The sequence below is a fragment of the Vigna unguiculata genome, chromosome 8 (assembly GCF_004118075.2).
Source record: "Vigna unguiculata cultivar IT97K-499-35 chromosome 8, ASM411807v1, whole genome shotgun sequence".
NCBI lineage: Eukaryota > Viridiplantae > Streptophyta > Magnoliopsida > Fabales > Fabaceae > Vigna > Vigna unguiculata.
In genome coordinates, this window is record NC_040286.1 from 30,925,125 (window position 1) to 30,986,072 (window position 60,948).

At 30.7% G+C, this 60,948-nt stretch overlaps 6 protein-coding genes across 8 annotated transcripts; 1 reads left to right on the forward strand and 5 right to left on the reverse strand.

Annotated features, from left to right (window-relative positions):
- Positions 1 to 5,305: 5,305 nt before the first annotated feature.
- LOC114195099 (probable disease resistance protein At4g27220) lies at positions 5,306 to 9,959 on the forward strand. The gene is made up of 3 exons (XM_028085494.1): positions 5,306 to 7,843; positions 8,030 to 8,624; positions 9,172 to 9,959. Exons 1-3 carry the CDS (start codon positions 5,306 to 5,308, stop codon positions 9,957 to 9,959), a joined length of 3,921 nt encoding a protein of 1,306 aa, XP_027941295.1.
- Positions 9,960 to 16,069: 6,110 nt separating this feature from the next.
- Positions 16,070 to 20,948, reverse strand: LOC114193951 (putative B3 domain-containing protein At5g58280). Its single transcript, XM_028083957.1, has 8 exons — positions 20,814 to 20,948; positions 20,249 to 20,329; positions 19,975 to 20,040; positions 19,793 to 19,891; positions 18,306 to 18,367; positions 18,073 to 18,232; positions 17,734 to 17,940; positions 16,070 to 16,739 (listed from the first exon to the last, which is right to left on the reverse strand). The coding sequence occupies exons 1-8, from the start codon at positions 20,892 to 20,894 to the stop codon at positions 16,218 to 16,220; spliced, it is 1,278 nt and encodes a 425-aa protein (XP_027939758.1). The 5' UTR covers positions 20,895 to 20,948; the 3' UTR covers positions 16,070 to 16,217.
- A 4,792-nt stretch (positions 20,949 to 25,740) lies between these two features.
- LOC114193832 (metal tolerance protein 4-like) lies at positions 25,741 to 28,728 on the reverse strand. Its single transcript, XM_028083777.1, has 7 exons — positions 28,322 to 28,728; positions 27,971 to 28,140; positions 27,616 to 27,814; positions 26,871 to 27,049; positions 26,627 to 26,777; positions 26,244 to 26,376; positions 25,741 to 26,030 (listed from the first exon to the last, which is right to left on the reverse strand). The coding sequence occupies exons 1-7, from the start codon at positions 28,500 to 28,502 to the stop codon at positions 26,021 to 26,023; spliced, it is 1,023 nt and encodes a 340-aa protein (XP_027939578.1). The 5' UTR covers positions 28,503 to 28,728; the 3' UTR covers positions 25,741 to 26,020.
- Positions 28,729 to 30,620: 1,892 nt separating this feature from the next.
- LOC114195234 (cytochrome b-c1 complex subunit 8-like) lies at positions 30,621 to 33,991 on the reverse strand. Its single transcript, XM_028085632.1, has 2 exons — positions 33,635 to 33,991; positions 30,621 to 30,961 (listed from the first exon to the last, which is right to left on the reverse strand). Exons 1-2 carry the CDS (start codon positions 33,802 to 33,804, stop codon positions 30,913 to 30,915), a joined length of 219 nt encoding a protein of 72 aa, XP_027941433.1. The 5' UTR covers positions 33,805 to 33,991; the 3' UTR covers positions 30,621 to 30,912.
- Positions 33,992 to 36,041: 2,050 nt separating this feature from the next.
- Positions 36,042 to 40,399, reverse strand: LOC114194327 (KH domain-containing protein At3g08620-like). 3 transcript variants are annotated; one of them, XM_028084477.1, is made up of 8 exons: positions 40,265 to 40,399; positions 39,626 to 39,696; positions 39,389 to 39,477; positions 38,275 to 38,426; positions 37,515 to 37,631; positions 37,275 to 37,391; positions 36,989 to 37,132; positions 36,042 to 36,532 (listed from the first exon to the last, which is right to left on the reverse strand). In XM_028084477.1, the coding sequence occupies exons 1-8, from the start codon at positions 40,382 to 40,384 to the stop codon at positions 36,386 to 36,388; spliced, it is 957 nt and encodes a 318-aa protein (XP_027940278.1). In that variant the 5' UTR covers positions 40,385 to 40,399; the 3' UTR covers positions 36,042 to 36,385. The 3 variants fall into 3 exon arrangements, with proteins under 3 accessions (XP_027940278.1, XP_027940279.1, XP_027940277.1); XM_028084478.1 differs by lacking the exon at positions 40,265 to 40,399 and adding an exon at positions 39,931 to 40,218; XM_028084476.1 differs by lacking the exon at positions 40,265 to 40,399 and adding an exon at positions 39,919 to 40,193.
- Positions 40,400 to 44,787: 4,388 nt separating this feature from the next.
- Positions 44,788 to 45,723, reverse strand: LOC114195101. The gene has a single exon (XM_028085495.1). It carries the CDS (start codon positions 45,721 to 45,723, stop codon positions 44,788 to 44,790), a length of 936 nt encoding a protein of 311 aa, XP_027941296.1.
- Positions 45,724 to 60,948: the final 15,225 nt, after the last annotated feature.

The following is a 60,948-nucleotide window of genomic DNA, read 5'->3' on the forward strand; positions in this document are numbered from 1 at the left end:
TCTAATATTGCAGCATGAGTAACTACCTCAAAATAATCAATGTCTGGTTTCTGCTTGTATCCTTTTGCCATCAACCTTACTTTAAAACAATCAATTTCACCACTAGGTTTGTACTTGCTCTTGTAAAACCACTTCACTCCAATCAATTTTGTTATCAATTGGCAAATCTATCAACTCCCATATGTTTCATACTTTTCTATTGCATGAATTTCAACATCCTAAATTTTCTGCAATTATGACTTTTATAGTTTCTTCAAAAGTCAAATGTAAGACCGAGACATATCTAGCTAAAGAAAAAAATCTCACATTTTTACCTTGGTTATAACATGAGGCATATTTCTCCTTTATTACCTTGATTTTAGAGGAAACTAAGGCATAATATGCATTACAAATTAAAAAAATTAAATCAAAAATGATTACTAAACTCCGCAAAAGTCAGCACAATATCCAACTTGTAATGTCCCATTTAATTTATAAACGCAATTAAAGGAAACGTCACACATAAGATAGAATAACAACGTAGTCCTGGGGTTCTCAACATCACCCCTACAAAACTAGGCACACCACGATGCCAACAAAAGCAGGGTAACGGTCTAACTAAAAGTTTACAATGTAATAACCACGAATACAGGGGTCATAGCCCTAAAGAATACATGAAGGAAAGAAGTGTAAAATCCAGCCCAGATGGCTAAGCTGCGGAATCGCCATTCCCTTGTTGACCACGAGAATCTCGCCCCTCTGCTCCCATCAATCAAATTGATGATCATCGCAAGAAAGAACAGCCACATACAACACAACCATGCAACAAAACGGGTAAGCTAGAGCCAACAACATATTCATCATACAGTCAGACATATTTTCATCATCTCATATCCATATAACAACGAACATGTTATGACTCTTCACTCAATACACTACGACTCGACTCGACTCATCCGGATACGTATAACTTAGTCGGATTCAGCGGATGCTTGCACTTGTGGTGAATACCTCTGCTCGACCCTGAGCTGCTCATCTCCGAGCTATGTGTTACAAGTGTTACGATGAATCAAATCTCCCTCATCACAAGGTTAGCCCTTAATGAATTTCAGGCCTCCTGCTACTCTCACCACAGGAGTCAGTCTGCTCTAAGTGAGACTAACTGGCCCCTTAGAGTGTCAGGATGCAGTCCTTACCTTGAATCCTTACCTAGTTATACAGATGGGGCACCACCATGGACACCCACTAGCAGAGGCCATGGAATTACGTCCCGACCACTGAAGCGCAACCCTGAAAGTCTCACCTAGAGACCCCAAGGAATTATGCACTGACACAGATCGACCTCATTCACATAACCAAAACGATAATTACCAAGCATAGATATACATCACTTGTACAAACCTTTGATGCCAATGCCTTTCGTGATCCAGGCCCCACTCATTCCAACACCACATAGTCTATCCATGTAAATAAGATCCAACTCATCATGTTATCATGCCACTTTAATATTATCCGTCTCATTTAATTCACATGTCAATTCTCATACCAACCCATCATCTACAATTCATGAATCATGTCAAATATATTTCATGCTCCATCATATACATACCACTCATCATACAATCAAACTTAACCAAAACAGATCATTCAGGAACCAACGGACATCCAAACACAGCATTGTCTTGCCTAGCACCTCGCTCAAGCTGAGGGGTCTCACTCAGGCGAGTTCCCCCTCCGCCTAGGCGAGGGCACAAGATCAGGGGCATGAGCAACGCGGGATCTCGCTTAGGCGAGACCCCTCTCGCCTGGGCGAGTTGCCTGCTCGCTCAAAATTTTGAGCGGGTCGCCTGAGCGACCTCTCGCGCAAGCTGGCTTGGGTGAATCCATGTTTGTCTCGCCTAGGCGAAACTGGCTCACTTGGACGAGATTAGCAGGTCTCACCACTGTTTCACCTGCACCAGCCATATCTATCGAACCACCAAGCATACAAAGCATTCAATCACACCAAACCGAAGGATTTATCCGTGCAATCAGTAACTAACTCAAGAACAGCCAAAATAACACCAAAAGACTGGAACCCTAACCTTCCGTACCTGGAAAAAGGTCAACAAAAGCTTTGACGGCACGACGACGGATATTGCAGCTCTACTAGTGAACTAACGAGCTGAAAACAGAAGGTAGGAACAAGGGCGCATTATTACTAAACTTTAACCGTGGAAAAAGTGGAGGGAAAACGATGGAAGCCATAAAAATCTGGAAAAAGACACTTACGTGGAGCCGGAACTGAGTTTGAGCTTGAACGAGGTGGACCTTAGGGCAAACCCTAGCAGAGCGTTCTGTGAGGTAGTGGGGGATGATGGCTGGTTTCTAAAAGAGTGAAAGTGAAGTGGGATTAAGGCAACATAGCAAGATCTTATATGCTGGGCCAACCCTTAGGCCCACTTACAAGGGCAACCCCTTTAATTTAGGGCAGAAATAAAAATGGGGGTCTTACACAACTCCCATCCTAATAATTAGGGAATCCTTTGATCCACCTTGTTGTGCATCATGACGATTTACTTCCATTGAGTAGTTCTATGTTGGAATAGGAGGTCCACAAAGTTTGGGATTCCCAACATACCTCTGTGAATCGAACATTTCAAAACAACGAGAAGTTTGAAATTTTATGAGATATTTGCCTCGGTTAAAAGTAGACCGGAGGCATAAAATATTTTTTGTCTCAATTAAGAGCAAACTTAAGGAAAAGTTCACAAAAATTACAAAAATGTACAAAAATGTAACTGCTTCTTGATATGCTTCGTTTGATATGCTTCGTTTGATATGCTTCGTTTGCGCGAGAAATGAGGCATACAAGACAATTTAATAAGCCCCAATCGCACTAGTGAAATAAAGAAAAATTGATAATTTCTTCATCATTGTCTACTCATAACATAATCTTCTAATTTGGCAAGTCTTCTCTATTGCCTTTAAGGTCTTCTATATGTCTTTGGCTCTTTAAGAGTTGGTTTTGTTTGCTCATTCACTTCTTCATAATTGTCTAGATTCACCATTGGTTGCTTTTAGGCTTTCGAACTCCAGTCTCATTCCTCCTTCACCATTGGTTGCTTTTAGGTCTTCTATATGTCTTTGGCTCTTTAAGAGTTAGTTTTGTTTCTAAATTTATAATTTGTATGTTTTTTTTAATTTATACCATATCCAATAAACACACTTATCTACTTTATCATCAAGTTTCTTTCTTGTTTGATTTGGTATATGGGCATTAGATTTACACCCAAAAACTTTAAGATGTCGAATATTGATGGTCTCCTTCTACTTCAAGCTTCTTCAAACGTCTTATGAACATTTTTAGTTGGATACCTATTCAATATATACATAGCAGTAGCAATTGCTTCTGCACATAGTTGGATACCTATTCAATATATACCCAAGTCTTTCTCCTAAAATCATAAGTGAAGGTAATGAAATACTTACTACCACGAGTTGGAATCTCAACTATGCATAAGTCTAAATGTACAATCTACAATACTTTCTTTGCTCTCCATGAATTTTCTGTAGAAAATGAGTCTCTATGCTTCTTTCCCAATTAGCAAGCCTCACACACATTACTAGGAATATTTATAACAAGTAAACCATAAACATTTTTTTTCTTTGATAAAAAATTCAATCGAGAAAATGAAAGTGTCCAAAACGCATATGACATAACCAATCATCATTAGGGATAATAAAACTCAAACAATTACATTTTTCATGGTTAATTTTCAAAGGAATAAGCGATTTGGAGTCATTTTTACCTTAGTAACAAACTTTCTATTCTTATCAATGAATTTGCAATATCCTTCTTGAATATCATGTTATATATATCTATTGTTGCCAATTTTTACTATAAACTTCACCGATTCGTCTAGCAAAGAAATAACTCCTTTGTTTTTCACACATATGATTACTACAATCAGTACCTAAATACCAAATAGTTTCATCTTCAAAAAAATTTGTTACTGGCCAAAAATAAACTTTTTGAGGGTTGTTCAAATTCTCATCAGTTTGCAATGTTAACTTTTTGTCAGAATCTACAATATGTTGCTTTGTGGCCAAACTTTTCAAGTGAAAGCAATTAAAATTATTATCTTGATAAAGTTTGTCTCTATCTCTTCCAGAATTAGAGGACCAAGAATTATTTTCATTTTTTCCTTGAGTAGATGATTTGAAATTGTTATTTCTCCATTGATTGAATTTTGCTATATTGTTGAAGTTCACCAAACTCTTTAATGTTTCTTCATTAATCTTTTTTGTTTTTTCTAATATTCTCCTCATATGACTTTCGATGCTTCCCTACAATTCTGCTAGAGACATAGTATTTTTGTTGTGAGATTCTATTATTGTAGCCACCACAGGATCATATTTAATTGGAAAGGGACGTAAAATTTTCTCCACCACTTTTTGTCGAGTATCTCTTCTCCATATACCCCTATCTTATTAACAAGGTTGGTAACACAAGTGAAATATTGTTCAACACTGTTTGAGTTGGACATTTGACATTTCTCATCATCTCTGCAAAGTTGCAACTTTGATTTTTGCAAATGAACAACTAAATATTCATAGACATCCAATAAAGATATGCATATAGTATTCATCTTTACCCGTGGATATTTGTAACAATGATTTTTTTTTCATCTCTAAACTCAATCAAGATTAGTTACTTGTCATGGACTTTATAGACTTGACATTCTTTTTAAGTTTTATTTGACTTGTTAACCTACTAATTCTATTTAGTACAAAAAAAATCCTTTAGATGGGTATAATATTTGCTTAAATAGGCTAATGAATTAATATGTCAATGGAAAAAAAATTATTTAAAATAAAATATATACTGTGGAAATTGAAATTACTAGACTCTCAAGACATTAAAGACTCTCAAGACATTGAATAGAGGTAGTTCAACTTGATAATAGGTGAATCCTTTACCTAGTTTACATGACATGTACTTATTTTACAGGTTCAATTATAACTTTTACGATATTTTTCCTTTTGTCAATTATAGGTTTGTAAATAAGACATTACTTTATTCTGTATCTGGTCTCAAAAATGATTGAACAGTGTTTTGAACAATAAAATAAAATAAAACATATATATATATATATATATATATATATATATATATATATATTAGGGACAGACAAAAAAAGCTAAATAAATTATTATTGCATGCCACCTTTTTACGTTTTTTCCTTTGACTGCATATTCATTTTCCAATATACAAACACAACACTATTTCGTAGATAATGAGAAAATGATGAATTCATTCATGTTTAGGACCCTGTCAATTCAAATGGAGTATATCCCGGGTATCTTATGTCTCTACGCAGGAAAGATTGTAGAATATACGTTGGGTTCAGTATGCGGCTGTTACATCAACGACTTTACTTCGAAATTTCAAGATGCTAAAGAAAAATTGGAATTGACTCGAGAGAATATGAAGGAGCAAATCAGAGAAACCACTAATGGGACTGAAAATTTTGAGCCAGCTTTTCTGAAACACGTTGAGAATTTGTTGAAAGTTGCTGAAAAAGTCTTAGAAGAAGTGCAATTTCTGGAAGAAAGAATTTCAAATGTAAACAAGAGCTATTTCAGAAGGCAGCGTCTATATTTTCTTGCAAAAGAAATAGAAAGAGAAACAGATAAAATGTTTGAGCTCCTCTATTTTACGAAGATTGAATCACTCTCCAGGATTACTGAACTCTCTAATGATTTGGGTGCATTCAAATCTACTGAAGAAGCTTACACCGAGATTTTGGCAGCATTAAAGGATAGAAGTGTTTCTATGATTGGACTCGTTGGAGTAGGAGGCTCAGGAAAAACTAGCTTGGCAAAAGAAATCGGTAAAAAAGCTGAAGAGATGAAACTCTTTGAGAAGGTTGTCATGGCAACGGTGTCTCAACCTATAAATATCAGAAGCATCCAAGATCAGATTGCTGATCAATTGGGCTTCAAGTTAATGGAAGAATCAGATATAGGTAGAGCACAGAGACTATCAGAGAGGTTAAGAAAAGGTACAACTTTTCTAATCTTGGATGATGTATGGGAAAAACTAAACTTTCAAGCTTTAGGTATTCCATTTGATAACAGTAAAGCTTGTTGCATATTCCTAACAACTCGGAGTAGAGAAGTATGCACTTCTATGAAATGTCAAAATATAATTGAACTTAATGCCTTGACTGAAGGGGAAGCTTGGGCTTTGTTCACATTTCATGCAAACATAAGTAATGACTCCCCAACAGATTATAATGCAAGAAGAATTGTTAGTGAATGTAACGGATCGTCTACTGCAATTGTGACTATAGGAAGCACTCTAAAAGGGAAAACTTTTGAAGAGTTTCAGTTAGCACGGCTCATGCTACAACAGTCCAAACAACTTGATATTCCAAAAGGATTAACAAGTCATCAAGTTTGTCTTAAATTGAGTTATGATAATTTGACAAACCAATTAGCCAAATCCTTATTATTGTTGTGTTCAATATTTCCAAAGAATCATGAAATTGATTTGGAGGATTTATTTCGATTTGGAAGAGGATTGGGCGTAATTTGGAGATTTGGAACAATGGAGAAAGAAAGAAGGGTGATGCATGCAGCTATTAACATCCTTAAGAATTCTTATATGTTGACGCAGGTCAAAGAAAAAGAAAAGATGAAAATGCGTGATTCGATTCGTGATTTAGCCTTGTGGATTGCAAAAGCTGAAAGTGGTCAAGCAATTTTGACAAGTACTGCAGTGGATCCAAGAGTGTTGGTAGATGATGAAGTCACGAAAGATAAGAATGTAATAGCTTTATGGGATATGACAAATGGTCAACTTCTCAACTATGAAATGAATTGTCCATCACTTGAAGTTCTCTTGCTTCATTCTCCAGAGGTTGGTTTTACAATATCAAATGCTTTTCTGGTAAGGTTGAAAATGCTTAAACTTTTGGCATTCTTAACATTTGAATATAGGTGGAAGTTGCCTTTGGAGACAGAAACTCCATTATGGTACACTTCGCCACTATCACAATCAATTGAGTCATTAAAAAATCTCAATACTCTCAGCTTCAGAGGTTATAAATTAGGTGACATCTCAGCTTTGGTAAGTCTACAAGCTCTTGAGATTCTTGACTTGCGTGGTTCTTCTTTTAAAGAATTGCCTAATGGAATAGTAGCATTACAGAAATTGAAACTCCTAGATTTGTACTGCTGTTTGATTGAGAAAAATAATGCTTATGAAGTTATAGGAAGATGTTTGCGGCTAGAGGAATTGTATTTGCATTTGTTTCCATCAAAAAAGAAGTTTCCACATGATGTCTCTTTCTCGAGATTGCAGAGGTATGTTATAATACAATATCGCTCTGAATCATGTCCACATTACATGCACGCTGATGTTTTGGAAAAGCATAGACCATCTAGAGCTCTATGCATAGATGGTTTCAATGCCTCTACTCAAACTTTCATATCATTACCAAATAAGAATCTCTTTCTGAGGGCAGTGTACCTTCATTTGAAGTACATTGAGGGAGGTTACAAAAATGTAATCCCATCCATGCGTTCACAAGGCATGAATCAGATTGTTGCCCTAATCCTTGAACATTGTCATGATATTGAATTCCTCTTTGATGGTACGGCCATTACAAACAACAATGTTGATATGCTTCATACCAAAACTGTATTTTCCAACCTAGGTACCGTAAGGTTGCATCAGATGCAAGGCCTTCAAGAAGTCTTTCATGACCCTTCTTCGCAATGCTCTTTGGAAAAATTAAAAGAGCTAAGCATAGAAAGTTGTAACCAGTTATCAAACATATCCTTCCCAAAGAACTCAAATCTATGCAGTCTAAAGGTCTTGAGAATAAAAAGTTGCCCAATGCTATCTTCTCTCTTTTTTCCATCCATTTCCCAAATTCAAGTGTTTCGTGACGGCTCTTCGCAATGCTCTCTAGAAAATTTACAAGAGTTAGTCATAAATAATTGTAAAAAATTATACAGCATATCCTTCCCAAGGAACTCAAAGCTATGTAGTCTTAAGGAGTTAAGAATAATAAGTTGCCCAGTACTAACTTCTCTCTTCATGCCATTCATTGCCCAAACTCTAAAGCTGCTGGAGGTTCTGCAAATACTTGAATGCAGTGAATTGATGCACGTAATTGCAGTGGCAGAAGGCAATGATGATTATGTTCGCACTCAATATCATACATATTTGATGCTCCCAAAGTTAAGGATTATTGAGATTGAAGGATGTCACAAGTTGAAATATATATTCCCTGCGTGTTTTGGAAGACTACCAAGTTTGGAAAGGCTTATCACTAAAAATTGTGACAAGTTGAAGTATGTATTTGGCACTGAAAAAGAACACCATCTTTCAATGTATCATGAGTATCCAGATTTGCTTAATTTGGAAGTTCTCATGTTAGTTTCCTTACCTAACCTGGTTGACATTTGGCCTTCTCATTGTCATCCACGTTTACCAAATTTGAAAGAGTTACAATGCATTGAATGTTCAACATTGTCTAACTCTTCTTTGAGGAAGATGGCGATTGATTCAGGTCTACACCACCAAGGCACAACTGCAATGGTAATATGTTATTTGAAATTCATGTTTCAGAAGTCTAAATTGTTAAGATGTCAACACTGTAATTCATGGTTCAAATTTTATATATTATACACATAATGGTCAAAACAACTTAGGAATTTATTAAATATAATACCATAATCGAACATGTCTACCTTCTTTTTTTTACTGAAGATGCAATTACTTCGTAAACTAGAATTTTGTTTATTTTTTAATTACTGGGTAGTTATTATATGGTTTAGTTACTCATATGTTCCCTATAGATAAACAAATTTATAGTCGTCTCTTTTACTCCTTATACATACTTTTTCTATTGGTCACTCTGAATTTAGATGGTAGAAACTGAAAAGGACTAAAAGTATAATGTATATAAATATGGAATATAAAAGGGATTAAAATGATATATGTGAGACTAATGAACATTTTAAGTTGAGTGCTAAGGACAAATGCATACAAACTATAGCGATTGAATCGCTAATTAAACCTTAATTCATCTTACACTAATTTTTATCTTGTTAGTTATTTTCTTTTTTAATGACTGTAGTACACTAATTAACAATGAATTGTGTTTTAAATGTAGAAGAAAATACTAGATGAAGCTGCCCTCAAATTCACAAAGCTTATATTTTCTGATCTTGGAGTAAAATGCCTTTTTCAATTCCAAATTGGAGAACCTGGGACCAATAGAGAACTACCCTTAAAGTTATCTACTCTAAAATTGCTGGATCTACCACAACTCAAATTCATATGGAAAAGCCCCACAAATTTTCTGAGCCTTCAACTGCTTCAATTAATCTATGTGGATGGATGTCCAAAATTGAAATCCATCTTCTCCCCTACCATTATAAGAAGCTTACCAGTGTTGAGACAACTAGAAATACTCAATTGTGAGGAATTAGAGCACATATTTGCTTCAGGGGATGCACAAGAACTCAAAAGTCTATTTACTTGTTCCCAACAAGTGTGCTTCCCTAAACTGGAGCAGATCAAAGTTCAAACGTGCAACTTGTTGAAATTCCTTTTTCATAATTTTGAGGCTGGCCATTTTCCCAGTCTAAGAATTTTGGAAATACTGCAATGCTCTCAAATAGAGAAGTGTTTTTCTTTTGAATCTGAAGCTGATATTGATGGTAAAGTGGGGAGGGACAAAGATAGCAAACAAGTTCTGCTACAGAACCTGAGAAATATAATTCTCATACATTTGCCAAACTTCAAAGAGATTCACCATGGATTTCAGTTAAAAGATGATGTTTATTGGACCATAAAGGATTGTCCAGAATACTCTCCAATTATGGGTAACATTCTGATAATCTCATGTCTTACTTTTAGCCACAATTACTATTTTTGTTTTGGACAGCCACAATTACTAAATTCTATTTTATTATGAAGTTTTTTATCCACGACAAATGTTTTGTGTTTAGAATAAGAGAGAGGCATAAGCTAAATCCGTTATGTGTGTAGAGCATACATGGGGTTATGCATTTATACATAAATAAAAACAAAGAGATGAGTCTTAATCTAAGACTTCCCTTCAAGTTAATGTATATAAATTGTAAAGCTGTCAAAATAGATTGAAACCCGCGAGTCAACCCGGCTCACCACGAGTTCGGGTCGGGTTGAGTTGAAAATTTTTTAAAAATTTCGATACTACTACTAGTTGATTTTTCACCCGGTTCACTTAGGACCCGACTCACTCGGGTAGAACCCGTGGTGAGCCGGGTTGGTGAGCCAACCCGCAAATAAAAGGTCACATGAGTATTTTTTTGTTAAGTTGGACTTTGAATTTGAGTAAAGTTAGGTTGTTTTTTTAGCCAACACATAGATAATTAGTTTTTTTTTTGTGATTTTGGTTTGTATTTGGACTATATAAAGTTTATTTAGATTTTAATTATAATTATAATTTAGTTTTGATTGAAAAAAAATGTATTTTCTTAATTAAGTGAGTCTGTGAGCCAACCCGTTTATCCCACCAACCTGTGGTAAGCCGGACCGGGTTCAAATTTTTTTGGCTCGCTAATAAGTGAGCCGAGTTGGGTTGGCTCACTAAGTGATCAATCCGTGGTGGGTCGAGCCAGATCGAGCCAAGTTACCCGTTTTGACAGTTCTAATAAATTGTATGTAGTAAACTTGTTACAAATATATTCAATTATTAATTTCCTATAATTATTTATTGAAAATATCTACTAGTTGATCAATAAAAATAACAAACTCAATCTTAATTTTTTCGAACACCATCTTTTCTTGAATATGATAATTAATCTCAATATGGTCCTTTCACGAAAGATGGTATTTGAGCTAACATGAAGAGCAGTTTAATTGTCACATATAAATGTGTGTCATTTAAGTTTGAGTGACCTCTCCAAATTTGGAATCATTTAAGTAGTCATTTAAGCCAAATAAGCTCACAAGTAAATGAGGTCATAGTTCTATATTTTATTTCCACACAAGATCTTACTACAACATTTTTGTTTTTTTTTCTCTTCCAAAAGATCAAATTATCACCCATAAAGATAGAATATTTGGAAGTGGATCTCTTATTAGATGGAAAGTCTACCTAATTGGCATCTATATAACATACAACTTTAGTGTAATTATTGTATTTATAACAAACATTATCCAAGAGAACTTTTAATGCACTTAATATGAATGACAATATTGTTTGACAAATCACGAACAAAAGAGCATCATTGTCCTTAAGGACTTATCTGCGGTCTATCGCGCAAACCCCCAGAATACAATAGGAACTTCCTAGATCTTTCAAGGATCTCAGAACCAGCAAGGTACTCTAAAAAGAGTAAATAATTAGACCCAGAATAAAATAAAGAGAGATAACAAAGACTAAAAGAACAAAATATAGGAGAGAAGAATGATAGCTCAAGTGGTGTGTCTTGGAGGGGGCAAATGACATCTATTTATAGATGGAGGAGGAGCCTACTAATTGTACAAAACCCATGGCCAACTAAGGAACAATGGTAACAATTTTAAAAACCAAATCAAAACGGTTGTGAAATAATGGCCATATTCAAACTGAAATTGCAAAGATTTATGGCTGGGGCAACCTAAAAATTACTCCTCAAACCGTTTCATATCTTTTGAAATGTTATAATGTTTATAATGTTTACTTTACAACAAACATTTCAACGATTTGCACATAAAGAATTAAGGGATTGACTCACTACACTAAATACAAAAAAAAATGTTAGGATGAGTAAATGTAAGATAGTTCAATTTTTCAACTAATCTTTTGTATTTCTCAAAATTTGATAGTGGCTCTAAAATATTGAATGACAAATCTCACTGTAAGTTATGCAAAATTCTTGAATAACAATGCTAAATTTGTCAAATCAAGCTTTAGGAGATTACTTGAGGTCATACGAAGATTTGTGGAGATGATATATCAATCCAGAAGACTCCTCCTGAACTATAAAACTTAAAGGTTACTTCATATAAATTTCTTCCTACAAACCACCGTTAAGAAAAACAATTTTTACATTCAGTTGACAAAGAGACTAGTCCAAGAGCAGTCATGGATATAAATAAGTAAACAAAGGTCATCTTTGCATCTGGAACCAAAAAATTTGTGTATATAATCTTTGGTCACTAGATGAGTTTTGAGACAATCGATATTAACAAAAATCCACCTAAAACCAACATAAGATTTTAAAAGAAGTTCCTAACTTCCACACGAGTTCATATGTTATTTGGACATGCAATTACTTCGTAAACTAGAATGTTGTTTATTTTTTAAATACTTGGTAGTTATTGCATGGTTTAATTATTCATGTGGTCCCTATGGATAACAAATTTCCCATATGATTAAAAGTCGTCTTTTAGTCCTTAATACTTTTTCTAATAGTCCCTGAATTTAGATGTTAGAAACTGAAAAGGACTTAAAGTAGAATATGGAATAGAAGGGATTAAAATGATATATGTGAGACTAAAATGAAAGAATTTTAAGTTGAGTACTAAGGAGAAATGTATACAAAATATAGCGATTAAAATGGCTAATTTTTATCTTGTTAGTTATTCTCCTTTTTTAATGACTATAGCATTCTTTCTTTATATTGGAAATTCCATTAAATTGGATTATCACACGTAGCAGACTAATTAACAATGAATTATGTTTTGTATGTAGAAGAAAAAGCTAGATGAAGCTGTCCAAAAATTCACAAAGCTTATATTTTCTGATCTTGGAGTAAAATGCATTTTTCAATTCCAAATTGGAGAACCTGGGACCAATAGAGAACTACCCTAAGTTATCTACTCTAGCATTGCTGGATCTACCACAACTCGAATTCATATGGAAAAGCCCCACAAATTTTCTGAGCCTCCAACTGCTTCAAGTTTTCCATGTGGATAGATGTCCAAAATTGAAATCCATCTTCTCCCCTACCTTTATTAGAAGCTTACCAGTGCTGAGACAACTAGAAATACTCAATTGTGAGGAATTGGAGCAAATATTTGATTCAGGGGATGCTCAAGAACTCAAAAGTCTATTTACTTGTTCCTAACAAGTGTGCTTTCCTAAACTGGAGCATATCAAAGTTCAAAAGTGCAACTTGTTGAAATTCCTTTTTCAAATTTTGAGGCTGGCCATTTTCCCACTAGAAATTTTGAAAATACGAATGTTCTCGAATAGAGAAGATTTTTTCTTTTGAATGTGAAGCTTATATTGATGGTAAAGTGGGGAGGGACAAAGATAGCGAACAAGTTCTGCTACAGAACCTGGGAAATATAACACTCAAAAGTTTGCCAAACTTCAAAGAGATTCACCATGGATTTCAGTTCAAAGATGAGGTTGAACAGATCTCCAGAATACTCTCCAATTATGGGTAACATTCTGCTAATCTCACGTCTTACTTTTAGCCACAATTACTGTGCCTTCAATTACCATCTTGAGTGAAATTCTATTTTGTTATGAAGTTTTATATTCATGACACATGATTTGGAGCTACTCTTGCTCTAATTTCCTCCAGCTATTTTCATTTTTCTTGTTGCAACTCTTGCAATTGCATGTTAGAGGTGTTTTTTTTTAGGAATAACTGATGTGGAAATGTTTGTCATCTGTTTGTACATTTAAATATTTATTTTCTTATATCAGATATGTAAATATATAATGCTACAATAACTGTGCAGATTAACTAGGAGCACATGATGAAAGCCGCTTTTATTCAGAAAGAATAAATGGATGGACAATGCAGATCAGAGTAGACATGGTGTTGACAAAAGTGTCGGCAATTATAGCCCAACTGATGTAATTGGAATAGATTTGATTTAGCAACAGTACTATTTAGAAAATATTTCAGTCTATGTAAATCACTATTGTAAAAGGAGATAGTACGATGACTGTTAAAATAAGGTTAAAATATGTAGAACTTACCACGAGCGCCATAACATCATTTGAACTTTTATCACAATTCTTACACACGAAAGATGTCAACTTGCTTCTCCATAGAGCTGTGAAATGACCCATTTACCGTTTTCTTCTTCATCTTCTTCCTCCACCACCAGCAGACACCCCTCTTCCCATTTTTTCTTCCTCTACCAGCACCGACACGCCTTCCTCCGCCTCTACCAAAGGCCCTCCTTGTTCCTCCACTCTTCAAAGTCAACTTTTCTTCTATCTCCACCTCTTCCGACACCCCTCTTCACCTTCACTGAAGCCTTTCTTCTTCCTCCACTTCCATTGGCGCTCCTTCCTTCACCTTCATTGAAGTCCTTCTTCTTCCATCTCTATTGGTGCCTCCTTTCTCTTCCTTTACCTCCACCAAAGTCCCCTCCTTCTTCCTATATCTTCACCACCCGCACCTCTTCCTCCACCTCCACCAGCGTTTCTCTCTCGACTCATTCTTCACCTTCAATGAAAAAAAATGTATATTCCAAAAATCGTGTAATATACATTCTTGTATTTGGAAATCACAGTCTAAAATATAGATTTTATATTCTGTGTATTCCGGTACAATTTAAAATATAATTATATTTTAAAATGTATAATATAAAATATATTTTTTATCTTTTATTTTATATTTTATATTTTAAAATGTATAAGTCAAAATATAAAATTTGTATTTTGAATTGTTTGTTCACAATCTTTTATATTGTATTCTGGTAATGAATGTATTAAAAGTAAAAGACAGAAGACATTAAAATTATAATTTTAAAGTGTCTGAGGTGCACAAAGAAATTATCAAGGTGCTGCCTACGTATCATCCTGAAATTACCAATGGCCTTTTTTAATCATAAACATAAAGTATAACATAATAATATTAATAAAATAAATTTTTCCGTCAACAAAGATTTAAAAGTCTTGTTGCCAATTTATACTTATTTTCGCAGAGAAGCTTCAACAAATATTTTACTACTAAATATTGATTATTTGTGGAGAATCTTCGGAATCAGTCCAATACTCAAACTTTTCTATCAAATAAAAGTATTTATCTAGCACATTGGTCTGAAATAACCTTTGTTCGATTTTAGACTCTCCAATTGGAATGGTTCGTGTTTTAATTCTTTGGGTTTTCAAATTATTCGTATTGTCACCCCCTCTCAATTCATTAACATGAATGTGTAGCAAAAATATCATTGATCTGTATACAAAAATCAATACAAAGATAGTGGTGTTTTGTGAGAATTAGGTAAGTTTGGCAAGAAAGATGGTTGTAATTTCTGTGTGCAGGTGGGTGAAATGGTGAAGGTAGTCACCGGAAATCGGAATGCAGAATAGGGACTTCTGGAGAGTTTGATCCAGCGTAGGAGTGGGTGGTGGAGGATTTGGGATCCGGATTTTTGTTTTCGGATGTGTGATATGTACTTCTAAAAAAAATCTGTAAACCATTGATTTGTATATCCGGGAAAGATGGCTCCGAAAAGTGAAATCTGGAAGAAAAAATTTGATTTTTGGAAAGTAGGTTCCGGTAACGTATCCTGCATCCTCTTTCCGGAGAATGATTTCAAGGCTTTACCTCACCATCTCTCCATTAGAACACGCACAATGAAGTGGGATAAAAGAGTTAAGATTAAATTAAATAACCTATAGATTACTTTTGAAATTTCACATATTTGATAGAGTGCAGGAAGTAACCCCTCATAATTATCTTCCAAATATAGTAACTCCTAAGAGCTTCTTGAATCTTGATGCAGACGACAGGTCCTGTTTTGCACATGTACTTTGCTCTTGAAAGCTCTCGAGGAAGGTTGAGTTTGGTCCCGATTGCATGCTTCCGTTGTAGCACATTTGTAGTTTCTGTATCATAGTTGTGTGACTAATGGGAACTAGCAACTTTTACGTTAATGTCTTGTTAGGATTCAGGGGTAAGCATGAATTATTTGCTTCATTCATAAATATTTGGAGCAACATTTTAATAAATCCTGATCTAACGTTAATGTCTTGTTAGGATTCAGGGTTAAGCATGAACTATTTGCTTCATTCATAAATATTTGGAGCAACATTTTAATAAATCCTGATCTAGCGTTGTGTGCAAAAAGCAGTACAACAGGTTCCATCATCTTGCAGTATTCATAAATGGAAGGGTCAAGATTGCAATCTAACAGGAGAAAAATACAAACATACAATAGAAGTGTTAATGATACACTCCATGCATATCCGCTTTTTATATCAATTTTTTATAAGTCATTAGCTCCAACATCATGCTTTCTTTCTGAAATACTTTGGTGCTGGCTTTTTTCTAGCATTCCGTGTCACACATTTGCTTGCTTCTTCAACCTTTTCTAACTTGTCATCAGCATCATGAACAAAACTTTTCTTTTCTAACTCGCCTGAATCGTCAATTTCATTGATACCCCTTGACTTCATTGTCTTGTTTGACAGCTCTAGAGACACTCTTGGTTTCTCAGTTTTCATTTGCACTTCCCCTTTCAAATCTGCAGTAGCTAGAGGCATAGATTTCTTTTGTGTTTTTCTCTTCGAGATTTTAGTTTGCTTGGTTGGATTTACACCTTGTGGGTTGACTTCTTTGTCAATATGCTCTTGAGAACTCTCTGATTCATTAGTTTCATATGCTGCTGCTTGTCTTGGCTTTTTAGTCTTATCTGACTTAAGGTTACATTTAGCTTTTGGTACTTTGGTTGCATGCGTATTTCCTTCTTCAACTAAAACATCATTTCCCTTCTCTTCAACTAGATCTGGAAATGCTCTAACAATATAAATCTGCAGCAACATGTTAGGCTCATTATTTCTTGTGACACATTTCAGTTCACGTCATATACTAAGCATATCTATAAACTAAAATCCAATAGCTGATTTCAGACATCTCATAACAAAGCTGAGACAAGTTATTCACTAAGTTTGATGTGGATAGGCTCGTTAATAAAGCTATCAGGAGCTTTGAATCTTGGGACTGACTATTTGCATGAGTTTGACTAGACTAACGGGTATCCAAAAGTGAATGTAAAAGACCACAATACTCCTCCAGAAGTTTAGAGCGGAATTAGAGATTTTTGGAAGCATATACACTCACTTCTCAATCAATAAAAATGATTGATGGAACAGCATAAACCAAGTCTTTGTGTCGCTGATTTAAATTCAAAGTTCTACATATTGGAACTAGAAAGTGATATGATGAGTTCCATACACTAATCACTTGTAGTTGGTAAGTGAAATAATATATCATGAAGGGTTAAGAAAAGCAATTATTAATGTTTAAGGTTTATCATTAGATAGAAAATCTCTAAATAATCAATAGCTCGGAATGTTTAATGTTTAAGAAAAATGGTCGATACAGAAAAAAGGTACTCGATAGTTAGTTCGAGATGGAAATATCAATGTAAAGGGACTCACACTTGAGGAGGAAATCATTAAGAATCTAAATCTCACATTGAGTAAACATAAGAAAGTTGAGCACTATATAAAGATCAATGTCCATAAATCAATTGTCTTAAGGTTTTGAGTTGAAAGTGGTGTCAATCCCTTCCATGTGAGTTGAACTCATGATCATTGGTGTTGTATCTCTCTGAAAATCTTCACTCGAAAGACCCAACACTATCTTCAGGGGAGATATCCTTTAACCTTTCTATTAAAATACCAGTTTTCTTTCATGCTTACCCCAAAAAACCCTCAGATATTCTTGAAGTCATGATGATAGGAGAGGCATAACACTTTTGGGGCTTTAAAATATTGATACAAGAGTGCTAAAATAAATTACCTTAAATCTCGAAGCTTCAACCAATTCAAAAACAAGGGCATCTCCATCATCCAGTTTATGATCCAACGCAAATGCTCTCCAGCCACCGCTTAATCCAGCTCTGTTGCCTATGTAAACAGCCTGGTATTCTGAGCCCTTTTCATCTTCTAAAACCATGTTATGTACAGTTTTTGGAAGATGTTCCTCACAAAACTTGGAAGGAAGGCCCTAGCAGAATAAAGATAAAATAATATAGCACGAAAATTAACTTGTGTTACCTTTATTAGCAATATGATCAAAAAGAACCAGCAGCAGATTATGTGCACGACATAAAGAAAGATTTTTTGAACTACAACCTACCAACCAAAAGCAGCTATAAACATGAGACCGAACCATTGACTTGATAAAACAAGGATTTGAAGAGTTCAAATCGGTTTGGAGTTCTTCTGCAGCCTCCAGAGCACAACGTCTTTCCTCTTCTGAAGCTTCTTTGATTTCATCTAAAGGTCTCACATTGTAACTGATAATCCCATAACTTGAGTTATTAATATTTGATGAGCAATGTAGAAAAAATCATTAGGTAAGTAAACCACCTTCCCCATGTTGAAGAATTTGATCTTGACCTCTTCCGCGAAGCTGGAAGATGTACGTTCACCTGTGATACAAAGAACATACACAATGTCAACTACACATTCATGCTAGACCAACACCTCGGAAATAGAGTGACAAAAATCAATTTTTTTAAACCACATATAACACCAAAGACAAATATGGATGCTCTTTCATTACCATACCTAATCATTAAGAAATAGATAAATTGAACGAGATGGGATTAACTAATAAAAGAATTAGGGGAATTGTTGGGTACTTCTGAATGGATGATTCTCTCATGCATGACTCTAGACAAAATCTGCATTCACCTTTGAAAAAATGAGGATCCAAATTTAAGTAAAGTAGAAAAGTAGAGCAATCGGAAAAGCTAGAAATGATCAGTGTATTTATTATGAACGAAGAGGTATATATACATGATGAAAGAAGAATATACGTGTAACTAAAAGAAAGCCAACAGAAAATGTAATAGATAAAACAACTACACTGACAGAATCATTACTATTAAAGTTCCTTAAGCTACGAATGGATATTAAGCATTTCCAACTTGGAACATGTAGTCTGAAACACAGCGCGAGAAAAAGTCTTTGTATATTGTATATACATCAGGAAGTTGTAATGAAGAAGAGACTAGCAAAAGCTTAATTACTTGATGTTACATATATTTGGATAAGGACAATAATATCATGACTCTCATTTATTAATTTTCATCTTTACTTCTTGACATGGTTTAATAAGAGTCATTGATTAATATATTCTTATTTTTTTTTTAAAAGAATAATAACTCACACTAAGTCACATTAGGAAGTAAAGGATGAAAGTCAAAAAATGGAAATCATATTATAATTTTCCTTTGGATAAAGGGTGTATTTGGATACACGTAGAGAGAATTGACGGTACTTGATGTGAGCAAATCAATTTTGGATAATGGAGAAGTCAGGAGGAGTTACTTCTGTCGGTGTGAATTTGTTATCTTGAATTGATTTTAGAAATTAATTGAGTGTTTCCAAACAGTTTATCAACCTAAATTGATTTTAGAAATTGATTATGAATGTCTCCACCTGAAGCCAAACATGCACAAAGGTCTTGGAAAAGTGAAGAGTAATCTATATTTCTGGAAAAAAAAAAATCATGCCACCACCAATAAAGAAAGCTTGTTAAGAGTAGAAGCATTTCACTCATCCAATGTAATAAATGTTGGCATATTTCCATCAACGTAGGCAGATGCTGTTAAACCACACAATCAGGCGTCTTCCATCATTTTTTCTTTGTGACGTGCTGTATGTATTAAAAACATCAACACTCAACTATTGGTGTGTGTGCGTGCATTTTGTCAACAGATAGTATAATCAGTGGTACTAGTTTAAAATAATTCATTCTCCAACCTAATTTGAATCTTTTATTCTTTCTTGGCTCCCATGTTTGTTGTTTGATCCTGCATTATAGTAGTTTGAAAGACAATATCACTTACATCTTCCGTGTACGAAGGAACTGGGTTCCGAACACGTGAAGATCGTCTAAGTTCCACTTCAGGATTTGTCTTCTTTGATTTCGGTTTAGAAACATGATGCTGCACAGGCACAAATGGAAAAAAACGAATCCAATGAAATCCAGGTTCTTTGCTGAGGGTAAACAAATAAAATACAACTTTACCTGTGTCTTCTTTCCAGACCTTGTGATCTCGGTCAAATTTTTTGAAATCCTTAAAATTCCCAAGTCCTTGAGAGAAAAAAGTAAAACCAACAAAATTATCGGTCACCAAAATTCAAAACAGAAAATAAATAGAAAACAAAGTTATGCACATTTCAACTCAAACAAAATGAAATCTATTTTTGCACAAACATACCTATGCTGCTGACAAAGTGTAAGATATCATAAAAAAATGAGAAAAGAAAAATGTCCAGTAATGCAACAAAATGGTGATTACCTCAAATCTCTTTTTATTTTCTTCAAGTCTCAGTTTTCTAGCCTCTTCGTAAGTGTTGGTTGTGCGGCGCGTTGCCATCTGCTGATGCACAAGAACAATGCAACTACTTACATTAAATGTTTTGTCACCAAAATAACTCACCAACTATTATCCATTAGAAACAAAAATGAGCCTGATTTCTTTGTTAAGAGTTTTTTTATTGTCTTCTGCTAAGAGTTTTTGTGTACTGTCTTCTTCTCCGATGAGTAATAAAAAATTTTACTGAATTCAAACTCAACAAAAATTCAGTGACATGTTATAAAAAGACAACAGTTGAGAGCTTTTTAAGTTTTTTCAGTTCTTTCTCTTGGTAATGAAAAAAATCTAAAATCACTTCTGTAACGGTAAAATCACTTAAATGGGTCCAGCACAGATTAGAACAGATCAGATTTTTATATTTTGAGAGGGTGTGAAATGTATTAGAGTGCAGCTTGCACACAAGACATAGAACCCACGCTAACAGATTAGAAGAAAGGCTGCAAAAAGAACTTGAAAAAAAGAAAAATAGAGGAAAAATTGTCATTACCGGAACGGAAGAGAAATGGAACAACCAATGGAGTGAACAGAACTTGCTTTGAGATGGAAGGAAGGAAGAGAAGTGGAACATGCGCTTTGGGAGGGAAGCAGGAAGTGGCAATTGAATTTTCAAATTTTCCCGTGCTGCGGCTGTCGACTTTAACCCTAATAAAAATAATAATAATAATAACTATTGCCGTTAATATTATATTCATACATAATAATATTATAATATTATTAAGGTAATATATATAAAATAAAGTTATATTTATTAAAAATAAAATAAAAAGAAAGAAAATAATAAAATAGTTATTGGTAAATAAAGAGAAAAGATAAAAATAAGAATTTATTCTTTCTGCACAACTGTGTGTGGGGACATGTTTGTCATTTGCTTGTACATTTAAAACTTTTTTTTCCGGCAATTTGATTCCTACACCTATCATTTCTTCTTGCACCTCATCAATTCTCAAAAATGTATATTATTCTTACAAGTAAATATTAAATTCTTGAACAGGATTTTCGAGATAGGATTTCTGAAATTTCTAAAATAATATTTTTCAAAATGAAATTTTTCATTACAGAAGTTTCAGAATAAAATTTTCTAAAGAGATTTTTGGAATAAAATTTTTGAAATGCGAGAAATACTTTTTGAAACATTTTTTTCTGATATATTTTCGGAACGCATCTAATAACATACTTTTTGAAATGAAATTTTCAAAGCATGCATGAAATTGGTTTTGAGAACGGCTTTTCGAAACAAAAAAATCAGAATGGATTTATTTATTTTCTTTCTTCTTTTTTTCCTTCCTCAGTTGCGGAGTGGCAAATACAGAGGCGGTGATGACAGCAGTGGCGATAATGATGAAGAGTATTTAAATATTTCACTTGTATTGATGAGGTGTAGGATTTTTCTGGATCAGATTTGTAACATATATTTCTGCAACTCGTATTTTCTTCTTGCAAAATCCAAAGTCTTATAGTGAAATGACTTGGTTAATCCTTAGAATAATTAGAATTAAGGTTATCTTTTAAATTTGCATTGCGAATTGTAAACTTCAAAATATAAATTTACAATACGGATTATACTATTTGAAATGTAAATTTGGACTATGAATTGTCCAATTTAAAATGCGTTTTGTGTTCTAGATTGTCATCTAAAATTTTATTACAGATTACACAATATAAAATGTAAATTTACAATATGGATCATATAATCTAGAATGTAAATTTTCATTACAGATTATACAATTTGAAATATAGTTTATATTTTGGATTGTTTTTTAAATTTGTATTTTGAATTGTATAATCTAAAATATAAATTTTTATTACAAATTATACAATTTAAAATGTAATTTGCTTTCCATATTTTTTTCCAAATTGGTATTATAAATTATACAATTCAAAATGTAAATTTGTATTACGAATAATACAATTCATAATGTAATATGTTTCAGATTTTCTTTCAAATTTGCATTATGAATTGTAAAATTCGGAGTTTAAACTTGTATTCTAAATTATATAATTTAAAATATTTACGAATTGCATATGTGAAACTATAATTAAAACACACACAAAAATCTTACAAAAACTCTATGTATTCAAAGAAGTTGTGGGTCCCGCACCAGAAAATTCATGATTAAATGTTATTCTGTTTATAACAAACTCAATAGTTAGTTTCTTTTTCTGTTATATAATTTCTTTCGATGTTATTCTATAAACCAGCTTTCTATAGTAATAAAATTCAGTTTCAGTTTTCTTTCTTCCTTTCTTCTGAATTCTGTAAACCTTCTCATTTTCTGTCTGCATAAACATACTTCTACGTCTAAGTTTCTTTTGTCTTTACGAGGATGCATGGGTTTAAAACAGACTGGCGTGAAATTTTAGATTTGGACTTCAAATTTTAGGGTGTAAGATTTCAGATTGGCACGAGCACATTTTGATATTATGGCAGGATTTCAAATTTTGGATGCAACAATAATACGAAGAAGGGCATATGCCTTTTAAATAAATAAGAATTCTTTTATCATATTTAATTTAAGAGGGTAAATGAAAAGTGAGAGTGAAAGTTAAGACAAAATAATGACATTTATAAACAATGATACAAACGTCATATTTCAGATGTAAAAAATATGACAGATCAAAAAGTGATTATTAAAAACGTCATTTTACAAATATGACAATTTTTTAAAGGATTAAATATGTTTTTTTTTCCTTAACTTTGAGTGAATTTTTGAATTAGTCTATTTTAAAACTTTAGACTAATTTAGTCATTCATCTCTCGAAATACGTGGATTTAATTCTTTTAATCAAATTTTGTTAGGTTTATTTGATGTTTCGTACGCATTTTAGAATTGTCAGTGCCACGTGACATTGCAATGTCATATGTCAGTGTCACTCAGACGTCATTGTGTTGATTTCGATTTAGTCTCATAAGTGTCTTTTTGTTTCAATCTAGTACTTACTTATGTGTATCTAATTCAATCTTGACCTAATTTTTTTTTAATAATTAAAATTCATTTTTTATAAAATTAAAAGTAATTAAGTATAAAATTTTTACAAAAATTAAGTATTTGATATTTATATTAAAATTTAGTGGTAAAAGTCATTTTATTAAGTCATTTTTAATAAAAGAATTAGTATAACATTCAAACAAATAGAAATTTTGGTTTAAAATTAGTAAGAGACAATATTGTTCTATTTTGGAAAAAAAATAATTAACAAAACATGAGTACTTAATAAAAAAGTAATTAATAAAGTAATATGTTAAAAAGTCATTTTTAATAAAAAATATTAGTAAAACATTTATACAAATAATAAATTTGGTTTGAAATTGAGAGAAACAATATAAATATTAGTACTTAATTTTGTAAAAATATTTACACTTAATTAGTTTTAATTTTATAAAAAATGGATTACAAAAATATTTTACTTATTAAAATAATTGGAAAAAAATTGAATCAGATACACATAAGTAGGTACTAAATTGAAACAAAAAAACATATATAGGGACTAAATTGAAATCAACACAATGACATCTATGACATCTGATAGTGACACTGACACTGACACGTGGCATACACACAGGGACCTAACACGTGACTTTTTTTTTTCAAAAATTTTAAAAAAATTTAAACAAAATTTAAAAATAAAAATTAAAAAAATAAAAATAAAAAAACCACGACACGTGGCACGTTGATTAACGACGTTAGTCAACTCCGTCTGGAAAGGACCTAATTGAAGCATATTTTTCAAAAATTAGAATGCAATTGACACTTTTTTAAAAGCGGATACCATATTGACACACCTGTACCAAAGTGAGTATCATCCGAGTAATTATATGAAGTTATTTAGAGAGGAAAAAACGGATGAACTAGTTTGTATCATTTACATAATATACCACATTAAACATGCATGAAAATAAATAGGGTGGGATTATAAAGACTTCCCTCTAAAAAATATTATGCTAAAAAGATAGGGGAGGCTTTCCTACATTGATGCCATTTGTTAGGCCATCTCTCTCTCTGGGCTCTTCATTCCTGTCTTGTTGTATTTATTATAGTATATAAAGTGGATCACATTAATAATGTTAATTCATATAAATATAATACATATCAATTAAGAGGGGTGAATTTGTATTTCAAGATTTTAAAAGTTTTAGATGATTCTTGAAATATTTTTCAACCTTTACTCGAATGCTCTAATCAACTTACCAATGCAATGTTAGTGGATTATTTCAAACAACTAAAAATAATCGAAAATGTGAAAATAGAAAGAAGACAACAATTTTTATACCGTTTCGATTTAAGATGAATCTACATCCAGTTTTCTTCTAAACAATCCAATCTTCAAAGATTTTCACTCTATCAGTAGAGTTCCAAGAATTACAAGATCATCTAAAAATTCTAGACTCTAATGACCCAAGAACTTGATTCACTAATCAAGAACTCTCCCTAGATACAATCACACAATTGCAACTAAACATTTACCTACACAGTGAACAACGATGTAAGGGAATGTAATTCAGAAATAAAAAGAACAAGTGCACCTATTGTTGTGAAGAAATTAATTTTGGTCCTAAATGCCAAGCTTGATCTCCCAATATTAACTTCATCCTTAGTCTCTTTGAACACCCAACAAAGTAATCTCTCAAGATTCTCGAAAATCCTCTTTTCTCAATCTCTTAAAATCAGGGTTTTGATTCTGTGTTTCATATTTTAGAAAATGAGTTGAGATTTGTTTAAAAAGGTATTCTCTGCTGCTGAGATTAATAGATCAGAAAATTTACCTAATCGATTATTAAGGTTAGACTTTGAATGTAGTAACTACAATGCATCTCATAATCGGTTAAATAAGTAGCTAATCCATTAATTAGTTTTGTAAAGCTTATGTTTATACAAATCAAGATTAGATTAGTTGATCTAAGAAGTTCTAAGTTTGTCTTACACAGATCCTAAGCATTTACTACCTATTCATATGAATGATTACACCTATTTCTAGTGACAAAGCTTGATCAGGTTACATGACTTTGGACATCGTCAAGGTCAAGACTTTAGTAGAGTGAGTAAGTTCCCCCATTCAACAATCTCCCCCATTTTGAACTTGTGAACTTTTCTTGTCCTGACCAATGAACAATTTCACAACTTGAAAATTTTCACTTTCTTTCTTTTTTTTAGAAAATTTCAAATTCTACTATTTTTGTTATTTAAAATACCTTTTAAAATTCCTTATTTTTAATCTCCGCATCCAAACATGTCATTTTCTTTCAAAGAATTTCAATTTTTTTAAATAAATGAATTACTCTTTTAAATTGTCTCATCCAAATACACCATTAGACTTTTGAAAGACTAATGTCTTCCTTTTTATTGATTTTATATAGATGTAGATAATGGACGTGTCAACAATATAACGCCTTGTTTTAGCTCATGCAATTGGAGATCTTCATAGAAACATACAATTGTATATTGATCTTTTATTCCTTGTATTCATACCACAAATGAAGGTTAAACTTGAGAACTTTACACTTATTCTACATGGCCTTCAAACGTACTTAAGGCTGAGTATCTGGAAGTTTGCTAAGAACCGAGTGTTCTGGTTTGTGATCACATTCGAAGTCTAGATGAACAAATGCTCTCTCAACTTCTGGAAGTTTCTCTAGCTTTATCTGAAGGCTCTCTCCAATGGCATGTGCTTTTTTTAAGGGTAAATCCTCCGGCAGTTCTATGTCAACCTGAAACCAATTGAACCAAAATTACAACATCTTTTCTTTGTCAGAACATATGAAGTTTCATACATATCTAACGTAGAGCAGCGATCAGCAAGTTCAAATATATAAGATTAGAAGAAACTAGAAGAAATGAGAACCATAGCTCTCATGATTTTTCTTTTCATGTAATGTCTGTATTCACATTATTTTTCTTTTCTTATATGTATACATTTATACCTCCACAAAAATAGAACGCCAAATGTGTAGGCGCGGACAGTGTCAATGCGCTTAATTTGATGAGAGTGCATTACAACAAGATATGTGAGCTTCTGCAGAACTTCAGGTGATGCAGATTGTCCCACTAGTGAAACTGCAAATTCAACAAAATGAAACCTCAACTAAATAATTTTGCATATAACCATTCATGTTTACTTTACTATATATTAAAAAAAAAGGACAATTTTGTTGCAGTTCCTGTAGTCAACTCTAAACGAAATTGAAATTTCAATTCTTTAATGAAAGTTTTTATCCTAGACAGCACAAGTTATTGAAGCAAAACTCAGTTCTGGTTAACAACACTAAAGCAAAAATACTTAAAGAACTATGTCTAAGTTTTTTACCTGCATTTTCCATCACAGTGCCAGACCAATTTGTGATAGTGTAAATTGAAAGTAAAATAGCACCAACCGGGTCAATCCACCAGTAAAATTTATCACCAAGAACAGCTGCAACTGATCCAATCACATTTGTTACAACATCAAAGTGGTGATCCTGCAAGTTTGCATTTGTAAGATGTTACAGAAACCTCTTGATTTAGTTCATTATTCATTGAGCAGTTTATTATCAAAAGAGAAGGACACATACATCTGCATAAGCACGGACAATTTTGTTTCCTGAGCTTCTACAATAAAGCCAGAGTGCAAGCTTCACCAGTGTTGCAAATATCATAACGGAGTACAACCATACCAGTTGATCATAAGACATCTTCTCAGGAGAACTGTTTTCTATTAGTTGTTCTATTGCTGTGATTAGTACCTGAAAGCCTGTAGAAAAATATATTACATTTAATCTTTGTGTTTCGTGTGTCCAAATGAATCTGTCCCTGGACTAGTGCATGTTCTGTAATATAATCTATGCCAAATCATTTAAGATTCTGGAAGAAACATCAATATGTTTGCTAGGACAGCTTACAAAATTAGGTTCATGTTCTCAGATTCCAGTACAATGAAAAAATGTGTTTGTTATGGTTGTGGTGATGTTATTGTCGTGTTTTTGTTGTTATCACAACCGTCTAAGTTAGTCATAAGACAAACCTACCTAGGGCTCTGATACCATTAATGGGATTTATTTTTAGAGGGCTTCATCAAGGAAATAGTTTATTTTATATATGTATATATGTGTGTAACTTTAGTCTAACCACCATAAAGATAAATACCATTTTTAACCCAAAATCTCGTGATACCAGATTTATGAGACTTTTTTCTTATATAGTGTTTGATGGTATCATGTCTATCGATTATGACTTAGACTCGTACTTAAATTATTTTGGACAAACATTTTTAAATAAACCGTTTGGAAGTAAGGAATAGGCCAAATCAATTCAGCTCACCAAGTGTTGCCATGACTGCAGCAAAGATAATTATTCCCACTGGCTGCACCCGCAACTTCCCAATTGGGTATTTATACATATTTATGTTCTTCATTGCAAGGTGAGTGAACCAAAGTATGCCACCAGCTATGAAGTCAAGCAGAGAATCCAATGTTGATGCTGCAACAGCTATTGACCCACTCCTTATAGTCACATAAATCTGGATGTGTATATGAATATATAGTTATTTAGCAGACAGTACAAAAAGCTATGATACATAAAACAACAAACATTAAAGGAACTTATACTAATCAATTGTCAGAAACTGCTTCGTATGAATAAACAAATATATATATACATCACATTAATATATCACCTTCAATGCCAATAAAGCTGCGTTTGCATAATTAGAAATCTTCATTGCTCGTTCATGCTGGGCTTGTTTTTCAATGTCTTCTGCATCAGTGCAGTCCAATGTTACTATGGAGTCAACTTCTTCAAATGACTTCAGAGTAGCAAATTGCCTTTCATAATACTCTTTCTCTCCTGTAAACATAGAAAACATATAACTTCAAAGAAGATAAAACTTTATGCTTTGAACACAGATCATGGCTCTATGACAAAGTAAAGCAACTAAAACATTGAATCTACAAAAAGGTTGTTTTGAATGTATGCTTAAAAGACTAAGCCATGGTACCATACAAGTCTAATATTCCCAGAGAGATACCTTGGGTTAAGTGGGTGGTATTGGAGAAATGATGATGAAACTCAAAGGGAGACTCAAAGTCAAGGCCACAACGGACCTTATCAGGAAGCTTTGACAAGAAAGTTGTTCTAAGGGAGTTAAAAGAGTTTCCACCATGGTTCTGGTTGCCCAGTAGTGGCTTTGAATTGTTATTCTCATCCATTCAATCAAAGATAGTACTGGTGCTAGTGGTAAACTATGCACCAATGTCCAATAATATATACACAACTTACAATGGTTTACACAGCTTTTGGATTTTGGTTACTTTTTAACATTAGCACACAACCCTTATAGAACCACCCATCATGCTTCTTGGTGCTGTTCATACAAGCTTTCGCTTGTTGAGAATTTTATTCAAATGGGGAAAGTTGCCATTTGACCAAATAATAATGAGACTCGGAAACAAGCATGCTGAATGCTGCATGCCCCATGTTGTCACTGCAAAGTGTCTTGCAATTGTGGTTGCAGCAAACTATTAAAATTTGGAAGGTTTGACTTATGCACACATTAACTTTTTTTAAGTTGCAGTTGAACCAAACAACGGATGACGAAATGAAGGGTAATTGATCTTCGCTTAAAGAAACCATTTTTTAGTTGACTAGATTGTTCGCTTCAAATCATAAGTTACACCAATTTCATCCCTTAATCATTGAAATTGAAACCAAACTTATCATTCTATCATTAAACTTACAGCACTTTCTCGTTTTGAAAAACAGAATCCAAGTAATTTCTTGAAAGATTTAAACTGTTTGTATTCTACATATATGTGGAGGGTAGTATAATTTAAAGGATAAAAATAACAATCTGTTTTCCTTTATTTTAGGAAGTTTAATTTCAATATGACAGAAGAACTTAATGTCTTGTGCACTTTTTAAAGTTGAGCGTTTTATTTTACAACTATAGCAACCAGGAACTTAAATATAGAATCTTTAACAAAGTGTTTTTTAACAAAGTTCTAACAAACTTTCCTATTTAGGTAAAAAAATATTATTCTATTACTTTATTTTAATTAAAAAATAATAAATTAATCTACTTTAATTTCATTTTTAGAAACTTTATTAAATTTGTCAAAAAATAATTTTATCAAAAAATAATTTTCCTTCCGAAAAAGAGCAAAATTACTTAAACCTCCTACCACTTGTCCTTTTCAATTTTATGTAACAAGATACATCATTTTTTTCTTCTTTCTTTCTTTTTTTTTTATCTAAAATAACACTGCACGTTTTAAAAAATTGTATGTATTAATATTATCAACTAAAGCTTTTGTTTAGAGTGATTTTTAGTTATAAGTTTCACCAATTTCGAAAACATCAATGAACTGTTTTTAAAATATAATTTTTGTTTTTGCTTCTCTCATTTTTAGTTAAAATATGATTATGATGCCCATATGTTGGTGTAAAGAGAATATACTTTTTTAATACAGAAAAATCAAATTGTAAAATAAAATCCTTGGTTTTAAAAATAAATCTAAGAATGGATAGAAAACTAGCTAACCTCATGCTTGTCACACAAGATTTTTTGTTTAAAAAATTACATCCTAAGATTATAATCACTTTGAATGTCTTGCATGTGTTTCGAAATATATTGCAATACTAATCATCAAAATTGAGGCCTTGTCATAAATATCTCATGCCTGCAGAAGTGCTGATGACAAGTTTGTTGATAAGATACTTTTCTAGATGTTTTTCAACTCTATTAATGAACAAAATATCATTTTCTACTAATAAGATCGAGCAATTAGTAGTATAACCAGACCACTCTAGATAATATAATATCTAGTAGTGCCCGCCAAAATAATGAAGATAACAAGTGTCCAATTTTCTACTAATAAGATCGAGCAATTAGTAGTATAACCAGACCACTCTAGATAATATAATATCTAGTAGTGCCCGCCAAAATGAAGATAACAAGTGTCCAATTCAGATTTGCATCGTTTAAAATAGACCCACTGAACAAATTCGAGGTTAGAACTACTAAATTATAAAACACGTAATTTAAATAATACTAGATTATAATTGCCACCAATTATAAAACATAATGCTAATCTGCATTATATGGGATTTGACTCTTCTTAAAACTACTAAATATTTTCCGATTTTAAATAAGATATCGATCAAATAATAATTTTATCTTTTACTCATTTAAATATTGACCCGTAATGAGCTAGATTTACCAGCTATCACTTATTCATGATGCATGCAATTAGAAAACTCATTTTAATCATTGATTTTATGACCATTTTCTACCATAAAGTTAAAAAAGGCTCATGCAGACAAGCAGCTCATAATAAGCATAAAAATTTAGAAAGCATCAGAATGCTTGTTTGAATTAAAAAAAAAATACAACACAAACTAATTCTGCCATTATTGACAAAACACGTAAATTGTCTTCTAAAATATAAAGTAGTATAGAATAGGAAAATGAAATAGAACATCAATAAACACTGAAAGTTAGGCTCAAAACTCGAGACATCTCAAAACAAGGGTAAGAGCAAGTTTGTGTCACATTATTAGGTGCGTAAACAAGTGCAAGGCAACAAACTTGAAGCTTATCCAATCAGCTCTTGCAAGAGCTCAGTACCTGTGATGAAGCTTCTCCTTTTCCAGGTAGTTCTGAACATACCTGCATCCATCCAAAACCATATTAGACATACAACTTAACCAGCATCAGAGAGATGGATGATCAATCAAATCTACTCAGCTTATGGAGAGGTGAATCAAGAGGTTGAACTTGTCACCATAAGATGCACTTAGAGATTCATGACAGGATATATTATAGAGTAAATTATACTAACTACTCTTTGAATTTTGTCAAATTACATACATACATTGTTTGCTTATTCTAGCAATACATTCACATCCCTTAATTGTTTAAAAACATTATCTGTCACCACGATTACATTACACTAACTTTCCGCAATTGTTTTAAAAACATTACACTAAACACTTATTATTAGAGAAGTTAACGTAAGCAGAAAGTGTATTTCACGAAATTTTACATATGATTAGCGTAATTTTCCATATTATAGACCAACTAATACACCATTAATTTTCTCATCTTCCAATCCACCTCTCCATAGAATTACTGGCTATTTTAAGTCCAATACCAAATAAAAAATGAAGTTAAATTTTGTTTACTCATAACTTTTAATCGGAAGATATTGCAGAATGGTTGCTGAGGGTAACATCAGATTGAGGGAAGGGAATATAATGCAGTGGAATAAAAAGACATACATTAATTTTAAAATAGGATGAATTGGAATGAACCTATTCATTCCACCCAAACCCTTTTTTTCTTAGTTTCTTTTCATGGGAGGTGATGTACAAAATATTTTGCATAACTGCATTGCAAAATATAGTAACATATAGCACCAACGTTGTTAAGATTACAATCTTCCTCAAAAGATCACATAATATTGCACGGAACACTTCCGTGCGGGAGCTTCAATTCAATTATTCCCCAAAGACTCAGATTTAAACTATACCAACGCCAAGCATGCTTATCTAATCACTGAAACAGGGGGTTTAAATCTACACACCCGGCCATTTAAGAGGCAGGACTGAGCAACCAATAAAAATAAGTTGGCTGGTTATTGACCTATTGCGAGTGATGTGAATAAATTTCAGTTTGAAAGCACTATGCACCAATTGATAAATATGGGAAAAATAGAGAGAAAATATATTACATTCCTACTAGAAATCATAAGATAGCTTATATAAAGGACCATCAATATCTTCTGAATGATTTCTTGTATTAAGGACCAGAATGAGTTTTATGCCCCCTCCCTTTCAAGGGTGCCTAGTCTTCGGGCTATCTCTCCTCCCATACCACATTTGTCACGGAGTCCTGTCGGGGACTTAGCTGGTGATCCAGGCAAGAGTATTTGTTCTGCTCAAGTCAATAATTGTCTCTTTCAATCCTCAACCTGAGTAGGGATGTCAAAAAAAATCCATACTCGTGGGTATCTGTTGATAAAATCCAGAATGGGTATGAAATGGTGAATGGATACCCGGATAACAGATGGGTTTTTTAATACCCGTATACTAACGAGGCAGATAAGGATATCATAGTATATATACCCGTGAATACCCGTACTTACCATACTCTAAGTCAAATCAAAAAACAAATCATGATTGAAATATTAATACATAGATTTTGAATGAGTTTTTTTTTTCAATTGGTTTTAAAAAGTTGCCATTTTTTTTAAGTTGTCATTCAACCCTATTTAAATGGACTATTTGGATTTTGTTTGAAATTTATGAATGTTAAGTATTATATTTTATTTAAATTTATGGTTAAAATATGTTAAATAATTTAATGTTTATTTTGTAAATATTCACATGTATCCGTAAATATTATATTTTTATATGGATACCTGCATAACATATAACATATACATGCAAGGATATGGAGACAGGTATGACCTGCATATATTTATCCAACAGATAGATACCCTACTCAGCCCCATTGAATTCACTGAGCCTGAGTGTATATCACTAACTCGTAAAACCATGTTTACCCAAATGGAGTTTCCAAAGCAGAAACAATCAGACTAAGTTGCTGGTGGTGAATAGGGCTTCCTCAAGGCTCTCTGCCCTGCATCCAAGTGACTGAATTGTGGGTGGGTGGCTGAATGTTATCAACTAACATGTACGGACCAAGGCCAAGGAGTACTAGACATTGACAATCTTTAACCCTCAGAAAGCACTACAAAGCCTTGATTGCGTGTTTAGTGGATGTGTTGGCCGTGACTTCTAGTTTTACTTGTCTTATATTCATGACGGATACTATTATAACCATGATTAGATTATAAATTGAGGTTAATTAAATTTGAGTCACAAAATCTTTAGGTTATGTGCTTATACTATTCCTCTCCTCCCAATTTCAATACCACCAACCCTAAGCACATCACCAACAAATTCAGTGTTTGTCGAAACAGATTCGTTCCTTTTTCCCTGACAAATAAGAACATATCACCTTCTTCCAGCAAGGTTCCAGACCCATTCCGGTCCAAACCAACGTTTGACTGTTCATCGTCATTCGACCGAATTCACAACGATGAACAAGTAATACATAGCCATGGTGTAAAACATAGAAAAAAGGAAATCCTAACACAGATAGAGAGGTAGAGAGAATTACTGCGGGTACCGACAAGGGGACCGAGTAATTCCGGTCCAAAACCAACAAGTTTAACCGTTCACCATCACTCGATTGAATTCACAACGATAAACAAATAATACATAATCATGGCGTAAAAAAAAGGAAACCCTAACAGAGAGAGAGTGAGGGAGTTACGCGTAGGTGCCGACGAGGGGACCGAGCAAGAGAGTGGCGTTGATCCAATTCTCGGAGACCTTGTGATGAATCTTGGTGGGCAAGTCCTTCCAGAGACCCGTCATTATCTTCTGCTGGAAAGGGGAGAGAGCGTAGATCACTGATTTCACCGGCACAATCTGTTTCCCCATCTTCTCAACTACCGCACAACCACGCTACACAGATCAATGAATGTGAATCTGAAACGAAATGAAAGAAACAAAATGTGAACCTAATTTTTAGATTGAGTTCACTCTCGTGTTGGGTTTGTAATTGGATTGGATCTTCTCTTTACCAGTCCAGTCCAATAAGACTGCGTACCACTATTTTCCGCCTCAAACTCTCCACACATCTAGAAAATGGTGGAACAAGTGTCATACATTTCTTTCCTCATTTCTAATTTAATTTAACTTAATTTAGTTTAATTGTTTATAGGTTATTTATAAAAAAACATTAATTAAAATATTCTGCGAGGATGATAAATATTTAGGCTTTCATTTGGTTTATTAATTGATTAGTGAAATACATGCACAGTTGATTTTTTTTTACAAGAAAAAATAATAAAATTATATTATAATTATAAAAATTAATTTGATTTTTTTATTTTATTATCGATTATGCTTTGTTTTAGATATTTTTTTAATCATGATAGTTATTTAAATTTAAGAAGATACTATGATACAATCCTATACACTGAATTTGAATTCTCAAAAGTCACGACACCGATAAATTAGAGAAGAATGCGGATGTTAATCTTTGATAAGAACACGAGGCCTAAGCCAAGAAAAAAAGAATCTCTCTTTAATAAAACAAATTCAATATATGACTAAAGGTGTCTACATTGTTTTTGGTACATAAAAACATAAACTAATTTATAAAAGAAAGCTCAAAGCCCAAAAACATAGAACATAACTAATTTCTAAGAGGAAACCCAAAATCTAAAAACATAAACTAATTTTCTTAAAAACTATCATTCAAATGTGCTTCAAGCCATGATCTTCATATTTTTCAAGTCTATGATCTTTATATTCTTCGAATCTCATATTGTTTGTAGCATCAGGAGCCTTGAATAGTTTTGATCTTTCAATCTCTTGTTCATTGTCCTTATCATAAGTGATTTAAATTGTAAAGGTTCATCTAAGTTCGTCTTGTATGGAATCTTGAGATAGTCTGTAAATGTTAGAAAAAAATAATCAAATTTAAAAATAAATCACTTAAAAAATAAAACTAGTAAAATAATTATTTTAATCTAAAAAATAGTTAAAAGATAAAATTAGAAACAGAATATACACACACAGAAAATTCTCTTTGTGTAATAATACAAATGTTGAATTAAACAAGTTCCTTTTGATTGATTTTTCAACAAATTATCATTTTTGTATGTGGTATTAAAGTAGTATAAATAGTGAAGGATTCCAAATTTATTATTGTAATTTAGCTTCATTTTAATTCAGAAAGATTATTATTAGAATGCTTGTTTCAAATTATAGAAAAGTAATGTTTTCCTTAGAGGTAATTTACTTTTATTGTTCTAGCTTTTGTAAAAAAAAAATACTATTAAAAAAATCAATAATAATATTATCAACTCATTATTTAAATTAAATATACATTTTATCATTTGATTACTTTTAGAAAGAAGAAAACGAAAATATTTACTTAACCCATGCGGTTTACTCGAGTATCGCACTAGTAACTTATAACAGAAGGTATTCCATTCAATTATTGTTCTTATTTTCAAAATCACAGTTTCGTGTATGAAACAACTAAAACAGAATAAATTCAATAGAGAATGCTGTCATAGTCAGGGACAACGAAAAGTATACTAAAATAATGATGATACATCAACTCACCTTAATTATTGATCTTATTTAGTTATAAAGCAGACCGTAAGCTCATTTTATAATGATTGGATAAAGAAATTACTATCAATGGTGGGAATGGTATTAAGCTCTATCTTTTAAAGAAGATCTTGAATAAAATGATAAAGTGAACTGCCATTAATTCGTTGATATTTTTATTACGTGTGCCTGTTAATTTACATAATTTAAAATAAAACAAAAAATAGAAATTTAAAAGGATTAAAATCTGTATATTATGTTGACTAAACAAAACAAATATATGATAATATTGTAGTTTAAAACACGAATATTTCTATCATTACTTTTTTGAGAAGATGTGGTCTGGCATAAGGCTGAAGAATGTGGTGGTGGGTAGAGATATGAAGGCCCCACGATGGACTTGTAGAAATCTAGAATAGTTCCACTTTACAAAGACATGCGTTAATAAGTCAAGCCAAAACAGGATTAGTTTGGCTCAGTATTGCTACAGACAACACAGTCCACATCTACTGCATTAACCTCAGAGACCCCACCAACACTACGCACTATCCTTAACAAAACACTGTTATTATGCTCAGAAGAATACATACTCTCGTAGCAACTCTTCTTTCCATGCAATCATGAACCAACAATAATAGTAATGATAATGATCAGTTTATAACTCCCAAGAGAGTTGTGTTTATAGACATTGCAGATATACATATACTAATCAATCGGTCAAAATACATAATAATGAAGTTTTCCTAGTTTTACAAGTCTATTGATGCAATTGATTGTGACTTAATATGTACCCTGGTTTTGTTTCAATCTTTTTGTGAAGTTTTCTGGTTGCTGCTTCACAGAATTTACATGCAGGAGCTGACATCAAATGACACATTTTGGAAATGTAGACACACTATTGGTCTGTTTTGGCCCGTTTCATTTCATTGGAGGTGAATGTGGAGGGACTGCCACTGAGTTGAGGACTCTCTTCTCTAAAATTGGAATTCAGCATAGCAAGTTCTCTCAGTTGTTGCCTTTTGTACAGGTCCTGTGACTCATCCTGCACATCAAATGGAGGAGAATAAGAAGTATTTCTATACAGCACAGCAATTTACACTTAATCACACTTTGGTAAGTGATCTTCAGCTTGACTCATGGAACATTTTTGCTGCAAAGAAAACCCACTTTTCTACATGTTTCTCTCTGTATGGTACAGCTAATTTATTAGCATATAAACACTTCTAGTGGATTGATTACATTAAGTGATGTGCAGATCATAATAGTAACTAAACAACAGAACTTTGCGGAAGGAAATAGGTTTTTTTAGATAACCTGAAACTTCTTTTCTTATATTTAAATCTGAGCAATAGTTGCTACTGCAATAAATGATAACAATGTAGTATAATTGATAACTCCTTGCATAAAATAAATGTCTAGGGAGAAAAGTAGAGACAGAATATCTAATTGGTAAGTAAAATTCTGAGTTCAGCATCAAAGTTAAACAATGAAGAGATACCATGGGTTTAAGTAGCTCTTCTATGATCTCCTGTGCTTGCCTCAGCCTTATATCAACAATATTTACAGGTAATTCAGCCTCAATCAAAATGTGCAGAGGCTCATTTAAGTGCTCATAGCCTGGCCTTCCCCTTAGCAACTCTTCCTTTATATTATAAAAAGGTAGAACAGTTACAATTAAAACAATGTGAGTAGTGAGAAAATCACACCAAAAGAAACTATCAACAAGTTGAAAGGAAAAGCAACTGTAATGGAAACAACTAGAAAAACTTTAAAAGAGATGACACCTTATCTAGTTCTTTTATTGAACCTTTCCCTCTGATATATACTCGGCAACCTGTGGTAGCCTCCACTCGCTTCAGTGAATTGCCCCTAGGACCAAGAAGCCGTCCCACAATATTGAACTGAAATTTAACTAAGCTTAGTGACTCAATGCTGAGTAGAACACCACAAAACTAACAGAACATGGTATGAACCTGCATAAGGTTGCAGGAAAATGCATTAAAACGTTCTACACTTCTTCTTACATTTGGATAGTTATCATTAGCAATATCCAGGCGCAATATCCTCTTCACAATGTTAGCGCTTGGTACACCTGATGCTGCTTGCCAATCCACGTTTAGTCCCTGAACTCCAGCTAAACCCTGATGTAAGATTGAACATAACCTCTTAGAAATTGAAATGACCAGGCTAAAGAGAGAAAAAAGAAGAAAGGATAGATAAAATGGAAGAGGGATCGTGATACACGATGGAAAGAAATCAAATTGTAGCTGCTCTGTTTCAACTGATACGGATTAAGGAACCAACGCAAATTTCATAAATAATGACAAAATTCATGTCGTAAATTAACAATTACAAAAGTTTCAGCTGTTAGATGAACTCACATGCCTCCTTACACAAGAGAGATCATAGATAGTGCATAGGTTCACCTTCCTTGTACTGAAATTAAACATTTTACTAAAAGAATGCGGCAGTAAGACCACTTGGTTATAAAGGATTAAATACCTTGTCATGAACAAAAGAATCCAAAAGCTTTAAAGTCTTAAAGAAAGGGTGAAAACAAATCAATATTTTGGTATAGTATTTGTAACTATTGTCACCTATACATCATCGACAAACAGATAAAAGAATCTAAGTACCTGAAGTTGTGATAGGCTTAGAGATATATTTTCTTTACAATTCAACAAGGTTAACAATGACATAAGAAAAAATAGGAACTAAACATGACAGAGTACCGGAGGATGATCTATAAAACAGAAGAACAAAACAGAAAATTCAAATACTTACTTCATGTGACATGCTGTTCCAACCTGTAAAATTTGGTTGTATGTCTAAAGAAGGCATAAGGTTGGGTTTGGGGCTTCCAAACTGCACTCTATCATAGTCACTGAACCCTTGGTTCTGCATCAGTCCATTCTTTCCAGAAACCCTTAAAATCTCTGTCATTGAAGTAACATTGAATATAAGAATGAGAACATAGAATAAGACCTTACAAATGTAAGCTTTAAAATATGAACACGAAGGAGTAGTACCGTACTGGCAAACACATATTCAAACCGTGATGATGAAAACAAAAATTCTGTAGCAAGCATTAATAGTAAAACTAAGGGGTTAAAGTTTGCTCTAATCATTCAAAAGAATACGCCTAATTTATTACTTTTACTATAGTGGGGTGTTCTCAATTCAACTAAGCATTTTGTTCATTGTTTGAAACATAATAGAGATAATTATATAGACGCATGTTACTGCGGGGAGTAACGTGATTTGGAACAACATAAGGATTTTGTTTCCTCTCGTCATTGCTTTTATGTTATCCGAAACTCACCACCTAAGAAGATTGATTCCTTTTTGGTAAATTTATATACAGATAAGAGACTATAGAATCATGTTGAAGTTTGCTATGGTCACAGATATAGGAGACCAATCTGTCTTCAAGTGATATGTATTTTGTTCAACAATATAGACCGGTAATTCCCTTAACAACTATTAGTCATAACAGAGCTAAGTATCAACCAGTAAATTGATATAACAACATAGACTTTGACAATTCAATGCAATTTGAAGGAGATACAAAAGGAAAATGAGACACTAATCCATGTAACGATAAAACTGGGTTTTTAAAGATTAGGCCAAATTCATCTGAAAGAAGAGGTCAGATGCAATCAATGGAACAACAAAAAGAAGAAATTCTCAACAACAGAAACATTGGAAGGTTTTAAGAAACAGCCTATGATCGCAATTTTGGTCGCAACATCAAGGTAATTTACCAAATTGCAACCGCAATTACGACCGCATCACCCAAATTTGATTGGTATATTCCCACAATATCAAGGATCGCAACAAAATCGTAATCACAACCTCAATTTAAAATCATATGACACAGAGATTCAGCGTAATCAACCTTGATTTAAGAGCCTGGTACATAAGGGTAGGACTTGCATGAAAGGTCCAAGCTTCTGATGTTCTGCCAGCAGCTCCGTTAAGTACTGACTATAAACACGTGAATAAGAACATGCATCCAGAAGTTAATCGAAGAGCTCATTCCAGATATATGCGTATGCATATAACATAGGTACCTAAAAAATCAAAAAGCTTCACAACAAATAACAGAAGAAGAATCACCGTTCAATTCATATACCTTTCAACATCAAAACCGCTTCTCATGTTTATGTTTGGTGAATTGGCCCTTGCTGTTGAAGGTGAGGAAATCTGATTATACAAACCAGACATCAATTCTTGAAGAATAAGGGCTGCAATATTACACAGAAAGACTAAAGAAAATTCAAGGCAGTAAGAGAGAATAAAGGGTTGATTGAGATGGGATTTGGCCTCATAGATCCTATTGGAAAAACACAGAACCACCTCACTTATTTATGTTTGAAAGAGAAGATAGTAATGGAAGAAGGAAAGGTACAAAAACCAGAAATATACATGGAGGGCCACCTTCTGTTGCTCAGTAGTAAAAGCAAGAGTTAAAGGGTTTCTCTCAATCCATCTATCTATCCCTCTCAGGGTGTGTTTTAATTGTTGTGTTGTTGACTTCTGTTGCATTTGCAGCGTTGGATCATTGGACAGTTTTTTTCTCAAATGAATGATAAATAGATACACTTGATTTCAATAATAATTTCTGATCATGAAAAACTTTACATCAATAACCTATTTACTTCTATGAAAAAAATGATCCTTTTCTAAAGAACCCTTTTAAGAATGAGTAAATTTTGAATCAAGTGATGTGGGGTAGTAAAAAAAGATATGAAAGGACTTGAATCTTCACTACATTTTGGAAGAGCAAAAGGCAAAAAGAGGTGTTTGCTTGGGTGATGTGACTCTGAGAGTTGTGAGGTGGAGAATGGTAATTAAAATGGCAAAGCAATGATTGAAATGGTGAAGCATTCATGCACGCACGCTCCAATAAGGGTGCGTGGAGATGGATTAGGTTCAACCATTAACAAAGAAGAAGCTAGCAAAGATAGCAGAGTAGGGTTACCTATGTGGGTCAATGGCACCAGATCATGATCACCTCTGCCATTTCAAACCAATCACCTCATGTTTCACGCTTCTTCTATACTTACTATGTAACGTAGCATAAATAATATTATTATTTTCTTACCATTTTATTTTTCTTATAATAATATTTATTCACAAATTTTAATGATAATTTGCCTGTCCATAATGCAGTGAGGATTAGGAGGGTAAAAAGGAGAAAAAGCTGGTACTAACTTGACAGCTTAATTGCTATTATTAATTAATTGCTAAAATCAACTTGTATGCATTTGTTTGAAATATCATACCATAAATGTTATGCCATTTGTTTTTATTCAACCTTCTACCCATTTCTTGTCTTACTCGAACCAACCCTACCGACCTACTAGTACAATTTTATTTTTCTTCATACTTTATAGCCTTTGGAAATCAATCAAGAAAAGAAAAAATAAAAAAAAAAAAATATATATATATATATATATATATATTATGTAATTTTATAATACAATGATTATTTAATTTTTAAATTTGTTTTGGCATCATGAATTAAATTAAATTGATTGTCAAGTACACGTGATGAGAGAATAGGAGAGATATTTTCATTCATTCTATTTTCCTCTTCACATCATGTATGATACATATTTTATTTTATGAATCTACATATAATATACTAAGTATTCTTAATTGAATGTGTTGTTATCTAGGATTATGTTATGAATTAAATTAAATGTGAAGAAGGCATGGTTATAAACGTCTTTTCTTTGTTTTCATTATCGTGTTGATTAGGATACATATTTTAAGAATTAAATGTTAATAATTATGTTTCGATGAGCCATACAGTAAAGGTAGCTACCACTGGGTTCTAATTTCTAAGGACTGTGAGATGTGCTTGCAGCAGAAAATGAATGAATGAACGTGCATGCTAGGCCAGGGTCAGCGACGATAACTCCGAGTCATTTGCTTCGTACACCCCATCATTACCAAGTACATCCCATCTTAAAATTTTAAAAAATAATGATATTTTGATGTATTTTTTTTAATCACTTTTAATTTATAATATTCACTTTTTAATTATTTGTTTATTAATAATATGATGTGATAATTTAAAGATAATTAGAATAATAAATTAAAAGTGAATTAACAAAATAAATCAAAATATTATTATTCTAATAAAACTTGATTAACTAAAATATTTTTTTACTAAATCAGATCACGGCTTGCATCATGATCACTATCATCATAGCCCATGTTATAAAAGAAGAAGAGAAGAAAAACCATTTATGCAAAAAAGAGATAAAGCATGTGTGGTAGTTTAACTGATATGGAGATTGTGGATGAAAACAGGTCGGGTCAGACACGGATAGTGTTTATTTGTAATCTAATTACCAAAAAAAGATTATATTCGTTACTCGCTCATTTACATGTGGATACCTCTTTAAAATATATATGCGGATTTTTTTTTAAAACATGTGAATACCGTATACTTGTGAATATTTAAAAAATATATATTTTATAATTTTTTTAAATAAAATTTAACAAATATAAAATATAATATAAATTTATTTTTTTAAATTAAATCTAATATAATAAAATATAAATTAAATTTTAATTTTAATTTTTTGCAGACAACAAATATTTGCGGATATGTGTAGTATGATATCCACACCCGACCTGTTGATAGACGGATATTAAAATGCCTATAGGTATTAATTATCTGTCACAGATTTTATTCGCGGATACCCGTAGACACAGATATTTTTGTCATTCCTAACGAAGATAGGTATTATGACGAGGATAAAAATGAGGACGGAACAAACATATACATCCCTATATGTGGGTAGGTGAGTGAGTTGTACGTAATAAAATATTAGTAACACAGTTCAATTTTATTATAAATAATTTAATTTTTTTAATTTAATATAGCTCAATTAATTATAGTTTTGCATAGTTTAGTTATTAATAACTATTATTATACTATACGTGAATTCCATACGATATCTCATCCCAACTCCCAATATTATCCAAAACACATGTTCTTAAAAACTTTTTATTTGATATAATACTTGCAGGAACTTCACATGGATATCGTCAGGCCATTGGTAGGAAGTGAACAATATTTATCAATTTATCTACAATGGCTCGCATGACATCATGTCTCTAAATTGTACGAGGAAGATTGGTAAAAAAATTCATAGAAATGTTGCCTCATTTCTACATTAAAATATCAAACTAGAGTAACATGTTGCTTGACCTTTTTAAAGTGTGCAACTTATGTGATCTTATCTCCCTTTTACATCGATACTCATTTCTAAAAGCCTCCAACAACTCATTCCCTCTAGTCATCATACTAGATTTTTGTAGTCTTGTTGCTTAGAACATCAACAACAACATTCACCTTATTTAAATGATAATTCAATTAAAAATCATAATATTTCAGAAATCTTATCAATCTCTATTGTTTCATATTTAACTTCTTTTCATCAAACAAATACATATCATGTTTTTGTTTATTTAATCCATAAATATTATAAAAGTATCAATTATCCAAAGCAAAACTATATATTTATAACTCGTTTATGACAACAAAAATTTATTAGAATATTTTTAAAATCATATTCAAAAATTTAATTAAATAAGAGGATTATAACCTTCAAAATTTATCGTAAATGATAATCCCTTTTATAAACCATTGCAATGAAAGTTTACTTGTAATTAACTAAAACTTATTTGTAATATAACCTATACTATGTTTGTATTCTCGTCCAGTAAAACAATATTCCAATAATTTTATAGTTTCATTTTAAATTTTCTATTCATATTCTAAATACTTAAAATTTAAGTAAAATATTTTGAGTTTGTAGATTTCTGGAATTGATGGACTATTAATAATTACTATTAATTGTATGTATGTTTCAATTAATATAAATGTAACTATTAATATATTAACCTTTTCTTAATAGAAAACTTCAACACACCACTTATTTTATCCTTTCACATATATTTTCCTTTTTACTTTTACCGTTAAACCAACCTTTTATCTTTTATTCGTAAAATTGTTAGTAAAGAGTGAAAATTGCATATAATAATTTCGATTAAATAGAGATACAGGAGTAATATTAGTTTTTAATATTAAATTTCCTATTTATATTAGCTTATTTTTTTATTCTTACAGGTTCAGAAATATATTAAATTCTAATTCTAGATTTGGTTCTTCAGTTCTTAAAAATTAAAGAATTTAGTTGAAAATTAATATGTATCTAATTGCTTTTAAAAGAACTACTATAAATAAGTATATATAATTACTCATTTACGTAAGATATTAATAATATGTATCATAATTAACTTTAATACACGTTATTCTTATATGGTATTTAATAATATGTTAACATTTAACATTAACAATATATTAATGGTATTGATTAATTTTTAAGAGATTAAATTAAAAAAATTGTAATTTCACTTTTTTTCTAAAATGATTGTTGATCCTAATCAAGTAGTTGCAGTGTGATAAATGCACAATCCTCAAATCTTGGAGTTTCTACTTATGATGACCCTTACGTGCATGTACATTAGGTACATGAACTCATTTCTTCCCTAATCTCTAGTCAGTCGTTAATTAGTAATTAGAGCCTTTGATTACACCATCGTAACTTTTTATATTCTATGACTTCCTAAGGCATAGTAAAAACAATAGCATAATTTTTGGAAGTTTCGTGATAATAGATAATATCAATTTAAAATATATAAATGAGTAAAATTATCATTTTATAAATTGATTTTGTAAAATTAATTTAAATTTAAAATCTATTTTTTAACACATACTTATATATAAAAGAAACAAAAGATTATGTTATATTTTATGCTTTAAAGTATATAAGTAGTAAATAACTACCTGTTGTTTATCTAACAAAACCGTTTACACTAACAATCTCATGTCATATTTCAAACTTTAGAATTGGATACGAAATTCATATATTTAAGCTAACATTATATATTAGAGATAAAATAAAATAAAATCTCACATTTCAATTTAAGTCAATAAATCAAATGAGTTGAAACCATTATAATGAAATGAACATCTGAAATTAATTGTGTCCGTTTCTTTATTAAAATAATAAGCAACTACCCATTTCATGTAAGATTTAAAAAAAAAAGTTTAATTCAAATTTCATCTATAAACCGCCAAACATATCAATATGAAATGTATAATTTTACATTTCGAGAATTGAAACTAACATTTTAAGACATATTAATTTGAATTAATACCGAACAAAAAATGTATAATTCCGAAAGAGAAGAAACAAAAATGCATTAAATCTAAGCAAAATACTCATGTTCTATCATTGGTTGCGTTCGAGTCCCAAATGCAAATGGTACTTTGATGTCACCAATAGAAGTCATATCCAAAATTTCATTGCTTTCGTCCTCACGATCCAATTCTTGTACCTTCGATGATCCTTTTTTGTGTATCATCACTCCAACAACCAATAATCCCAAAATAATCACCAACAACAAAATCCCACCAATCCGCAACACAAATTTCATCTTTTTCGAATTCTTCTCACCAATTTCAACTTTCCCACAATCATAAGGTTCTGGTGATGGGGCATTTGACTCCACAGCTATGGAAAAGTGCCCTTGTTGCATTGTTGAACACACATTCCCAGGTAATAGGATATCAAAGTGCATAGAACCATGCAAATCAAAGCACACACACTTGGCTAATGCACCCATTGGTACTGGTTTCACATCAGAAAAATGAACCAAAATTGGCTTATCAAAAGTCTTTATATCCAATTCAGATAAACCTGAAGCAAATAAATTCTCACCACTATAGGCCAAGAGGCCCAAAACAGGAGTCAAATATGAAAAACCAGGTAAAGGATAAAATGTATCAGACCAATTTCCCAAGTTCTGGTACACCAACACAAGCCTTTCCACATAGGGTTTCTCAAAAACCCCAATTGGAATCTTAAATTCTTTGTAGCTGGGAACACCTCTGTTCCTCAAACTACCACTCTTGAGCCTCATTGCTGAAACTTTTACCCCTGTTAGGTTGGTGGGAACCTTAACATCATAAGACACCCCAGTTCTTGGACTGAAAAGAGTCTTAAAGGCCAAATCTTGAAGATGAACATCCAATAAATGAGGTGACACAACATCATAAGGTAGGAGTTGAGCACTTGAGAGTGATACATAAAGGAAAAATGTCAAGAAGAGTAGCACAAACAAATTATTAGTTTTGACCCTCATCAAGATCTCATTCGTTTGATCAAAATCAACCCCAAATTCACTGAGAATTTTTGTTTGTTGCACTACACAAACACTTTTATGCAGAGACCACGTAAAGAATGTCACGAAAATTTCTCAGATCTTCGTTTGTCCAAAAAAAAACAAAATCTTCAACGTTATCTTTTGTGACATATCACATGTTAATGATTGAAAAAGGTCAATCTAATTTTTTAAAAAGAAAAGATGCAGATAAAGAGAAAACATGCTTCAAAATAAGGAATCAGATGTTCTAGTCAATGGACTAGTTAGTTCGCAATTCGAGTGAAGGATTCAAGCTCAAATCTTCAAAATTCTAGTGAGATAAGTTTGGTGTTTAAAATGTAAAGGAGATAAGTTTAAAGAAAAAAAACCTTTGACTATGATTTCTCTTTGTTAGTTGAAAATTGGGGAAGAGAAGTAGAGAAAGAGAGAGAGAGAGGGAAGAAAATGTATGAAGAATGGAAGGTGAGATGTTGGGGAAGTATCAATATTTTGGAGGACATGTCAGTCTAATGCATGGAGAAACATTACTCTTGTTTACTTTTTATAAGGCTAAAATATGTTTTTTTCTGTATTAATAAATATCTCAAGTTCAGTTTCTTTTAAAATAAATAATTTAACCTCTTTAAAAATAGTATTTAGTTATGGTCTTTAAAAATGTTTTTCATTTTTTAACCGTTTTGTAAAACTAATTTAGCTTTTAATAAAGCGCTATTTAAATCACAAAGAGAATTTAAAAAAAAAACAGTACGTTTCAAAGTTAGAGAAATGAAAAAAATTAAACACTTTAAGAAAGATTCAAAATATATTCGATATTTTAATAGTTTAGTAATACGATATTATATTATTTTTCTTTTTATTTTTGAAGATATTTTAAGGATAGCATAGATAGAAAAAAAATGTAGAGTTAGACTTTAACTATGGACTCGACCAGAAAAAAAGAATAGTTACATGAAAAGTAAATAGATAGATTGATGTTGTGTTGGTTTTAGGAAAAACAAAATAGAATAGGGAGCTAACTTGATAAATAGGATGTAATTAGAAGTTCAAATGTTATTGATCCGAAACTTTTAACATACAAATGTTATAAAATAGATTAATTTAAAATTTGAATATCGTTTCGAAACTACATTTATTATTTGATAATATCTCAAACACAAATACAAATAAAATACTATATATATTATATGTTTGTAATTATTCTGAAAAGACAAGTATTAAATAATTCATAGATTTTTTTGGTAGTATTTTAATAAAATTTTAATATAAAAGTATCTTAATAATGAAAACAATTAATATTAAATAAATAATGATTTAATGCTTTTCCTGAAGTTGTTTTCGCCAATGTCTTAAAAATATGGACAAGGAAGTAAAATATTTAATTAAAGTTAAAGAGTGATAAATAAAAATTAAAGAGAGAACAACAAATTATTATAATAAAAAGGGAATGATTTGAGAATGCTTATCATCTCTATTTTGAGTGTATAAAAAAACATCTTATAGAGAATTGATTGACAAACATTCTATATATTAATTAATTATTTAATTTTTGAAATAAATACTAAATTAATTCATATGATAAATGCTCTTTATTAATTCTGTATTTGTATTTTCTTAATTAATATCTTTAAAATATCAGTTAATATTTATCTTTTCTTAACGAGTGATTACCGTTTATGCTTAAAAAAAGTATTTCATGAATGTGATATTAAAAGCAACTGAAATAACTGTACGGAGAAAAATAATTATATAGCACAAATTGAATGCCTCACCTTTATACACATTTGATAAAAAAATATTTTTATCAAATTTCAGAAATTCAACTGCTTTAATATTCATAATAGTCCTATAAATTGCCAACATAATTTGTATCATATGAACAATATTTGTTTCCTGAACTAAAATTAATAAAAAAATTAGAATTCAAAAAGCCATCTCATCAAATAAGATAACAATTTTTTGTTGGCGCAAAACTTGTTTTGACAGCATAATTAGATTTATATAACCCTAAACCCTAAATCCCCTCAAAGATAAATTCTTGTTCATTTGCCTTATTAATCTTTTCTAAAGCTTAACAACCTCGTGTTTCTTATATCCTAACCCGGCTGTAAACAAGTCCAATGGGCTTCACAAATTAAACCCTAATTGGAGAGGAAAACGTAATTACTTTTTGCACCTCAATAATTACTTTCTGCACCTCCTATGTCCTACTACTCTGTTTAGCATATTCTAAAACTGTAATGAGGGAACTTATAGCGTAAGCATAAAACAGATTTCTTCAATGTCCATGGATCTGTCATATCTATTGTTTCAAAATTTTGTGGAAAGTATTAGATTTTATGTTTTCAGAAACAACATTTTGCAATTTGGTTTAAATTATTTTAGAAATATTATTTTACAGGGATCAATTTTATTATGAATTAGTTTTAAATGATTAATGATTCGAAAGTGTTTTTAGTATATTTTAGATTGTATTTTTTGAAAAAAAAAACGTAATAATTTTGAAAAGTTATTTTATCATTATACTGTAAAGGAGAGACGCAAAAAAAAAAGTACAAAAATAAATGTTAAAAGATGAAGGGTAAACAAATACATAATTTCCTTAAAATTATAAATGATGGAACACGAAGATAAATATAATGAACTATCTTAAAACTTGTCTCCAAGTTACTATAGCACAATGGATTATATTACTCTCATACTCAAACTTTTTCCAAATCCAATAATTAACATTGGGTATTCGTGAAAAGTATTAAATTTTATAAAGATGAATGGTTAAGATAAAGAGTATAACTCTTATAATATATTTAAGATAAATTTAATTCACCATCTCTCTTTCTCCATTATTGTATTTGTTGTATCTCATTCATATAGATTAAATTTGGCATAATATATAGTTTAAAAAATATATTAAAATATAAATGATTTCATTAATATTATTATTATTATTATTATTATTATTATTATTATTATTTCATTATTATTACTTAAATTTTTAAAAAAATGGAATAAATGTTCATAATAGTAAAAAAAACTAAATTCAACAATTGGATAATAAATTCCTTTTTTATATAAAAATTGTTGATATAGTAAGTCAATAATTCAACATATATGATCCATGACCAAGTTAAAATAATCAATATTTTAAGTGTGTAAGTAAGTTTACCCTTCATATTTTAAAAATAAGTTTATTTCATTACCATTTATATTAATCAATGTTGTATGAAAGTTTACCTTTAAACATTAAATAATTAATCCTAATATATATTATGTTAACAAATATATATATATATATATATATATAATTAGTTATTACCTATTATTATCTTTTTCATTTGTAATTTTTTTTTTTGAATTAGGAAAATAATGTAATTATATAAGTTAGAATTATAATGACGGAGATATCATTAATTTTTTCCATTTTTTCATGGAATTAGAAGTTTTGAGCTCAAATAAAATAATTCATTATTGAAAAGACTTATTCATCCATCGCTGAATGAGTAATTCATGAATAACAAAATAACAAAAAAGAGAAATAGAAAAACAATTGAAATCACACAATAAATAAAGGTGTAGGTTATTTAGAAAGAATATTGAAAAATGCATAATTGGTCGTGATACAATTTGTAATGAATTTTGACTATCAAAACTCAAAAATTATAAATTTCAAAATTTTCCACATTTTAGTACGAAGCTAGTTAGTCGTTAGTTAATCGTGATAAACTGTCAAATTTGATTATGTACAGATTTCAAAACTTTTCTGCGTAAAAACTTTTACCATAACCATTTAGAAACATTTTATAATTACCATTTAGAAACATTTGTAATTCTGTCACCTTGATTAATTTTAATACATATAATTTTTTAATTGTCAATTTATATGATTTAGGTGATCTTCTTTTATTTTAACTAATATGATGTTAACTTCGGTACATTGTAATTTGACGAGTCATAATTGTGTTAAGCTAAAAGAAATCTTTTGTCATAAAATCACATCAAATTAACATCTATAACGATATAAAAAAGATTTTCTTTTTTTATCTATATTTTATAATACCAAATTTATTTTTTATAATATAATTATTTATTAAATTTTTAAAATAAAATATTATTTTTATTTATTTTCTATAAAACTGTTTATTTTTTTTATTCATCAACAATTAATTTCTCTATTCATTTTATTTTATTTTTAATAAATATAAATTTATTTTATATATTAATTTAATAACATTATATTATTATTACCTATTAACATATTATCATTCATATTTAAAAGTCATAATGCCTATGTGTAAGCTAACCATTTATTATATTTGTAAGTTTTTAAAATTTACACCATTTCAGTGATTTTAAAAAAGAAAAATTACACTATTTTGTGTTTTGCCCACAAATCTTTTCACGTTAAAATTGGCTTCAATAATTTTTTTTATTTCAATTATTTCTATTCAACAGAATCACTACATTAAAAAAACCTATCAACTATTAATCTTTTTTTTTCATACCAATTTAAGAATTGAGTTCTTAGAAAAACACGAAATTCTGAAAGTGGTAAACGAAGCAAGGTGGTTTGAACTTGCAAGCTTGTATTGTCTTAACCTTTTGAGCTTGTTTCTCAACTTCTGATTTTCTTATACCTTCTATAGCTCTGTGTTGAACATCATTGAATATTGAATATCGAACAAGGATTATGAATAACCAGAGCAGCCTCCATGCTTGTTCATGATAAAGGGTAATTGACCATTCAAGCATGTTTTCTTCTCTGTTATCAATTTCCAACCCCACATCATTAACTCAACACTGCCATTTCATTTCACGACAACTCGTGCACCTTCAAACACTATACCTATATAATTAAGATCGTGTCTACACTACTTTTTCCTTTCTCTGCAACATTTCCAAATCTCATGCTCAATTGCAACCTCAAACCCACCGACAAAACAACCTAACACTTCCATTTCACAACAAAATGTCTTCTTTTCTACTTCTTTTTCTTTTATCATAATATTCTTTCCTTTCCACACAGTATTTATAATCTTTTCTTAATTTTTTTTTTATCATACAATATAATCTCATGGACTATTTTTAGTATATTATTCTCTTTGTCTGTCTCACCATCACTCTCGTTCCATACTTCTTTACATGGACTGAAATCATCAATAAATATATTTTTTTTATTAATATAAGTTAATAATTGTGAATATTGAATTATTACACACACGTAAGTGTCAACAAATATTTAAATTGATTTGTGAAAGATAAGTGCTTGACTGGGAGAGGTTTTTTATTAAAATTTTAACCTATTTGCATTTCAGTTATATAGGTATATGTCATATATATAAAAAAATTATATTTAACATAGAAAAACTAATATACAATTATATACATTTTTCAAAAATTTACTTAAATAAAAAATTTAATTTTAGGATCTGTTAATGGAAGTAGTGGTGTATTTGGCAACTGGTTGTTGGAAATTGGTCACCTCTTTGGTACACATGTCAACACGTCATATGCACAGTAGCAGCAGACAAGTCCTAAATTCGGTGTTCGACTATAATCGATTCGCATAAAATCCTAATATTTTAAGAATATAATTTATGTTGAATATATAAAACGAATGAATTAAAATAATAAATTATATTTTTGGTTATTAAAAAAATAAATTTAATATAGATTTGCAGTATTTTGAAATTTTAGATTTTTTTTGTTTTTAAGTTTTAAATTTTTCACAAATTTTCAGAATTGTTTATTTTAAAATTCATCAATAATAAAAATAATTCAAAAATATTTTTTTTTTCCAAATCTTGAATTATCTTTCTATGAAAAATTCAACTTTGAATTATGTTCAAATAATTTATTATCCACCAAAAGACTAAACTACAATATAATTAATAGTTTTGTAAAACAAAGAATCAATTTCTACTCAATATATATGAAAAAAAAAATCTCAAAATTCGTAAATTTAAAAGTATAAAAAAACATAGCTAGGCTAAATAAAAACATTTATAATTCTAATATAAATCTAAAACAAAATAAAAATAACAACAACACAAATAGAAAGAAAAAACATACTAACAAAAGATGAGGATAAAAAAATTGGTACAATCTCAAACTTGCAAAGTTGTTTATTTTAAAATTAATCAATAATAAAAATAATTAAAAAAATATTTCTCATTTTTTTCTAATCTTGAATTATCTTTTTACAGAAAACTCAACTTTAAATTATGCTAATCTATTATCCACCAAAAGACTAAACTACAATATAATTAATAGTTTTGTAAAAAAAATCAATTTCTGCTCAATATATATGAAAAAAAAAAAACTCTTGAAATTCGAAAATCTAAAAGTATCAACAAAAAAAAACTAGGCAAAATAAACACATTTCTAATTCTAATATAAATCCAAAACAAAATAAAAATAACAACAACACAAATAGAAATAAAAAACATACTAACAAAAAATGAGGATGACAAAATTGATATAAATAGACAACATGAGATTCAAGAGATTAAAGGGATATAATTTGCCAAAATCCTAAAAAAAAAATACTATTAGAAAAAAACAAAGTAAAGAGAGATAAGAGAAGTCATAGAGAGACAAAAGAAGAAAATAAAATTCAAATTGATTATACAAGAATAAAAATAACTAATCATTATCTTTCTTGTAAACAAAATTATAATTTACTAAACAAATATTTTAACTCATTCATTATCACTTTTACTACTAATAAAAATTAACTTACACTACTAATAATTTAATTAAATTTTATTCCCAAACATAAACTTATAATTAATTTAATAGAACTATATTAGTAATAAAATATTTTTTTAAGGCCTTTTTTATCGTAAACATAATTTTATAATTAGTTTAATAAAGGTATATTAATTAGTACTAAAAAAATTTTGAGGTCTTTCTTTCTTAACCATAATTTAATAAAGAAATATTAGTAGTAAATTTTTTTTAAGGTTTTCTTATTCTTGAAACCTAAAGTGAGTGTTTTATTCGCTTTACCTTTGAACCGGTCCGGTCCTCTCACACACACACACACTCTCTCTCTCTCTCTCTCTCTCTCTATATATATATATATATATATATATTTAAATTTAGAAAAATATTTAACGTTTTAAACCTTTTAATATTTTCTAAATTTTAGAACAATAGTGAAGATGTTTACCGCTTTGAAATTAACGATTTAAAATTGCGAAATCGATAAAAATATCAATCAAACTGAAAAAAAAATGCACTTGTCATTGTTTTGGTTTAAATCTAGCCAAATTGACTGAATATTATAGATTAATTATGTTACGTGCTTCTATAGAAAATCTCATGCTCCTAATTTAAGTTGCGATTCGATTTTAATAATAATAGTGTTGTACATGTTTGTGAACATTTGGTAGTTATGATATATTATAAGCTCATAAAATTGATAGTACATGATTCATTAACAACTAGTTATTATTTACAATGTACTTGTTTTATAAGATTTTGTAATTTAGTTGTTATTGTATTTGAATTTTTTTTATTTTTGCTTCTTATAAAACATTATTGTGGGTAAGGATGTCAACGGGACAAGTAGCGTATAGATAATAACTCCCTCGTATTCTATCCGCTGGATAAAGATCTACTCCGTACTCCTACTCATGTCTGTGTAGGTATCTGTTATGTAGATACTCGCATATTTTTTTTATATTCACGGATATCTATGGGTACCCGTGGATATTTATAAAAGAAAATTTTAATATTTAATAAAAAAATTAACAATAAATTCAAATAAAAATATAATGTATAACCTTTATAAATTTCAAACAAAATGAACATAACTCATTTAAATAGTGTTGAATGACAGATTACAAATAAATTAAGGTTTTTAAAACCAATTGATAAAAAATAACTCATTCAAAATCAATATATTAATGTTTTAATAATTTTTTTTAATTTAAATTAGGGTATAGCGGGTACGGGTATCCATGAATACAAATACTATAATATTCGTATCCGTCCCGTTAACATGTGGGTATAAGGATATCCATTACCTGTGGGTATCTATTTTCAATATTTATTTTTTACTGTTGTAAATTTTATCTACGGATACAAATTTTTTTGACATCCAAATTGTGGAGTCATATAAGCTCCTAAGTCTTTCATTCCTCCTCAAGAGAACAAAAGGACTTGACTCAATTTTCTCTTAATCTATATTTTTATATTTTATTTAATAAAAAATACCCATAATGTAAACATTTGAGAGTTGTTAAACAGTATATACATTCAATGACTTGTGTTTTTTTTAAACATATTCTGCACATGACAGAGAGTTGGATGGTAGGCATCGCAAGTTGTGGTCTGATATTGTACAGACAAAAACAAATGGCTAGCATATACTTACCCTTTTTTTGTCGGATTATCATAATAATTAACACATAATCTGGTAAAAAACTATAATTAATTTGAAGAAAAAATAGATTTGTGTCTTTGGCGTGTATGTGTGACGAAGAAACGCATGATGCGTTGGTATTTTGGAATAAAATGATTGGGAAATTAAGAAACCTGATTCATGTTATTTGGTGACTAATCATCACATGCGTGGATAAGGAATCCAGGAACCAGGTCTCCCTGCATATACTTTTTTGATTGAGTTAGCAAAAACTAAAGCACAGACCAATATTTAATCTAAGTACCAGAATAATGTATATTCAATGTTTTGGGATAGTTTAATATTGTAGAGATATCCTACTAACCTGTGTGAGGTCAATTTTGACATATGTCAGTTTTAGAAATTGATTTTTAGGCTAGTTGTGAAAATTAATTTATTCAATATACTTAGAAAATTTCTTAATGACTATTTTAATAATAATAAATAATTAGGAATAATTTAAATATCAATTTATAAATTAAAAATTAATGATAATTAAAATAATTTACATATCTCTAAATTTGTCATAAATATTAGATATTAAGATTTTTTTACTAAGAAAAATATTATTAATTAAGACAAATTTAAAGAAAAATAATCATTTGATAACTAACGTTAGAAGTTAATTTAAAAATCAATTTATTACAATGATTAATTTAAAGACTAATTTATAAAGTATTTTAGTTATCAATTGTCAACATCCAATCTTGTCCATCTGAATAAATTTATTTTAAAAAAATAAAATAAAAAATAAAAAAAAGACTTTTAGTTAATGATGAATAAAAAATGGTGAAATAAATTTTTTTTCCCAAGATTTTTAAACTTTAATTTTAGCAATCAAAAGGAGAAGGGAGAGATGGAAAAAAGAAAAAAAAAATGGAAGAGGCCAATTTATTTCGTTTAAGTCCGCATTTTAATTTTGGGAGTTTGATGCGGATTTTATTCGGATGCGGACTTATAAAATTTCATGAGTCATATTACAATATGAAATATTAGGGTTCATATGATTAAAAAGTTAAATATTATGAGTGTCGAAAATTTGTAAGGATTATGAAAATATAAGAAATATGAGATATAAGAGATATGTTATGGGAGAAACTTGTTATTTTATGTTATTCATATGACTTAATTGAAAAATTCTCCTTATTTATCATCAGATCAGTTGTTAACAGTGTGTTCTTCACCCTTCGTCGCATCTTACACAACGGTCAATCAACAACCATATGTGAACAAATTGAAAATAATTGTCAAATAACTTTATGTGATCTTTTCTGAAAATAAAGACACAAAATTATTGATCCGAGAATTTTCCTTATCCAAATACAGATTTAGGTAGGATGCAGACTTAAGCGAATGTTTACAATACAGTAAACATAGTAAACATTCGGTTAAGTCCGCATCCTAATTAAATCCGCATTTGGAAAAAGAAAATTTTCGAATCAATAATTTTATGACTTTATTTTAGAAAAAATTATGTAAAGTCGTTTGACTTTATATTATGTTACATTTTGTTTCATGATCCAATTCAAAGCAAAAACACTAAACAATATTCTTCTAATTCTGACTATAGCATCCACACTTTATGTAACAAGTCCTACTAATGTCTTAGTGGCAAGTCTAAAGTTTAATAAGAACCCTATTGTCTTAGACATTTCTTTATTAAGAGTTCGCATTAATGATAACAATTTTGATATGTTATGAATGATCAATGATGTACTCTATGTTTAGATGCACAATAACTTAGTTAATTTAGGTTCTAATATCGTGTTAAATGATTAGATGCCCACAAATATACAATCATTAATTTAATTGTCATGCAGATAAAGCAAGACACAAGAGTGATGGACAAGAATAAAAAAATCATATCGATTAGTAGAATTCATAAAGAATTAAGAATACAATATCCCTCACTCTCATGAATGAGGAAGTTAGCTCCTCCATACACACCGAATACAAAATTGATGTTGAAATTGAATGTCTAAAACCTTCAGAATGCCCATTTTACCTTCAAGTGTAGAGATATCAAGTTTCTTTATCTTTAAGTGTGTGTTTGACCTTTGTCAAACCCTCAATTTATAGATTTTCTGAAGTTTTCAGTTCGCTAGACTAAAACAATATGATTTGATGGGCAAAAACAACATTATTCATTGGGCATAATGTGCTTCCCTGAGCAAATGGCTCGAATCTGATTTAGGCATGCAACTTCGTACTTGATTTTGTACAGGATTTCCCTATTAACAATCTTCCAAAATCTCGAAGTTTTTTTTTTTTACTTATTTATAGAATATAATCCAAACATTTATCTTTTCTATTTTTATTGAATAAAATATGAAATACCAAATAATATTTTTTTAAATCAATTTAAAGAGATATTTAAAAAAAATGGTTAAAACCAATTTAAAAATTATCAAAATTAATATACTAACATGTTACTAACATTTAATTATGATTTATTAAGAAAGTTATAATTTACTAATCATAGTAAGTGAAATGATGAAATTAATAATCAACATTATAAATATATTTTCAAAAGAAGAGCATAAAGTATGTCTTTTTGTCGATTTTCTCTTATAAAATTATTTGATAATGAAGTTCTCTCGACAAACTTTTAACAATGTTGATCTGGCAACACCTCATTGAATGAAAGAAAAGTTTGATGTTGCTCAAAAATGGAAGAGAAATTGTTTGGTGGGGTTTGAAAATAAAATTTTGTCAATTTTTTTTTCATAGTAGGATAGTCCTTTTCTTTTTGTTGTCATTGCATATACCTCCTTTCTACCAAATCTACGTTGTTTTCATTCTATTATACTACTTTTTTTTTTATATTTCACTTTTCAAATGTTTTCTTATATTCATTCTATCTTGCTTCTTCTATTTTATTTTATTTTTTATTAATAATTGTTCTATCATCTTTTTATATATTTTATTTTATTTTTAATAAATATAATTTTATTTTATATATTAATTTAATAATATTATAATATCGTTACCTACTAATATAATATTATATATATTTAAAAAATATATATACATGCCAGCACCGTCGCACCGCACATATGTTAATTTTCTTAAAATTGTTTATGAATAGCTTCATTTAGGTAAACCCGTAAATAAATATACTTTTTCCTCTTATCATCCTAAAGATGTTATTACACCTTTCTTTTTCGGTTCATTTATCCAACAACCTCAATAACACGACCCACATCCCCCACCAAACCTTAAACAACTCAAACTTAACCTCAAGCAAAATTCCGAACCACAAAGTGAGAGAAGACTAATTTTCAAATGATTCCTGGAAAATAATTATAAAGGGAGCATACTCATAATAAAAAGGAAATTAAGATTATATATCTCAAATCTTTACATTTAAAACGAATTTGGCTAAAAAAAAAATCCCCATCGTAAATGATAAAACAAATTTAAAATTCATAATTTTGGGATTTCGCGTTAAATAGATTCTCCACTTATCCAATCTCAAACCTGCAACTTTACTGGTATTTAACACATTTTTCTACACTTTTACTTTTATTCATTCAATCCAAAGAAATTAATCTCAAAAATCACTTGCGTTATTTTAAATTATTTTAGAAATGAAAGTGAGCGTAAATTTTATATCGAGTAAAAGTAAAAAAAATTGAAGAATTATTTATGAAAGATGAGTTTTAAATGTGTGGTTGAAAATGTTAATCGTGAGTGTGGTTGAATGGAGCGAGAGGGAAACAGTGTTGATGAGTGGCAGGTAGGTGAGTCATGTTATTTTAAATTGGACAATTGAATGTACCCTTTTGCTTCATTTTTTTCTCCGTCAGATTAATTAGTGACTTCAAATCAAACCTATCAATCTTCAGCATCACTCCCTATGTACAACCACTTTGTTTGTGTACAAAAAAGTAGACCCCCAAAAGTTGCACATCACTCCATATTATATTATTAAACACTCGAATAATATCAACAATTCATTATATATTTTTTAAATTCCTCAAATCAAATTCACACTTCAACTTTTTTCAGATTGCAGGACATTTTATTTTAAGTTTTCTAACGAGATATTATTTTAAGATCATTAATATACAACACTTTTGTATAATTAAAAAAAAAAAGTGTAAGGATAACAAAACTTGGTGGTGTAATTAATATGCTATGAGTGAGATTTATGATTAAGATTTAAATAATTTAATTAGGTATTTAAAATTAACATTAATAGTTTTGTGCAAGTTCTGTTTTTTTAATAAATCATTTTAGAGAGTTTAGTCAGGTAATCAAAAATTAAGTTACCGATAAATCACATATAAGTTACTTTACAAGTTTATAGAACTAATAAATTCAAACAAGCTTTAAACAATCTATTACAACCGCTACTTTTAAGAATGATGATTTAGACTTATTTCATATAATTAAAATAGAACTTTTAAAAAAGATGCTTTTGAACCATTTTAATTGTTGGGAACAGTTTTTAGAATGTTTTATCTTAAATAAATCTTACATCAATTAAGAGAATAAAAAAAATATAACGTTAAATATTAATATAAGAATTTGTAATAGTAAACATTTATTTATTATCCAATGTGGTTAAGATGGTTGTTAGGTATGTGCTCTTAAACATTTTACTACTCAAGATCATTTCCAAATTCAGTTAATGTTCACATTTTCCATTACAGAATTTAAAACTTGAATTAAAAAAATAAACTACTATTAAATCATATTAATTGAAATAATATGAAGAATTTTTAAGCAAAATTTTGACAGATACAAATACATTTTTGAATTTAACTAAAAGTAAAGAATTGTTATAAAAATGTAGGTTTTTTTATAAAATTTTTGGATTGAAAGAAAGTGTTTGAAAAATACGATGATAATAGTTGGTGTGATAGAAAATAGTGTGCAACACAACAGAGTTGAGTGGCAGAAAAGATGAGAGAGAATGAGTTAAAGGGGCAAAGAGAAACCCCACCTTTCTTCCCACTATTCTTTTTATTTATTTATCTCTTTCTTTACAGTACTTAAACAGTACAGGTAGGTTGGATTTTATGTGTGTGTGTGTGGTAAGAGTCTCTTTCAGTTTTCAGGGAGGGAAAGAAAGAGGGTGTGTGTATAAGAGGAGGAGGAGCTTCATCACTTTCTTATCACAAAGGAAGAAGAAACAAGAAAGAAAAACGCCCTACTTGTGTTTCTCTATATCTATCTTATCATGTTTGCAAAAGTCTCCTGCAAAACAATTCCCTTGCTGGGAAAAGATAAAGATGATTTTTCCTTACCTTTGTTTTCTTTTCTTTTGGAAACAGTGCTTTGCCAGATTTGTATGTGTGGTTATGAGATCTTCAATCGCTTTCCTTTCTCTGACTATAATGAAGACAGTGACACTTCCCATCCTTTTCTCTCTCCCTCTCTCTCTGCTACTACTTCTTTCACACACCTTCACTTCTCTTCTCTTCACTGCTTTCTGCTTCTCACCCTTTAAATCTCTCTCCCTCTTTTCTCTTTTCTCACTTTTCCACTCTTTCATCTAGCTTTTTAATTTACTTCTACAACTCATTTCGCTACTCTAATTCTGTTTTCTTCATCCCTTTTGCTTCCCATTTTTTAGCAGTGCTTCTTCTCGTGTTCATGTTCAAGCTTCAGATTGTAGAACTTTTTGATAATGGTAAGGTGTAAGTGCAAGATGCAGTGTAGTTGCTTTATCTGTTTGTTTCTGCATGTTATCTGCATTATATCACACAAGTTGACCTTTTAATTTTTCTGCTTATGAATATGGCACTGCATATTCGTGTTCAAATAGAGAAAAGAAGCTCTGGTTTTTGCTTAATTGGTCGCATTCGTAATATGTATGTGTTGATGCTTCTTCACCCGTGCATGGATCGGCTGGAAACAAGGGTACACACTATTCTATTATTCTGGAAGTAATTGATCCTGAAAGTTTTTGAAAATGTGTTATGTGTCCAGATTTTCTTGTCTGCTGCTTTAACACTTAGGGTTAGGGTTCCTTGCTAGAGTACATTTCTCCATATTTTGGAAGTCATTTAATTGAAGTTGTAAAATTGATGCTGATTCAGATAAAATGCATTACTTTCTCTGTCATTTGAGGGTGCTGTAAATTTGTAATTCCTAATTTATAAACATATATTCAAATGAGGGTTCTATGCAGAATATAATTCTTTCTCTTGTGAAATGATCTGATTTTACCTTCAACAAGTAAGGTTTGCAGAAATACACAAGCCAAAACTATTTATGAAATACATCTGAAATACCTTATATTATTACATATGAATCGGAAGCTATGATTAAAGACTGCATGTAGTGTCTACCGACTAAAAAACTTAATTTACTAGATTGCTTTTGAAATTATCAGTGAGTTCACTTTTAAAGATTTTAGTGACACTGTTAATTCTGTTTCTATCATTTTATTGTTGTGTCAGTGACAAGTGTGATTATTTTCACTTATTTAGTAAAGATCTAACTCATCATCCATGGTGTTTTGAAGTCTAAATATATTCTGCAAAGTTGTGGTTGAAAGTGATATCGTTTTTGTTAAGTTTTATGTTGTTTGATAGACTTTGCATATGGTATCAAAGTTTGTATCAGATGAATGTGTAAGATGAAGGTATTATTAGAAATGGTTGAAGAGAGCTTCCTTCAGTCCACTCATGGATGGGTGAGGGGTTTGAATTAGCTGCTGACTCATTCATTCAAACACAATAGATCTGACATCATGGTATGCTATTGTGAATGTCTGAATGATGCAGGAGCTAAATTTCTTCCCTTTCTTGTCTGTGCTTGGACTGAAGGGAGCTCCCTCTAACTGT

Excerpts from the sequence above, each read along its gene's own strand:
- LOC114195099 (XM_028085494.1), top strand. The coding sequence starts at position 5,306 with ATGGAGTATATCCCGGGTATCTTATGTCTCTACGCAGGAAAGATTGTA. Across the intron at positions 7,844-8,029 it reads CAAATCTATGCAGTCTAAAG|GAGTTAAGAATAATAAGTTG; the intron begins GTCTTGAGAATA and ends TGTAGTCTTAAG. Across the intron at positions 8,625-9,171 it reads GAAGTCTAAATTGTTAAGAT|CTGCCCTCAAATTCACAAAG; the intron begins GTCAACACTGTA and ends TACTAGATGAAG.
- LOC114193951 (XM_028083957.1), bottom strand. The coding sequence starts at position 20,894 with ATGTTCCACTTCTCTTCCTTCCTTCCATCTCAAAGCAAGTTCTGTTCA. Across the intron at positions 20,041-20,248 it reads AAAATAAAAAGAGATTTGAG|GACTTGGGAATTTTAAGGAT; the intron begins GTAATCACCATT and ends TTTTCTCTCAAG. Across the intron at positions 17,941-18,072 it reads TTTATAGCTGCTTTTGGTTG|GGCCTTCCTTCCAAGTTTTG; the intron begins GTAGGTTGTAGT and ends TTATTCTGCTAG.
- LOC114193832 (XM_028083777.1), bottom strand. The coding sequence starts at position 28,502 with ATGGATGAGAATAACAATTCAAAGCCACTACTGGGCAACCAGAACCAT. Across the intron at positions 27,815-27,970 it reads CAGCTTTATTGGCATTGAAG|ATTTATGTGACTATAAGGAG; the intron begins GTGATATATTAA and ends ATACACATCCAG. Across the intron at positions 26,778-26,870 it reads TTGTCCGTGCTTATGCAGAT|GATCACCACTTTGATGTTGT; the intron begins GTATGTGTCCTT and ends GCAAACTTGCAG.
- LOC114195234 (XM_028085632.1), bottom strand. The coding sequence starts at position 33,804 with ATGGGGAAACAGATTGTGCCGGTGAAATCAGTGATCTACGCTCTCTCC. Across the intron at positions 30,962-33,634 it reads CCCCTCGTCGGCACCTACGC|GTATGTTCAGAACTACCTGG; the intron begins GTAACTCCCTCA and ends GGATGGATGCAG.
- LOC114194327 (XM_028084477.1), bottom strand. The coding sequence starts at position 40,384 with ATGAATGCTTCACCATTTCAATCATTGCTTTGCCATTTTAATTACCAT. Across the intron at positions 39,697-40,264 it reads GCCTTTTGCTCTTCCAAAAT|ATTTCCTCACCTTCAACAGC; the intron begins GTAGTGAAGATT and ends TTGTATAATCAG. Across the intron at positions 37,632-38,274 it reads GGAACAGCATGTCACATGAA|GGTTTAGCTGGAGTTCAGGG; the intron begins GTAAGTATTTGA and ends ATCTTACATCAG.
- LOC114195101 (XM_028085495.1), bottom strand. The coding sequence starts at position 45,723 with ATGAGGGTCAAAACTAATAATTTGTTTGTGCTACTCTTCTTGACATTT.